This window comes from Tinamus guttatus, unplaced genomic scaffold, assembly GCF_059628265.1.
Source record: "Tinamus guttatus ecotype Peru unplaced genomic scaffold, ASM5962826v1 Tinamus_guttatus_pri_ptg000706l, whole genome shotgun sequence".
In the NCBI taxonomy this organism is placed as follows: domain Eukaryota; kingdom Metazoa; phylum Chordata; class Aves; order Tinamiformes; family Tinamidae; genus Tinamus; species Tinamus guttatus.
Genome location: NW_028289240.1, coordinates 44,131 through 115,942, shown reverse-complemented (window position 1 = coordinate 115,942; position 71,812 = coordinate 44,131). Strand labels below are relative to the sequence as shown.

At 43.2% G+C, this 71,812-nt stretch overlaps 2 protein-coding genes across 2 annotated transcripts; both read left to right on the top strand.

Moving 5' to 3' along the window:
* Window positions 1–20,874: 20,874 nt before the first annotated feature.
* Window positions 20,875–42,130, top strand: LOC104566273 (polyadenylate-binding protein-interacting protein 1). Its single transcript, XM_088536743.1, has 11 exons — window positions 20,875–21,181; window positions 22,120–22,289; window positions 26,392–26,580; window positions 31,996–32,108; window positions 34,084–34,195; window positions 35,459–35,584; window positions 36,255–36,361; window positions 37,551–37,668; window positions 37,798–37,852; window positions 38,467–38,560; window positions 40,692–42,130. Exons 1-11 carry the CDS (start codon window positions 20,920–20,922, stop codon window positions 40,783–40,785), a joined length of 1,440 nt encoding a protein of 479 aa, XP_088392869.1. The 5' UTR covers window positions 20,875–20,919; the 3' UTR covers window positions 40,786–42,130.
* Window positions 42,131–45,511: 3,381 nt separating this feature from the next.
* LOC148591788 (uncharacterized protein C5orf34-like) lies at window positions 45,512–69,584 on the top strand. Its single transcript, XM_088536742.1, is given in 13 exon segments — window positions 45,512–45,616; window positions 45,813–45,916; window positions 47,131–47,326; window positions 47,328–47,531; window positions 47,533–47,759; window positions 48,357–48,458; window positions 49,388–49,511; window positions 50,795–50,886; window positions 51,133–51,206; window positions 51,520–51,686; window positions 51,978–52,066; window positions 68,752–68,844; window positions 69,548–69,584. Coding segments are annotated over 13 exon segments (1,614 nt in total).
* The last annotated feature ends 2,228 nt before the right edge of the window (window positions 69,585–71,812 follow it).

The window sequence follows — 71,812 nt, the reverse complement described above, 5'->3', positions numbered from 1 at the left end:
AAGGTAGTCAGCTCTTCCCCCTTCTATTTTCAGCTAGAAAACAAAGTCTGTTTTTCCACACCAAGCCTGGGTAAATACAAAAACACAATCAGCAAGCTCACAAGAGAGCTAACAAACTGATTTACAGATTGATATTTCTGCCACTCAGGATGCATTCGCCTTGACACAAGTGCAAATATTTGCTGAAAAAATATTTACTGGAAAACAAAAAGTTTGCAAAGTCTGTTACAACGTTAGAGCATTTTGCAAAGTCTTTGTTATAACTAACGCACTGTCCCCGGAGGACGAGGCACCCGCCCTAAGGGCACCCGGCGGGTGCCGCAGGTGGCGCCACCACCATCACCGCGCGCAGCGCGGCTCGCGCCACTATTTATAGACCGCGGCCCCCACCTGACCTTGGCCGCGCCGCCGCCCCGAGCCGGTAACGGCCGCCAGAACCCGCCCCGCCGCTCCGTGGCCTCCCACGCCGCAGCTTCCCGCCCGCGGTTGCTCCGCTACGGCTGGCCCCGCGTCGCACTCCGCGGATCAACGGCCGCCGCCATCCCACTCTCCGCGCCCACCCGTCCTCCTGTCAGCGCCGGCGAGAGCAGAGACAAGCCCGGCACCCCCGCACCCACTAGGCGAGCGGCTCTCCTCTCTCCCGCCAGTCCACAACTCCTCCACCAGCGCCGGCCCCGTCACGGCGCTGACTGACCGAGGGTGAAGCGCAGCGGGCGAGTCGAGGCTGCACCCCGCCACCCGGAAGGAGTGCGGCGAGCGCGGCGGTCACGTGGGCGCACGTTCCTGCTCGATTACAGAGGAGCGGAGACGAGAGCGTCCCGTGCGTGGCTTGTGCCTCAGGCGGGTGGGGGGGGGGGGGGGGGGGGGGTTGAGATTCTGTTAACGGCTCCCGGCGTGGTTTTGCCCTCACTGTGGCTCTGCTGGGGCAATCTGGGGCAGGAGCTCCTCAGGGCTAGGAAAGCAGAGGCATCCACACGGTTGAAGCCCGCATCGTGCTGGTGTGCGGGGATAGGGGCAAGAAGGCTGAGGCAGCAGTTTTGAGGAAAAAGGTATTTCCTCAAACACACTTGAAAGGATGCTGCAGCATATAGCTTTCTTTACTGATGACGTTTCTTGAGTAGCTAATTTTGATCTTTAAAAGCTTCGTATTCTAGCTTTGTTAAGTCCGGTTTTCGAATCAACAGAGAAAGAGGCAAACACCATTGATATTTTGTGCTTTTAATAATAGGAGAAAGATAATAAGTATTACCAGCTAGCTGGGGTCCGGGCTTTCCCACGCAAGGGTCACACCACGGACCCCGACTGTTTCGGTCGTCCCTCTTTTATACTGTTTTTACCCCAAAAATGTTCCCCCTCCTGTTCTCCTGTTCTGCTTTCATGTCAATGTTATCTATATTTTATTGCTGACTGGGACACCTCTGGATAAGCAACCCCTCCATGCAGACCATCCCGTCTTGCCATATATCAGGAGTCCTTGCAGATAGGCAACCCCTCCATGCAGAGCCACCTGTCCTGCCATTTATCAAGAATTCCTGCACTTTGAGACTAAGTATTGACTAGCTTATTAGTACACTCTACATTAACTATTTCGTCCCTACATTCCCCCCTTTTTCTTTTGCTAATATCAGAGAATCCTTTCTCTATCCTTCTGAGTTTGTCGCATGAACATTATATGCATAGAATTAACTCGATTTATAGCTTTTTCCATTACCCCCATTACACATTTCCACATTATACAGATACACAGTAACAGCAATAACAGAATTACAAATATGCGCAATCCTTCTTTTATCAGTCCTGATATCCATCCAGGTAGTTCCCCAAACAATGACTTTAGCCATTCGTCTATCAGTCCTTCTTCCCGTGTTATCTTCTGAGTGTGTTCCTTGAGCCAGCGCAATTGTTGGTGAATGCATGTCGCAGGCTGTTCTGATCAAGCAGGAGTTGTTCCAATACCTCGGTTGTCACATTTGCTTGCTTCTCACTCCAACAGGCTAACTTCGAAAGTTCCCTTAATGCATTTCCTGCTGCGGCTCCTGGTACAAAGATAGCTAAGGCGACCCGTGCAGTTACAGATATTAATTGTACATTATCATTACATTCCGGTGTTAAACCAAGGGAACGCTTTTGCCTTCTTTGTTCCTGCTTCATAGTTAACAACGGGGCTATCATTGCCAGTTGCCCTAAATAACACGGTCCCCCATAGGCATTCTTAGGTATTCCCTGCCACGCTCTATCCCCACAAATTAAAAACACTCCATCTGGCAAGGCCTTAGCGGTATCATTATTTCATAGTAAATCTGTACTCTTATGTACCTGTCCTGATAGATCCCCCCAATATGCTCCTAAGGGTAATCCCACAGGGAATCGTTGTTGTAACCCGTCGACTGTCCCATTTGTCCCACAGAATGTCCCGTTTGCATATATGGGACCGCTACCACCTGGGCTGTTTCTGGCTTAGTGGGGAAGGCCTCCACCCACCCCGAGAATGTGTCTACTAATACCAATAAATATCTATACCCATATTTACCTGGTTTTATTTCCGTAAAATCTACTTCCCAATGCCTTCCAGGTTCACCACCCCTTTCCCTTATACCTTCATGCACCTTTCTGACCCTCGATGGTTTCATTTCCTGACACGCTTGACACCCTTCTATTATCTCTCTTAATATTTTCTTCTGATCTTGGAATCTCAACCCGAACTTTTCTATTAACAGTCCCATTTTTCTTTCCCCCAAGTGTGTGGTACTATGTAACTGCTGCGCCATCCTCTGTCCCATCCGCTTGGGAATTAACATTCTTCCTCCTGTATCGTAATATCTTTCTCCAGCACTTTGTTCTTCAGTTCCGCTCTTTGAGCCGAAGTGCCGTCTGGTAAACGCTGGCTCCAAACTATTTCTCCGTTCTAATTTACCACTGCAGCTCCCGCCCTTCTTCTTCCTTGCTCGACCAAGCTACTTCCATCTGTAAACCACACTTTTCCTCCTTGCATCGGCTCATCCTTCAAATCTTCCCGCACTGTTGTAGTTTCAGCTAACACCTCCTGACAAATATGCACAGGTGTTTCATACTCTGGGTTAGGTAGGAGAGTGGCTGGATTCAAAGTCATTGGGGATGTATGCATAATTCTTCCTGGGTTTAAAAGCAAGGCTTGATAATGAGTCAGCCTAGCATTTGTTATCCATCTTTCAGGCCGCTGTTTGAGTAATGCCTCTGCGTAATGAGGAGCCGTTACATACAGCTTTTGCCCAAACGTGAGTTTGTCTGCGTCCTTAACCATTAACGCCACGGCTGCGATAATTCTAAGACATGAGGGCCACCCTGCGGCAACTGGACGCCACTATCCTTTTCCAAGGGTCTTGATTCTGCGTTAACACTCCCTTGGCAACTCCCGCATTTTCGCTCACATATCTGGGTCCGGGAGTGCAAGTGCAGGGGCCTCTAGCAGGGTTAATCTCAGTTCCTCAAAAGATTTTCTCATAGCTTCTGTCCACAGCCAGTCTGGTTTCTCTCGACTCGCCTCATACAGAGGTTTCGCTTTTTCTGCAAACCCAGGTATCCACAAACGGCAGTATCCCACCGTCCCCAAAAAATCCTCCAACCTCTCTTGGAGATTTGGGTTCCTGAATCCAAAGAACAGTCTCTTTCATGGCATCAGTTAGCCATCTCCTACCATCTCCTATCTTATATCCCAGACATGTTACCTCCGGATTACATAGCTGAGCTTTCTTAGCACTTACTCGGTATCCTAGTTTATTCAATTCTTGCAACAACTTCCTCGTACCTTCCTCGCACTTCCTCTTTCGTTCTTGCCGCTAGCAGCAGATCATCCACATACTGAAGCAATTTCACACTAGGATTCTGTCTCCTGAATTCACTCAGATCTTCCTGCAGTATTTCATTAAATAAAGTCGGTGAATTTTTGAACCCTCGTGGTAATCGGGTCCAAGTTAACTGACCCTTGTATCCGCTCTCGGGATCTTCCCATTCAAAAGCAAACATTTCCTGGCTCTGTTCCGTCAGGGGGATGGTAAAAAATGCATCCTTTAAGTCTAAAACCGTATACCATCCCATATCTGGTGGCATTGTACTTAACAGAGTATATGGATTTGGGACTGTAGGATGCACATCCTCCACTCTTTTGTTAACTTTTCTCAAATCTTGAACTGGCCTGAAATCTCCTCCGGGCTTCTTTACTGGCAGCAGAGGAGTATTCCATGGAGATTTGCATTTACGCAGAATGCCAGCTTCCAGTAAACTTTCAATATGCTTCGCTATCCCTTGTCAAGCTTCAGGGGTCATTGGGTACTGTTTAGCCCTAATCGGGTGAGCTCCTGGTTTCAATTCCACGACCAGAGGAATTTTCCTTTTAACTCTTCCTACTCCCGAATTCTCTGCCCACACTTCTGGGATTTCCCTCATCCATTTTTGAGTTTCTAGTCCAATTTCTTCCTTCCTCTCTTTATACAGTCTGTATTCGTCCTCTAATCTAACGGTCAGGACCTGTATCGGTCGTCCTTCCCAGTCATTGATTTTTATTCCATCATCCTCAAAATATAACCTTACCCCTAATTTAGTTAAGAGATCCCGGCCCATTAAGGGTACCGGACTCTCCGGTATATACCAGAAAGAGTGCGTGATCTGTCTATTAGCTACATCTACTTTCCTTTCTGATGTCCACCGATACCCCTTACTCCCATTTACCCCTTGTACTCGAGTTTTCCCTGTCGATAGTTTCCCCGCTGCTTCATTTACCACCGAATATTCAGTCCCTGTATCTATTAGAAATTTTACACGTTTCCCTTCCATTTCTAATTCTATCTAAGACTCGGGGAAGGGTTCCGAGTCCCGGCCCCTTCAGTCGCTATCTTCTTTCGCCACCAGTATGCTAGGTGACCCCCTTTCTCCTTTTTCCGAACACTTATTTTTCCAATGTCCTTTCTTTTTGCAAATTGCACATTGATCCCTTCCTAACCGTGCCCCAACTCCTCTGGGGGGTGGTGGTCCCCTTCTTCGCCTCCCTGATTTTTCTCCTGCTTCAAAAAATATCCTAGCCATCTCCCTTTGATTTCTCCTATTTTCTTTTGCCTGATATCCCCGATCTTCCCTTCTCACTCTTTCCTGTTTTTCTTCTGGAGTCTCCCTGTTGTTATACACCTTTTCTGCTACCTTTAAAAGATCTTGTAAAGCTTGTTCCCCCAATATATCAATCTTTTGTAATTTCCTTCTTATATCTGGTGCAGCTTGATTTACAAATGCCAAGATGACAGCTGCCCGATACCCCTCCTTTATAGGATCTAAAGGAGTGAATTGTCTAAACGCCTCTAATATTCTCTCTAAGAAAGCGGCAGGGCTTTCTTCGGCTTCCTGCCTGACAGCAATTACTTTAGTTAAGTCACGCGCCGCTGCCCGCAACCCTGCCATCAGCGTTTGCCAGTATGTTCGGAGACGCTCCCTACCTTCAGGTTGTTCAAAATCTCACGGCGGTCTTACCAATGGGAATCTTTCATCAATAAGGTTCTGCTGCCCGGTGGGTCTCCCGTCTTTTCCCAGCACCAACTTTCGTGCCTCGGTCAGGATCCTCTCACGCTCTTCGGTCGTAAACAGCACTTTTAAAAGCTGCTGACAGTCATCCCAGGTAGGGTTATATGTAAACAGGATGGATTCTAATAAATCAATCAACGCCCGTGGCTTCTCGGAAAAAGAGGGGTTTTGACTTTTCCAATTACACAAGTCACTAGAAGAGAATGGCCAGTATTGATACGTACGCTGTCCCTGAGGCCCTGTTGTTCCAATTGCTCTACCTGGGAAAGCTTGAGAGGTGCTTGACACACCTCTCTCGTCTCCCCTTTGGTGCGATCGAGTCCCAAATGCTGGGCCCCTGTCTTCCCCTCCCTCCCTCCTTTGATCACTACTACTCACCTCCCTTCGTGCCTCGGGCAGAGGTGCGTAAGGGGGGGGATTGTGCCCACTTCCTTCATCCAGTATTTCTGGATATAAAGTCAAATCTGATAATACCGCCTTTTTCCCTTCCTTTTTCATTAAGTAAATATCAACCTTTTTATCCTTTCCATTCACCCCCACAAAAGGTTTCAGCCATGGGGGTGGATGTAAAACCAAATCCTCCCAGGTGATTATATATGGAAATTGATCTGGCTGTCCTTCCGACCCAGGTCTTATTATTACCTCTTTTACTTTCCTTACCAATTCTAAATCTAAACTTCCCTCTCTCGGCCAGCCTACGTCAAAACTTGGCCACTCACTTTTACAAAACATCTCCCATCGGTTTTTATACACTTTTACAGATAAATCGTATGCCCGATGCTTAACATATCCAAAATGATTTAACATTAATGACAAAGGGGTGGATTTCCCTTGTCCCATTGTATCAAGCTCGTCGCTTAAAACGAAAATTAATACAATTGCCAGTAAACCAGTAAGGGCGATTATTAACAGAATTCGCCCTTCCCAGACCGGTCTCCCCTCGTCAAGGAGAAACGGTATTCCCGACCAACCACCCTTTCTTTTTCTGGGAGTCCGAGGGACGTCTCCCTTCGGGCTCCAGCCGACAATCCTTTGGTGCGTCCACCTGGATTACCATCGGCTCACCACCACACCCTGAGGCCTCCCTTAACTTATTATCTTTCTCCATTTTTTTCTTCTTTCTCGTATTCGAATCCCGGACGAGCCCCCAAATGTTAAGTCCGGTTTTCGAATCGACAGAGAAAGAGGCAAACACCATCGATATTTTGTGCTTTTAATAATAGGAGAAAGATAATAAGTATTACCAGCTAGCTGGGGTCTGGGCTTTCCCACGCAAGGGTCACACCACGGACCCCGACTGTTTCGGTCGTCCCTCTTTTATACTGTTTTTACCCCAAAAATGTTCCCCCTCCTGTTCTCCTGTTCTGCTTTCATGTCAATGTTATCTATATTTTATTGCCGACTGGGACACCTCTGGATAAGCAACCCCTCCATGCAGACCATCCCGTCTTGCCATATATCAGGAGTCTTTGTAGATAGGCAACCCCTCCATGCAGAACGTCCTGACCTGCCATATATCAGGAGTCCTTGTAGATAGGCAACCCCTCCATGCAGAGCCACCTGTCCTGCCATTTATCAAGAATTCCTGCACTTTGAGACTAAGTATTGACTAGCTTATTATTACACTCTATATTAACTATTTCGTCCCTACAGCTTAAGTCTATTTTTAATAATAGTAGAATTTAAGGAACTTCAATTTGTTGAAAGCTCATCAAATTGTCTATTATAAAGTCTCAATTGTTAATCAAATTTGTGCGAGAAATACTTAGGTCACCATGAGACCACTAAATCTTGCGACACAGCTGCAAAACAACGCAGACAATCTCCATGGCTCCGCCTAGCAACAACCTTCGCATGCGTACTCTCGACTCTGGAAAATTCCACTTCAGAATACTCCGGAAGCAGAAGCGTATAAAAGGACTTGCTGAAGAGGAACCAGCACGCGCCGTTGGCGGAGCAGAGACTCCCCGGCTGCCCAGCGCTGCTTTACTTGCTTGCCCACTTGCTAAATAAATTTGGTATATTTTCTCAACCATAAATTGGAGTTGAGACTTTCCTTTTATATCCAAAATAACTTATAACATTGTCCATTTTTTGTTATTTGAGTTTTAGATGGGGATATATTATTTAATTTGTTAGAACCATTTGAATCTCTTTACAAGGTTCCGTGTGTACTTGAATGTTTTTCATGCCCTCATGAGTCACCAAAAGAGCCCGAAAAAAAAGTCTAGGTGAGCGCAGAGCAGGGAGATGACATGGGAACACAACGAGCCGAGGCACGTTAGGCACCGCACTCCGCAGCAAGGTCTGACAGCAGATTCTGATGTGTTGGCAAACCAAATACAGAAGTACCCTGACAGCCGAGCAAAACATAGGGGAATTTGATTGTGAGTGGCTGTGTGTATTAAATCACTAGTGTTTAATAATATTAGTGAGCAGAATGCTCAAGTTTATGTATTCATCAATAAGGGGATTTCCCCACAGTCTGGCTGAAGAGCAGGACAAAGGGAGGGGGGAGATTGAGCAGAGCCATGAGTGAGTGGGACAAAAGAGCATCTGCCAAGAGGTGGGGGTCTTTACAAAGGAGGGAAATAGGGGAATTCCTCCACATTCTTCAGCAAGGGGGACAAAGGAGGTGGGTGACCTTAGGTGAGAACAGATGGCGGGAGGCCGGAGTTCGGTGTAGGCAGGCCGGGAAGGCTGTAACTTCTGAGTACCTTGGCCAATGGGGAAAAGGAGAGGGCGTCCCTCGGTCGGGAAATTAGGATAAAAGGGGGGCTGCGTCCTCCAGCAATTGGAGACACCCCACAGGGCTATGCCCAGTGGACTCTCCCTTTATTCAAATAAAGTTTTGGGACTCCTCTGTCTCCTTTTTGGACATTCAGTTCTTGACAGCAAGATTTTCTGCACAATTGGGAGCTCGTCCGGGATCCTTCCACCTTCCGGGAACGGCAGACAGTGATCGGGGTCGATGGTGCGCCGCACCAAAGCTTTTGGTGATCGACTCCCTTCGACGGCAGCCTGCACTGGACAACTGATTGGGTTCCCAAGACTGTCCGGAGACAGCCGAGAAGCAGATCAGGGGGATCCGCAGGTAGGACCGGGAGGGGGTCCTCAAGTAGCCCGACGGAAAGGACCTCTGGGTAGCGCTAAGTCTGACGGAAAGGACCAGGTCTGACAGAAAGGACCATTGAAATCTCACCGGTGAGCACTATGGGACAATGGGGAACAAAAGGGGTGACGACCCCGACATGGACATCCAGGGAGGGCAGCAAAGGGAAGCCAAAAGAGGATGTTGGGAAAAGGAATGACGACCTCGACTTATCCCCATATAGTCCCTTGGGGAAACTGTTGAGGGTTTGGGATAACCTGTGCATTCCCCCAGAAATAACCAAGGAACTAATGATAAAATACTGTTGTTTTGTTTGGCCAGAATATAAGTTACCAGGGGGATTTAGGTGGCCCCCTGTAGGGTTGGACCACGATCCTAGTCTTTGTCAGGTTTGTGCCAGTATCTCAGTGATACTGAGAAGGGTTTCATCGAGAAGGAATGTGCGTCAATATGTTTAAGGGCAAGATCTAGAGGAATCTATGTAACAAGAGAGAGAGGGGAAAAAGGGAAGCAGGAATCTGAAGGAGGGGAAAAGAAAACAGATAGGGAGGTGTGGGATGTCCTCCAGTACCTTCCCCCATCTTATCATCAAAACCCATCAGGAGCCACAGCTCTTGTCCCCTCTGCACCTCCAGCTTCTAGCAACAGTGAAGAGGAGGAGGAACAGGACATTTTATCCCCTTCAAAAACAGGAAAAGGAACCCAGTACGAGGTGCCAAAAGCCTCTAAAGTTTAGACAAAAATTTGGCAAATGCCCCTACGACAGGTTCCATTGGGAGGTCAGGATGGGGGATTTGGATTTGTAATTGTGCCACTGACCACCCAAGATATAAGGGGATTAAAGAACTACCCCCTTATTTAGATGGTCCTATAGGAGTAGGGGAAAAATAGATGAATATCTAGGAAATGCAGATTACACTTGGAAGGATTGGGATTTTCTTTTAGGAATCTTATTTGGATTCCAGGAATAGAAGATGATCTTGCAAAAAGCTCATCAATTATGGGAGGACAAACACCCACAGGCAGGCCAAAATGCGATAGATGCACCCACTGTGGATGATATGATCCCAGTGGGAGACCTCCATTGGGATCCGAACGATCGAGTCAGTTTGACCCGTCTTTGAGATTATCAAGCATACATAATCAGAGCCATTAAAATGGCAGTCCCCAGAACTAATAATATGTCAAAGGCTATGACCTTGGAACAGGGAAAAGATGAGAGCCCCTCTCATTGGCTAGAAAGAATTAGAGATGCTTTGAGGAAACAGGGAGGACTGGACCCTGAGGGACCAGCCTTTGACACATTACTAAAAGTACAGTTTGTCACTAAATCTTGGCCTGATATAAGGAGGAGGATGCAGAAGGATGAAGAGTGACAGGAGAGACCATTAGAGGAATTGGTAAAGAGAGCACAACAGGTGTATGTGAGAAGGGATGAGGAAAACGCAAATACAAAGGCAATGATTATGGCCCAGTATATACAGCCTCTGAGAAGACAGTAACGAGGATCTGTGGGACCCCCAAGAGCCAGAGGAAGGGGTCAATCTAAAGGGCTTAATCAAAGGCAGAGCAGGGGGATGGTCTCTTCATCACAAGATATCCAACTAAAAGAGAAATTGGGGAGAAATCAGTGTGCATTTTGTAAAGAGGAAGGACATTGGAGGAGGGAATGCCCACAGAGGCCAGTAGATCCTCAGGAAGAGGAAATTCACCAATTGATGGAAATGGATTGCTAGGGGTGTCAGGGAAATGGGGAATGCAAATCAATATTGTAAGGAATGATAAACAAGCTAGCACTACTGTAACTTTGTGCAAAATGTCTGACAAAGCTTATGCTGAAGTGAACCCAGAAGTGTGGGCAGTTCCAGGAAAATATGGAAAACTAGACATGGAACCTCTCCAAATTACTTTAAAGCAACCAGGGCAGATAGTCTCTAAAAATCAGTATCCTATTTCACGAGAGGGAAAGAAAGGGTTACAACCTACTATTGAGTCCCTGCTGGAAGCAGGACTTTTGGAGCCATGTATGTCTCCATACAATACTCCCATCCTACCAGTCAAGAAACCAGATGGAACCTATAGAATGGTACAGGACTTAAGAGCAATAAATGAAATTATCAAACCGAGACATCCCACAGTTCCAGATCCATACACTATTCTAAACCAGATCCCCTCTTCACATCAGTACTATTCAGTACTTGATTTGAAAGATGCGTTTTGGGGATGTCCTCTCACAGAGGATAGTAAACAGTATTTTGCCTTTGAATGGGAACAAGAGGAGGGAGGAAAAACAATAGAACAGCAATTGACATGGGACAGTTCTCCCGCAAGGATACACTGAGGCACCGGTCTTGTTTGGACAAGCCTTGCAGAAAATACTGAAGGAATTTACCCCACCTCCTGGAGTTAGGTTATTGCAGTATGTGGATGACTTGCTCCTATCAGGGGAAGAAGAGGGGGTGGTGGAGGAAGCCACTGTGAAATTGCTCAATTTCTTGGCCCAAAAAGGGCTTAGGGTGTCCAGAAAAAAGGCACAAATGGTAGAAAGAAGGGTCAAATTTGGGGCATATTTTGACTGGAGATTTATGATGCCTTGACCCAGAAAGAATTCAGGGAATTTTAGAAGTACCATTACCCAGGACTGAGAGAGAGCTACGGCAGTTCCTAGGGCTAGTAGGATACTGCAGAGCCTGGGTTGAAGACTTTTCTGCATTAGCTAGACCACTGTATGACTTTTTAACCCAAAACAGCCCCAATGTTGTGGTATGGACACAGGAAGGAGAACAGAGCTTTAGAAAATTAAAAGATAAATTGAGCAAGGCTCCGGCCTTAGCTCTTCCGGATGCAGAGAAAGAATTTGAATTATATGTGGATGTCAAACAGGGCCACGCCAAGGGATTTTTAGTGCAAGAATACGGAGGCATGCCAAGACCAGTAGCTTATTTTTCTAAAATATTAGACCCAGTAGCTAAGGGGTGGCCTTATTGTCTGCAGAATTGTGCAGCTACGGCCCTAATGGTAACTGAGGCCCGAAAGCTGACCACAGGGGGATCCCTTGTTGTCAAGGTCCCACACCAGGTCAAGGCATTACTAACTGAAAGGGCTTCCAAATGGATGACCAGTGCCGGATTATTGCAGTATGAAACCTGTTTAATGGAGCAGGAAGATTTAAAATTAAGAAGTGGGGGAGGGTTTGACCCAGCTTCTTGTCTAACTGGTCCTGAGGGAGAAGAATCAAAGGAAATCCATGACTGTATTCAAGTACTAGATCTCCAGACTCGAGCTAGGGAAGATTTGAGATATATTTCTTGGCCAGATGGGGACAATGTGTTTATTGATGAATCTTCAAGAGTAATAGAAGGGAAACGGGCCACAGGATATACTATCATTAAGGGGAGGGAGCTGCTGGAGGGAGTAAAGCTGCCATCTGCCTGGTCAGCCCAAACCGCAGGATTGTATTCTCTAATAAGAGCCTGTGAATTATATCAAGGCAAGCTAGTGAATATCTTTACAGATTCTAAATATGCATATGGGGTGGCACATATGTTTGGAAAGCTGTAGGAAGAAAGAGGTTTATTAACTTGCCGAGGAAAGGCATTGGTACATAAGGATCTGATTACCTGCCTGCTGGAGGTGGTGAACTTCCCCAAGAAGGTCTCAATAATTCATATCAGGGGACATCGGACAGGACACTCGGAGCAGGAGGTAGGCAATCGATTGGCTGATGAGGAAGCTCAAAAAGCAGCACTCCTACCAGAAGTATTCAAGATCCTCCCTCTCCTCCTGGTAGTCCAGCCATTACCCGGAAAAGATGTCTTTTCCTGTTGGAACCAGTGCAGGACAACTGCACAGGCCTTTACGGGAGCTGAGCCGGATTACAAGACACAGACTCAATATGAGGTTAGGTCTTGCTCCGTTTATTAGCCGAAGTGCGCATATATTTATACCTACAAGCATCTGAGGGATATCCAGGTTAGCTACGATTGGTTGCTAGGGGGGGTTGCTAGGTCCCGGCCGCATAGGCTCTTTCCCAGCTCTGCAAGGTTGTTTACCAGAGACAGCTAACTACTCTTTCCCACATAGCTCCCCATTCCCAGCCGGCCAAGGACAACTCACTAACACTCCCCAGTACATTATCAGCAAGGCGCAGGTGGTGCAGATTCTCAGCACAGTGCAGATTCTCAGTACAGTGCAGATTCTCAGCACAGCATTTCTCTACATTTCCCCCTTTTTTCTTTTGCACTAATCCAGCCTTGCTGGTAAGTGAGAATACCTTATGTCTAATACATGCAAAAGCACAGCTAAGAATACAAAGCATAAACAATAAAACAACTAGTAACATTAGCCGCGATTTACTAATACATGCACCCATCCCCAAGTCCATGTTGGTCTGCAAGGTCTTTCCAGTCGAAGAGTCCGACGTCCTGCTGAGCAGCGTCCGTTGTCTATTGATCTGCTGATGGGCAGTTCAGGGACCCTCGATCATTTCAACGCCGTGGTTTTACCAACCGCCTGGAGCCGTAAGGTGTCCTCAATCTCCAAGCCATTCCTCTATAAGTCCTCCTTTTTTCCTTTGCAATAACCAGGCGTTATGAGTAAGGGAGGATAGCATTCGCCTTAAGCATGCAAAGGCACAGCTGAATAAGCCTAGGACAAAAAGCACAATAATCAAAAGCATCAATCCTGTCTTAAGCAAGGATTTCAGCCATCCACCAATACCCAATAAATCAGTTAACCCATCCAGTCCAAAGAAGCCCACATCTTTCTGTATCTTCTGGGTGTGTTCCATCAGCTGTTGGATTTGCTGGTGGATTGCCTTAGAGTGGTCTTGCAGATCCATACAGCACATTACTTCAAAGTCTTCACATCCGTGCCTATGGGCTAGCAGCAGGAAGTCGATGGCCGCTCTGTTTTGTAGCACTGCGTGTTGCACCTGTGATAAATCTAGCGCAAGATGAGAGAGGACATGACTGGTGACATTTGCTTGTTTAACCACCCAGCAGGATAGGGTGTCTAAGACTTTGTGAGCTCGCGCTGCTGCCGCCCCCGGTACAAAGAAGAATGTCAAAATTACCTCCCACTTGGACCAGAGACGGACATTGTCATTACAGTCCTCCGTCTGGGTTATGCTACGCGCCATTCGTCGAGTTCTTCTTTTGACCCTGATGCTATTAGGATGGACCCAGGGCAAAGCCATACTTACTTGGCCTACCGTACATGGACCCCCTATGGGCTTTGATGGAATTCCGGACCAAGCCCGGTTGCCGCATATGAGGAAGTATCCTGCAGGCAACGTCCGAGGGGTGACAGGGCTGGATCCCGGATGTGAGGAATTGTGGGACATCTTACCACACCATTTATTCCAGCGACTCCCATTGCCGATTGGGTACAACCAGGTGGGCGCCTGAGAGCTACTGCGACAATTATTACTATAACCCGAAGCGCAACCCTTCTGCGATGCGTTAAGATAAAGGCAAGTAGAAGCGTTAAGGGAGTCTAATAACTCTCTCTCCTGTGGTTCAGGCCCTGCAGGCAGGTTGTGGCTCCAAAGATCGAAACGGTTGATTCCCGTTGCCAAGTTCTCGAGTGCTGTCAATCTTTTCAAAGTTTGGGGATTCCCCAACAATGGCATTGCCTTTACTGCATTCCAGAAATACTTCCACGTGGTCTCGTTTACAGGTACCCCAACTAGACATGTTACAAAGGGGGTACTAGGGGTGGCCAGACTAGCGCAGAAACGCGTGGTATTTAGCTCTCGAGCTAAGGTCACCCAGATGTTCTGTTGAGGATCAAACAACCGTGGATGGTACCCTGGAGCCCCTTCCGTCCCAGAGCCCAGTACCCAGAACATCAGCAACGCTGCTGCCCACCACTGTCCTGCATGTCCCTTTTGACAGGACGCTCCCTCACGTCCGCGACTCCTTTTGCTGGACGAGTCCATCTGCTGGGAACCCATAGCGGACCTGTGGGCATAGAAACACACATATGCTCTCGACCATTGAATCCCCGTTCTAGGGTTACAATAATTAACCATCATTTCTTTAGTGGGAGTGCCTGCATTAACACAGGTGGCACGGATTACGACAGGCGGATCAACATTGTCCCCGAAGACACAGAGATGATTTAATACAAATAGAACCTTATCCAAACACTCTCTTGGGTCCACTATTGAATTGAACTTTTGCAAATAGTCCTTGAGTGTCCTGTTTGTGCGCTCCACTCTAGCCTGACCAGTTGGAGAGTTTGGGAGCCCGGTGGTATGCCTTACTCCCCAGCTCATCAGAAAGTGTCGGACAGACTCACTGACATAGGCCGGACCGTTATCCGTCTTGATGTGCTCGGGCGAGCCCATGACTGCAAAACATGTGGTTAGATGCCTGCCGACATGTAGAGCCCTTTCGCTGGTCTGCGCTGTGGCCCACACAAACTTGGAGTAGGTGTCTATGGACACGTGGACATACTTGAGGCGTCCAAATTCAGGTACATGTGTGATGTCCATTTGCCACATCTCTAATGTCTTCAGGCCCCCGGGGTTCACACCAATGCCCAGACCAGGCCCATGATGACTACATTGGGGACAGGCCTGCACAATTCCGCGGGCATCGGATACAGTTATATCATACATCCGGGTCAGGCCCTTGGCATTAGTGTGGAACTGTTCATGAGCAATACGGGTGATTTCAAAATGATTCAGTGGCCCATGCTCGCGCGCCAAGCTCACTAACCGGTCAGCCCGATTGTTACCCTCCCCCAAACCTAGTGTCCATTGATGGCTCCGGACGTGGATGACACAGAATGCCGTCAAACGCCACCTCACAGCTCTTTTGATTTGTAGAAACAGCTGGAACAATTGCTGGTTACGAGTTTCTTTCAAAAGAGCATCCTCAATTTGCTGTACTACGACGACGATGTACAGGGAGTCCGATCTGCAACGAGTCACCTTCCACTGCTTGTAGGGTGTGGGCCTTCCATAGCCGAGGTTTTCTGTACACGTATACTGTTTTTCTCAGTTATTTTTAAACTCTCCAAAGCCATCAGGAATTTGCTGTAACATTTTTGCATGAGCAGTGAGGTTAAACTAAGTAGACTCAAAAGCACAGCGATCACTGTCACGTTGGTGTGCGGAAAATCTCGCTGTCAAGAACTGAATGTCCAAAAAGGAGACAGAGGAGTCCTAAAACTTTATTCGAATAAAGGGAGAGTCCACCGGGCATATCCCTGTGGGGTCTCTCAAAATGCTGGGGGACGCAGCCCCGCTTTTATCCTAATTTCCCGACCGAGGGACGCCCTCTCCTTTTCCCCATTGGCCAAGGTACTCAGAAGTTACAGCCTTCCCGGCCCGCCTACACCGAACTCCGGCCTCCTGCCATCTGTTCTCACCTGAGCTCACCAACTCCTTTGTCCCCCTTGCTGAAGAATGTGGGGCAATTGCCCTGTTTCCCTCCTTTGTAAAGGCCCCATCTCCTTGCAGATGGCTCTTTTTGTCCTTCTGGGCTCATGGCTCCACTCAGTCTCCCCTCCCTTTGTCCTGCTCTTCAGCCAAACTGTGGAGAAACCCCCTTATTGATGAATACAGAAACTTGAGCATTCCGCTCAATCCCTCCTCTTTTTTTTCTTTTTTTTTTTTTTTTTTTCCTTTGGACAATATTTGTTTTTACAAACTAGCTTATTAACTAACAACCTGCGTTCAGTATGTCTAGTACCCATCAGTAGTCTTCATATCCTCCTGAACTCCCACAGACCCAGCAACCCAGAGTTTATTTTCCAGAACCACTCCCCCTCAGCGGTACAGATCAACTGAGAAGTCCAGGCTTCTGGAGTCTTGGAAATCTTAACTCTGGTGTGATGAGTCCATCCATGCTCAGCTGTCTTGACTGATGTACCAAGACCCAATCCCCTGGTTGGATATCATGGACTGCAAAATCCAAGGGGAGGATCTGTGTGAGCTGGGCTTCCTGTCGGAGAGACTTCACAAGAAAAAGTATTCTGGCTACATATTGCTTTAAATATAATACAGTCATGGATTTCCTTTGATTCTTCTCCCTCAGGACCAGTTAGACAAGAAGCTGGGTTAAACCCTCCCCCACTTCTTAATTTTAAATCTTCCTGCTCCATTAAACAGGTTTCATACTGCAATAATCCGGCACTGGTCATCCATTTGGAAGCCCTTTCAGTTAGTAATGCCTTAACCTGGTGTGGGACCTTGACAACAAGGGATCCTCCTGTAGTCAGCTTTCGGGCCTCAGTTACCATTAGGGCCGTAGCTGCACAATTCTGCAGACAATAAGGCCACCCCTTAGCTACTGGGTCTAATATTTTAGAAAAATAAGCTACTGGTCTTGGCATGCCTCCATATTCTTGCACTAAAATTCCCTTGGCGTGGCCCTGTTTGACATCCACATATAATTCAAATTCTTTCTCTGCATCCGGAAGAGCTAAGGCCGGAGCCTTGCTCAATTTATCTTTTAATTTTCTAAAGCTCTGTTCTCCTTCCTGTGTCCATACCACAACATTGGGGCTGTTTTGGGTTAAAAAGTCATACAGTGGTCTAGCTAATGCAGAAAAGTCTTCAACCCAGGCTCTGCAGTATCCTACTAGCCCTAGGAACTGCCGTAGCTCTCTCTTAGTCCTGGGTAATGGCACTTCTAAAATTCCCCGAATTCTTTCTGGGTCAAGGCATCGTAAACCTCCGGTCAAAATATGCCCCAAATATTTGACCCTTCTTTCCACCATTTGTGCCTTCTTTTTGGACACCCTAAGCCCTTTTTGGGCCAAGAAATTAAGTAATTTCACAGTGGCTTCCTCTACTACCCCCTCTTCTTCCCCTGATAGGAGCAAGTCATCCACATACTGCAATAACCTAACTCCAGGAGGTGGGGTAAATTCCTTCAGTATTTTCTGCAAGGCTTGTCCAAACAAGACCGGTGCCTCAGTGTATCCTTGCAGGAGAACTGTCCATGTCAATTGTTGTTTTATTGTTTTTCCTCCCTCCTCTTGTTCCCATTCAAAGGCAAAATATTGCTTACTATCCTCTGTGAGAGGACATCCCCAAAATGCATCTTTCAAATCAAGTACTGAATAGTACTGATGTGAAGAGGGGATCTGGTTTAGAATAGTGTATGGATCTGGAACTGCGGGATGTCTTGGTTTGATAATTTCATTTATTGCTCTTAAGTCCTGTACCATTCTATAGGTTCCATCTGGCTTGACTGGCAGAATGGGAGTATTGTATGGAGACATACACGGCTCCAAAAGTCCTGCTTCCAGCAAAGACTCAATAGTAGGTTGTAAGCCTTTCCTTCCCTCTCGTGAAATAGGATACTGCTTTTTAGAGACTATCTGCCCTGGTTGCTTTAAAGTAATTTGGAGAGGTTCCATGTCTAGTTTTCCATATTTTCCTGGAACTGCCCACACTTCTGGGTTCACTTCAGCATAAGCTTTGTCAGACATTTTGCACAAAGTTACAGTAGTGCAAGGTTCTTTATCATCTCTTACAATACTGATTTGTATTCCCAATTTAGCCATCAAATCCCTCCCCAGCAGATTGCAATCACAATTTGGGACAAAGAGAAAATCATGCATCTCAAATTTATTTCCCACATCCACTACCAGTGGCTGCATAATACGCACTTGTTCGTCTTTCTCACTTACCCCTTGGATAACCAAGGAGCCTTTTGACAATCGCCCTCCTTTTGGCATAAAATTCAAGGTGGATCGAGAGGCTCCTGTGTCTATCAAGAAACACACTTCCTCTCGGTCCGGACCCACCCTACATGTTATCAAGGGCTCCCGTGTGGTGGATCCTTGGTATAATGGGAGCCCCTGACACCCCTAGCAATCCATTTCCATTAGTCGGTGAATTTCCTCTTCCTGAGGATCTCTTAGCCTCTGTGGGCATTCCCTTCTCCAATGTCCTTCCTCTTTACACAATGCACACTGATTTCTTCCCAATTTTTGTTTTAGTTGGATATCTTCTGTTGAAGAGACCATTCCCCTGCTCTGCCTTTGATTACGCCCTTGAGATCGACCCCTTCCTCTGGCCCTTGGGAGTCCCTCAGGGGGCCTCACAGATCCTTGTGATTGTCTTATATACTGATCCATAATCATTGCCTTTGTCTTTGCCTTTTCCTCATTCCTTCTCACATACACCTGTTGTGCTCTCTTTACCAATTCCTCTAATGGTTTATCCTGCCACTCTTCATCCTTCTGCATCCTCCTTCTTATATCAGGCCAAGCACTGTCACTAGAAGCAGGAGGTGCAGAGGGGACAAGAGCTGTGGCTCCTGATGAATTTTGGTGATAAGGTGGGGGAAGGTACTGGAGGACATCCCACTCCTCCCTATCTGTTTTTTTTTTTCCCTTCTTCAGATTCCTGCTTCCCTTTCCCCCCCACCTCTCTTGTTACATAGATTCCTCTAGATGTTGCCCTTAACCATATTGACGCACATTCTTTCTCGATGAGACCCTTCTCGGTATCATTGAGATACTGGCACAAAACCTGACAAGGACCAGGATCGTCGTCCGACCCTACAGGGGGCCACCTAAATCCCCCTGGTAACTTATATTCTGGCCAAACAAAACAACAATATTTTATCATTAGTTCCTTAATTATTTCTAGGGGAATGCGTAAGTTATCCCAAACCCTCAAAAGTCTCCCCAAGGGACTATATGGGGATAAGTTAAGGTCATCATTCCTTTCCCCAGCACCCTCTTTTGCCTTCCCTTCGCTGCTCTCCCTGGACTCCCATGTCGGGGTCGCCACCCCTTTTGTTCCCCACTGTCCCATAGTACTCACCAGTGAGATTTCAATGGTCCTTTCCGTCAGACCTAGCCCTTTCCGTCGGACTTTAGCGCTACCGGGAGGTCCTTTCCGTCAGACCTAGCCCTTTCCGTCGGACTTTAGCGCTACCGGGAGGTCCTTTCCGTCAGACCTAGCCCTTTCCGTCGGGCTTAGCGCTACCGGGAGGTCCTTTCCGTCAGACCTAGCCCTTTCCGTCGGGCTTAGCGCTACCGGGAGGTCCTTTCCGTCAGACCTAGCCCTTTCCGTCAGACTATAGCGCTACCCAGAGGTCCTTTCCGTCAGACCTAGTCCCTTCTGTCAGACCTAGTCCGTTACGTCACACCCCTTGAGGACCCCCTCCTGGTCCTACCTGCGGATCCCCCGATCCGCTTCTCGTCTGTCTCCGGACAGTCTCGGGAACCCAATCAGTCGTCCAGTGCAGGCTGCCGTCGAAGGGAGTCGATCACCAAAAGCTATGGTGAGGCGCGCCGTCGACTCCAATCGCCGTCTGCCGTTCCCGGAAGGTGGAAGGATCCCGGACGAGCCCCCAATTGTGCGGAAAATCTCGCTGTCAAGAACTGAATGTCCAAAAAGGAGACAGAGGAGTCCTAAAACTTTATTCAAATAAAGGGAGAGTCCACCAGGCATAGCCCTGTGGGGTCTCTCCAATTGCTGGGGGACGCAGCCCCGCTTTTATCCTAATTTCCCGACCGAGGGACGCCCTCTCCTTTTCCCCATTGGCCAAGGTACTCAGAAGTTACAGCCTTCCCGGCCCGCCTACACCGAACTCCGGCCTCCTGCCATCTGTTCTCACCTGAGCTCACCAACTCCTTTGTCCCCCTTGCTGAAGAATGTGGGGCAATTGCCCTGTTTCCCTCCTTTGTAAAGGCCCCATCTCCTTGCAGATGGCTCTTTTTGTCCTTCTGGGCTCATGGCTCCACTCAGTCTCCCCTCCCTTTGTCCTGCTCTTCAGCCAAACTGTGGAGAAACCCCCTTATTGATGAATACAGAAACTTGAGCATTCCGCTCATTGGGGTTTTTGCTTTGCTGTCCTTTATCTCGTGCTTTTTCCACACGAACATTCCCACGCGGGAGGAGTTTTTTTCCACACGTCGCTGTGCCACGAAGACAGCGCCGGGCGCGGCGCGGCGCGACGTTTCCGACGGCTTCGGCCCCGGACTGCTACGCGCACCCCCTCGCTCGCGGAGCGGTTACGGGAGGATATTAGTGGGAAAAGGCGCTCTCTGACGGTTTCCGAGGAGAGCGGCCCGGGGCCTGGTGTTTGCCTGGTGAGGGGCCCTCCCTCCTGTTGCGGCCGCGCGATTCTAGGTGCAGCCTCGCACCGACACCGTGGGGGCGCTGCGGGCGGCGCTGGCCACGACCACCGTGGCGGCGCGGGGAGGGGAGGAACTGAAAGTGAAGCGCTGGCGCTGGGTCGCGCCAGCCCGTCGCCCGCCACGGCGAGAGCCGCGCCGGCCCCAGCATGTCGGAGAGCTTCGATCGGGCGCCGGGCGCCGGGCGCGGCCAGGCACAAGGACAGAGCCAGGGCCGGGGCCGCGGCAGAGGAGGTGGCGCTGCCCTTCTGAGCGCGCCGGAGAGCGGCGGCGGGGCCCGCCTCGAGGACAGCGCTGCTCACGGCCCCGGCCTGGCCGAGCCGCCGCACCAGTACAAGCCGGGCGGCTTCCTGCAGCAGCAGGAGCCGCTGCGGCCGCCCAGGACCGCCTCGCCGGGCGCCGGAAACGCAGGTACTAGCCGCGCCGCTCGGGAGACCGAGGGCCCTCCGCCGAGCCGCCGCGCTGCACTGTTCCGCCCCCCCCGCCCGCTCGCTCGCCCGCTCCAATACCGCGGCCCTGGTGAAGCCCTTCGCTCTCCTTCACCCGCGGCCTGAGGCCTTGGGCCGTGGCGTCGCCTTTGCGTCTCCCGTTCTGTGCTAGTGCTCCGTCTGGGTGGGCGCCCCGGCCCCAGGAGTCGCGTTGGGGCCCCGGCCTACAGGTTTGCCCCCGAGGAAACTCGCGGCGCAGCGCGTCCTGCTTTGCCCGACCGTGCCCTCCTCAATAAACCTAGCAGCTGCTCCACCAAGAAAATGTGGAAAGCATCCTCTGCAATATGTTTGGGGACTAGCGATTTGTGACAAAGGCATGAACATCTCTGAGGAGTGCGTGGAGGTGTTAAGAGGTCTGCCTCTGCTCCTGCAGCCTGTGGAAAAATCCCCAAGAAAAGCAGGCTGGCATAGGCAGATTACTAGTTTGTCTAGTCAGCTCTCTTAGAAAAGTATTTTGCTGAGGGAGGAGAGCTCCTCTTTTTTCCGTCACCTTTGCTTGAATGTTGTGTTTGCTTCTTGGCAGGCCCTGGAGGCCTTTCCACAGTGTCTAAACTTTTTGCATTGTAAGAAAAGCAATTAAAACTGAGCCTTTGCAATTGTAAAGTAAAACTGAACTTTAGGGATTTAATTTCTAAAGAATGCTAGTCCTAATGTATTTATTTTTTTATATATTCTAAAAGGGAGCACAGTATGACTTTTCAGGCAAAAATACCTTGGTAACTTTTTTTTTTTTTTTTTGTGAGAGCAAGTCATTTCTTTTCTTCCTACTCTGTCTCCCAAAAGTTATGCATTAGGTTATATGAATGCATAAAAATTTAACAATGTCTAAGAAGAGGTATTAACATAATAAAACCTTTCCAGAACACCTGCGACAGACAAGAATCCTGTCCAGCTCACAAGATAAAATTTTAGTTCCTGATTCTGGACCAGCAGTGGCAAAACCTCAGGTGGCTGTGGCTCCTGTGGTAATCTCAAAATTGTCTGCGAACGCACCTGAGTTTTATCCCTCAGGATACAATCCAAACTTTGCAGTGAGTATTTAGCTTCTCTCCTTAGTATATGCCAGTTTGCTTATATTCAAATTAGCGATGTTTTCCTGAGATCATGTGTAGTAGACAGCTTGAATGCTGCACTGGCCAAAGAGAATCCAAAATTTGAGACACAACGTTAAGTGTTAATGAGTGAATAACAGGGAGTGCTTGAGAGCCTTCAGTGTAGGATGATTCGCTGAAGTTAACTGCAGATAACTGCATTTCTTCTTGATTGTACCAGGCACTGACTTCCCCAACATGAGAGCAAGCTGTCTCTTCTGAGACTGCATCTGTTGTAGCTGCATCTACACCACATTTTAAGTAGAGGCTTAGCTTCACTTTCATTAAGATTTCTCACTTTTTTTTTTTGAAATGAGTGTGAGAGAAAGTTTGAGCTTTGCTTAGAAAAGCATTAGGCATCCCTTTTCTATAAATGTGCTGAGTCTAGCAGTGATTGACTTTCAATGCCCAACTGCATTTATCATCATGTGTCTTACTGTATCACCAAAGGGCAAAATTGTATCACTGAAAGAAAAGTATGGTTGGACTCCTTCCTAGCAGCCATATACCTATGTTGGGATATTTTGACTGCCAGACTGAAGAATATTCTTAGATTTGTGTTGTAGATGTCCCATGTAAATATAAGCCAGATGCTTCTAATTTTCTTCTGTGTTACTGGTACAGGAATTTTGTTCCAGGAGAGACCTGTGTTAATCCTTGTAATAACCTTTTGTTATGCGAGCAGCCAGACTGGTGGGTGGATGTGTGGAAACTACTATTTTTACAAATCTATTTGCTTCAACTTAATTGCATGTTATATATATTTTGAATAACTAATAGAAAAATACTTACCTGAATATTACATCAGGTGTTTTGGTGTTTCCCCACCACCACCCCCACTGAAAAAAAAAAGATGTTATCAGGATGTTACAAGCTATGCCGGTTTACTGAATAAAATCACTCTTCTGAATAATGCAATCCCATAGCCAGTAGACAACTGTTGACAAAATGCCAACATGAACATGCTTCAGTAAATGGATAATCCACAGGGAGAAAGAGTGCTTTGCCCCAATACATGTTATATGTGTTCTCTAAATGAAGGCTTTTAGTTCCTTGATCAAAAAATGCTCTTTGGAATGAACAGTGATGTTGCTTTACAACAATTTTATGAAACGCACAAGCATGTGGGAGTTTTTAGCTGCCATGTTGTAAGAATATGTTATGAATATAAATGACTGATCTTAATAAAAAGAGCTTTAAAATGCTAGTAAAACCTAAAACTCTTATCTGGAGGTATGTTTGGTATGTTGTAGGGACCATAATCTAATACTAGGTTTCCATAATAGGCCTGGAATAGTGAAGTTTCAGAATTGTTATTCATTCACTGTTACATTGTGAGTTTTTTTTGTTATTTTATTGACTGAATTAATTTAATAAATTGGGGTTCATCTTCAGCAAAAGTGTGAAATTTTGGAAACTTTACACAAATCTTGTGTTTGGCAATGATAAATGAAGCAAAACAATTTTGAGAAGCTTGTTTCTCTGAATTAGAATGAATACTTCTAACTTTTATAATGTTCCTTAGAGTTTTAGATATGAAAACTCATATTTCTCTGAAATAATATACAGCTTTTATACAGCTTTTTTTGCTGTTAAGCAAAAGCATTAAGCATTTAAGTTTTGCAAATTTGTCGTTAGGTGTGTATAATCTGAAGGAAAAGAGCTTTTTTCTACAAAGTCTGAAGAGAACAGTGAGGGTGACAGAGCACTGGAACAGGCTGCCAGAGAGGTTGTGGAGTCTCCTTCTCTGGAGATCTTCAAAACCCACTTGGACGCAGTCCTGTGCCACGTGCTCTAGGTGACCCTGCGTGTGCAGGGGGGTTGGACTAGATGACCTCTAGAGGACCCTTCCAACCTTAAGCATTCTATGATCTATGAACTCAAGTTGATGATAAATTAATGGTGGCTAAGTGTGAGCAGAAATGTTGTGAATACTCACGTATACTAGTGTTTGGCAAGTGCTGAAACAGGAGCTGAGAGCAGGTTTGGATCATGAATATTTTGCTTTTTGTTTGGCTATCTATTTAGCCTTTATTTAGCCATTGTTATGCCTTTAAACTCAAACTTAGGAGAGGCAATGTCAGAGCAGCTCTTTTACAAGCTACAGAATTCACTATTCTGGGCTGCAAAGTTTTCAAATAAACTGATGAGATGCTAGTTGTGCTGTACAGGGTTAATATAAGCTGCAGTTGTTAGTGTCACATTTCTGGGGAGCAAAATAGTGTAACTTCATTGTTTAGGACGTTCACTGGGCTATTCGAAAGTGCCTTGTAAAAACTGGTTTCCTTTACAGAAATAGAATATTTAGCAAGTTGCACGGAGGCCTGTTAGCTTATGGAACGAAGGAATAAAAGCTCCAAACTATTGAAATCATAGAGCACAGTAGGTTAGAAAGGATCTCTGTAGGTCAGCGGAGCCATCCACCAGCTCAGAGCACAACCAGCGTGGATCGGGTTGTATAGAGCTTTGTCATCATCAGTAGTAAAAACTTGCCACCAGTTCTTTAAGTCTTTAAGAGCTTTTTTTTTTTTTTTTTTTTTTTTTTCCCTATTTCTGGTGTGCTACATTAAGTCCCTTTAAGTCTTATTCAGAATTGTTTATGGGGCAATTGTTTCACTTAAACTAAAAAGACATTCCTGGGATACCTAATTATCTTCTGTTATTTTGAGCATTTGCCCCATTAGCTTAGGTTGTATACCCTTAGAACATGCTTAAAAAAAAAAAAAAAGGAAAGTCTGCAAGTTTCTCATGTCCTCTTTACAGCCCTTGAAATTAATATCAGTATTTGATTTTTTTTTTTTTTTTTTTGCAGTGTTTCTCTTCATTTCTATATAGTTCGTATCCAGGTGTTTGGCTTTCACAGATGACAAATGTGTTGCTCCTCAGTAGAGGAGAAACTGATGCATATTGAAGCCAGAAAGTAAAAGACACCTGCTCCTTCAGGGAAGGGTGGGGAAAGGGGGAATGAAAATATAAATCTGTTCAATGTATGTATGTCCACTGAAGAAAGAAAAAATGTTTGTGTTTTAGCTCAATTTTTCACTGCAGTGTGTATTTTAAATCTTTTTCTTATTAAATAGTTGGTCAGTTGAGAATGCTGTTGTTCTCAGTGCTACCCTTAGGTTTTGAATCACTAAGTGTAAGTTTAGTTCTTTAGCAATCCTCCTTTGGGCTTTGGCTTTCGTTTACAAATGCTCGTATAAGATACTATTTACAAAATCAATTATTTTGATTTCCATTTCTGGATGGACATTTTGTCCATTTCTGAATGGACAAAATAAACAATATTCTGGCATAAACATTGGTGAGGTTGATATTGTGCTAGCTCCATTCTTTAGGAAGCAGGAGCGTCTTTTTATTTGATATCAGTAACTTCTGATTAATGCATTGCCACTTAGTTTCATTTGATGCCTAGCGGTCCTCATCTATTGACAAGCAGTTTGTTGGTTTTAGAAGATTAATTTTTCTGGCTTTATTGGACATGGAAAAATTACACTATATTTACTGTATTTCTTTAGTTTATCTCCTCCTGCTTATTTTGGAGCACTTCTCTATGTAATCACAAAACATTTTATTTCCAATGTCTAATTACTTTTCCTTACACAGTTCGTTTATTTGCAGTACAATTCGAGTACGCATCAGGCAAGAAGGGTTATGAAGCTCAGTTTTGTGCTTATGTTCTGAAGAGATTCACTTATTTGTTTAAGGGGTTAAAATTTTAGTCTTGCATGCAAGTTGGTAAACCATTTGATTTTCTTTTTAGCTTATCTTTTTGACATGTTTGGCTAGGAGACTGTAATCTGTATAATGACAGCTGACAGTTTTTAGAATTCTAGAGCTTAATGGAGCTTTCTGGTGCATTGAGGCGTATGCTGTCTAAAAATGTTCAAATATATCACGTAAAAAAAGATCACTATCAAGCATGAGAGTATTAAGGGTTATTTAAGACTAAGGGCTATACAGCTACTTTTGGAGATGGTAAGTTTAACAGCTTCATTTTAGGTTCTTTTCAAATTGTTGATAAATTCCTTCACTGCTGTAGGAGCCTCCCTTTGAAGATGGATGTGATGGCTATCTGCCTTTGACAGAGTATGTACAAGATTTCCTAAATCACCTCACTGAGCAACCGGGTTGTTTTGAAACTGAAATAGAGCAGTTTGCTGAAACATTGAATGGCTGGGTCACTACGGATGAAGCTTTGCAAGAACTCATGGAACTCATCTATCAGCAGGTAGTCTGTGTGTTCAGTTTTATGAAGTGGATATTATGGTCCTCTTCCCTGCTATCCAAGATATGCATATGGGTATAACATAATATTTTATTTTGGCTTTATATTTCTCTTCCTTTTTTTTCTTCTTTTTTTTTTTTCTCTTTTTTTCTTTCTTCATTTTAGACTGAACATTATGGGGAAAATTTTTGCCTCATAGTGTGAAATGACTGATCGAGGGTGGGGTAGTTGCTTGGCTGATAAATTTTCAGTTTACGTTGTTTCCTTTCTTGTGTCTTTGTATTTCCAGAGGCATAGACTGGTGCGTGAAATTCAGCAATTTAATTAAAATATGTTTTATAGTAGAGATTGAACAATCCCCTTAAGCCACATCAAAGTTTTCCATTTTTCTTCCACAAAGATAAATTAGCTTCATAATACTTTCATATTTTTTCTTTTCATAGTTTGCTATTTTAAAAATTAAACACTCTCCTATTTTGCACATCACCTTTTGGGAAACATTCAGTTATTGACTGGTTTTGTTCCTTATTTGGAATATACCTATTTCAGAACAGCATAACGGAGAAAAAGAAAGCTAGTCTGCTGGGTAACTAGGTCCAGTTCCATTGACAGCCATGGAAATGAGGACAGAGACCTTAGATTGAACTCCGTGCTAATTGAGGGAACCATTGGAAAGAACAGCTTAATCTGTGTTGCTAAACAAATAAGCTGCTGCTACTGCCTTTGGGCTTGCTGAAGAGAATAAGTGGCACTTGTGCTTGATGTTTATTACATTGGATATCTTTTTCCTATTTTGGTTTCTGTCAAATTCTGTTTTTTAAGAATGCGAGCAATCCATTTTTTATTCACTCTTAAGTGCAGATACTTGCACTTTTTTTTTTTTCTTTCCTCCCCTGAAATAATTTGGGGTATATAGAGCTGCATGACTGATTGGTGTTCATAGAGTACTGTAGGGTATGAAGTTTCTTACAGAACTAATGCATGTCTAATTCAGCATGTTTTCAGTTCAGCTAACTTTTGAGATTGCCTATGCATTGTGCTCAAATAGAAGATTAGGAAAAAATGATGCTGTTGAACATGTGAGTATACATAATTAAAGACTTAAAATATGAAATATAGCTTTATTGGAAGAAAATGCAGGAAATTATTCCATGTATGAGAATGTATATATAAATACAGAAAGTTGCATTTAATGTAAAGTCTTTAATTTCACCTCCTCCTCTCTCACTAGTTAAATGTTGGGGGTGGCTATCGCTTTTTTTATGTGAAAAACAGAAATATACCTCAATGTAGAATAGCTGCCCTACTATCTCAAAACGTAAGACTTCAGTTTGTTTGTAGCACAAGAGAGCATAACACGTACGCTCAATATTCTTTCTTGAGCTTTTACTCACGTTTGTGTTTCCTAGTCTTAGCTTACCACAAAATTACAGTTGATGAACCATGTTTATAAGTTGATAAGTAACTGTTGATTCAGTGGTATTTGATTTAACCAAACAGAGCAGAATTACAGATGCTGGATTTGCCAAGGAAAAAGGTTATATCGGAAAAGAAAAACGGGTTCTGTACAGTTTTCCAGTTATTTGGGTGTCAGGTAATTCAGGCTGTCTGAAAGATTATCTACTTCCCCCCTGTTCTTCGCATTTATGGGTCCATCCAGAGTGAGCTGACAGTTCTATTTTCTAAAAGCTGAGCACCTGACCCAGTGGTTTTGGGGAATCTTCATTGCTGTCTAGTTAATATGGTATGTGGGTGACTCGCTGATGCAGGGCATGGAGGCGCCAATCTGTAGACCCGACCCCTCGTCCAGAGAAGTCTTTTGCCTACCAGAGGCTCGAATAAGGGACGTCACGGAGAGACTGGCAAGGCTTGTCCAAGCGTCTGACTATTATCCCCTGTTAGTTTCATGTGGGCGCTAACGATGCTATGGGGAAACTGAGAAACATCAAACAAGATTTCAGAGCCCTAGGGATGGCAGTCAAAGGTCTGGGTGCCCAGGTTGTGTTCTCCTCTATTCTGACAGTGAGGGGAATGGGTATCAGGAGGAAAAGGCAGGTATTACAGGTTAACAACTGGCTGCGCCGCTGGTCTTGGCAACAGTTTTGGTTTCTATGATCATGGGACTCTGTGTGAGGATCACCAGCTAGTGGGAAACGATGGGAACGACCTCAGCAAGAGGGATACGCGTGTCTTTGCCAAAAGGTTGGCCAGCCTGATTAGGAGAGCTTTAAACTAAGCATGAAGGGGGACGGGGAATGTTACATGGACAGGGCAACCTTCGGCATGCAGCCAAAGCCAGAAGGTGTCCAACAGGAGTATGGTAGTGCGGAAGTGAGTATAGGAGATGACTATAGAGCAGGGGTCCTCAAACTTTTTAAACAGGGGGCCGGTTCACAGTCCCTCAGACACTGTCGGGGGCCAGACTATAGTTTGGAAAAAAATGAACGAATTCCTATGCACACTGCACATATTTGTAGTAGTGCACAAAAAAAAAAAAACAGGAAAAAGAATGCAATATTTAAAATGAAGAACAATTGTAATCAACAAAAACAAATAATATTTCAATGTGAACTATGGGCCTGCTTTTGGCTAATGAGATGGTCAATGTTAGGTTCCATATTTGTCACTGCTAGTCGTAGCAAGTGATGCAAGTGTTCATCAGTTAGTCTGGATCTGATTGGAGATTTCAGATGTTTCATTCGGGAAAAAGTCTGCTCACAGACAAAGGTGCTGCCAAAGATGGTTGCAATTTTGAGTGCATGGTGCCTGAGATTATGACATGTCTCTGAGGGGAGAGATGCATAGAAATTAGTAAGGCTGCTTGATTTGAATGCATCTTTCAGCGAGTCACAAGCCTGTAGTTCGGCCAATTCCATTTGGTAAATCGGATCGACAGTTTCAATGTCAACAGAAAATGGGTTCCGGAAAAGCTCTATGTCCTGTTCATGGAGACGAAGCTCTTTAAATCTAATTATCTAATTTGAAACTCCTTTTGCAACATTTCTAGTACATCCATGCATGTTTTGTTTGGGAATGCAACTGCTGGTTTTTCTGCGGACAGGTTTTGAGTTGTGGGGAGATGGCAGAAGTTTTCCTCCTTTGCTTGGTTAATGAGCAGGTCTAATTGGACTTGAAATGCTTTCACATGTGAATACATATCACAGATGAGCTTCCCCTTTCCTTGAAGTTGGACATTGAAATCGTTGAGTAGCTCTGTTACATCTGTCAGAAACGCAAGGTGCCACTTCCATTCTGCAGCTTTGAGCTCTGGTACTTCCTTGTTTTTAGAAAGCGTAAAATCATAAACCTGTGGAAGTAAGTCATAAAATCGTTTCAAAACTCTCCCTCGACTCAGCCAACGGACTTCTGTGTGGTACAGAATATCTTCATAGGCAACATTTAGCTCGGACAGAAATTCCTGAAACTGTCTGTGCTTTAGTGCGTGAGCTCTAACGAAGTTAACACAAGAAACTACAATTTTCACGACAGAGTCCAGCTTCAGTGATTTACAACACAGTGCTTGTTGGTGGATGATGCAGTGTATGGCTATCGGATGTGAATGGTTGCGTTTGTCCATCTCTTTGTTAATGCGTGCAACCACTCCTTTCATGGACCCCACCGTGCTAGGAGCACCATCAGTTGTCACACTGAATAGTTTACCCCAGTCCAGCTCCAAATCATTCATAGTTTGGCAAACTTTCTCATAGATATCCTCTCCTGCAGTTGTTCCTTTGATGCTTTTCAGTGCAGCAAGCTCCTCTGTGACTTGGAAAGAACCATTTGTCCCACGAATGAAAATTAGAAGTTGTGCGGAATCATGAACATCATTGCTTTCGTCGAGTGCCAATGAGAAATAGCAAAGTTTTTTTGGGGAGTTTTGCAACTGCAGATTCAAATTTTCCCCCATTTCTTCAATCCTTCGTGTAATTGTAGGTCCTGAAAAACTCACTGTACTAAATAAATCCGCCTTCTCTGGGCACATCTCTTTGGCAACAGAAAGAAGGCATTTTTTAACAAATTCTCCCTCTATGAATGCTCTGCAAGTGCGCGCTATGAGCTTGGCAAATTGATAGCTTGCTCGAAGTGATGATATATTGAGCTGCTTTTGCTTCACAGAAGTATTTTGCCGAGTTGTCAATCCATGTTTCAGTCTTACTATTTTATCTTTTCTCACTTGTCCGACCAAAGAATCATATTTATCTTTATGTTGAGTTTCGTAGTGTCGACGCAAATTGTATTCCTGGAACACAGACACTGAATTCTGGCATATCGGACAAACAGCTCTTTCTTTGTACTCTGTGAAAAAATAATCAGAAGTCCACTTTTCTTGGAATACCCTGCACTCGGAGTCAATTTGTCTTTTTTTTGACATGATGGTGCGCGCGCTTCCCACTGGTGCTGGCTTGCTTGTCCTGCCTGGGAGCTGGAGGGAGGGAGAGACGGGGGAGCCGCCCACCTCGCTGATGCCGCCGCCCCCCTCCTCAGCCCGGCCGCGCAGTCCGGAAAGGGTGGCCAGAAGGGGCTGAAGGAACTTTGCCGCGCCGGGGCTCTGGCGATTTGCCCGAGTTGGCTGGACCTCGCAGTCCAGAGGCTGCCGACTGAGCTTGCCCGGCAGAGGAGATGCCCGCGCCTCTCGCCTGCCGCGCATCGTGGAGGAGGAGGAGGAGGCGGACGGGGCGGTGGCGCTGTTTGTAGCCGAGAGGCGCCCCCTGAGAGGGGCAGGTCGAGGACGAGGCGCTGGTTTCAGCCCAGTCCCGGCGGGTGTTTGGGGGCTGCGGAGGCCAGCGCGCGGATTAAGTGGCAGGAAGTCATCTGCGGCTGCTTGGTTTCCCCCCGCAACCCCCGGCGGGGGGGTTCTGTAGATACCGGCGGGCCGGATTGAGGACCCTGGGGAGCCGTATCCGGCCCGCGGGCCGTAGTTTGAGGACCCCTGCACTAGAGGAAGTATTTATCTTTCCTTGACCTGCTTTTACATTCTTTCCCTAAGCATTCTCTATTACCAGAAACAGTCCTGGGCTAGGTAGCCCTTAGTCTGAATGAAGGTGGAATTTGGGGTTTAATGCCCTTGTTGCTCATCTAGAGAGAGTGCATGTCTTTAAGAAAGCGTCTTTCGGATATCCAGTGTAGGTCTCAATGGGGAAGTAGAGTTAAGGACGCCTGGCATAAGCGTGATTGTTGTCTTAAAGCCAAGAAATCAGTGTAATGAACTTTTTAAGTGCTGAACTGCAAATAGTGAAGTGAACATGAAACAAAGTTAACATCAAACAAATAGCAATTCTTGTAATTTGATGCACTGCTTTTTGGTGGTCTAGTCAGCTATTCACAAAGACTGATTTCCAAAATGTGTTTAAAGATGCTTACTAAGAATATAATCATTGCTTTTATGAATAATTTATTTTTCCAAATTTATTTTGGAAGGCCATGTCTGTCCCAAATTTTTCCTACATGGGAGCACGGTTGTGTAATTATTTATCTCACCATCTAACCATTAATCCACAAAGTGGAAACTTCCGACAGTTGTTACTTCAAAGGTCAGTATCAGCACGTCATTTAAAGCCTTTTACTCATGTTACACGTTCTTCCTCTTTTGTATATGTAATTCTTAACTCAGTGGGCAAAGCAGCATATATTAAAAATTGAACTTTAAGTTATGAATTATTAAGGCAGAGATTCATAATGGATATTTAATAACTATATGTGTATTTTATAATATAGAAAAATCATTTTAATATAAAAATAGGACTTAATTCAGTGTTCTGTGGACCCTTTTGAACTGAGAAGAGTGTGTTAGACTGATGCCAATTTATGGGGGAATCTGAAAGACAGTCAACTTTAAAAGTACTGTAAATGTGCATACACTTACTGTACTTGTCCTTGATCGTTTACTTACTTATAGAATCATAGAATCATAGAATGCTTAGGGTTGGAAGGGACCTCTAGAGATCATCTAGTCCAACCCCCCTGCATACGCAGGGACACCTAGAGCACGTGGCACAGGACTGCATCCAAGCGGGTTTTGAAGATCTCCAGAGAAGGAGACTCTACAACCTCTCTGGGCAGCCTGTTCCAGTGCTTCAATTGTTCCAAACTTCAATTGTTTTTTTGTTTTTTTTTCTTAATTTGTTGTTATGTTTTTTTGTTCAGTTACTTTTTGGCAGTAATTGCTTTGTAAAGTTTATTCACAGATTGGCTAGTTGACTTTACATATGTGAGATAGACACCCAAAATACAGAAAGATAAACTTCCTAAATTTTCAGTTACAAAATTTTGGAAGCTTACGGTTAAAAAATGATTAGACTTCATAGCTGACAGAAACGTGAACTATTTTTAAATGGATGCATTTCCTTTTTTTAAAAATCTGGTTGCGTGAGATTTTGAAAGATTAATACACTTATGTTTTTCTTCATGATTCTTTAGAAATGATTTTTTTTTGAGAACTTCTATCTTTTCAAGCTTTAGACTTGCTTTTCATTTTTGGAGTCTCATTTAGGCCACCTGTGGTTAGGAAAAAATGCATTATTAGATTCAAATTTCATGAAAATGTGTTTATCTTAATTGGGATCATTTCCTCTTTGATGGAATGGAAGCTTTTTTTAAAGTTGTCCCAAAGCAGATGAGCCTTTTCTTTTTCAAAATGATGATACAAATCATCACTTTTTGTCTTAGGTTCTTTTTTTTTTTTTTAAAAAAAAAAAAGGTTGTTTCCTATAGCTTTTAGTTTGAATGAAGGAACCATATTCTTAGTGTTGAGATACCAGAATATTCTCAGTACCCTTTTGAATGTTCTACATCTCATTGTTTTTCCTTTCCCCAGTTTGTGAGTATACTTATTACTTGAGCAATTCCTTAAAGGAAATCCTTGTTGATACTCAGTTTTCTATCACATTCCCAGTTTTGAAGCCAATCCAGTAAAAAACATTCCTTTCCTTATCCTGAAGCCATAAATTTAACGTTCCTTATATTTTTATTGTTAATATGTATAGAATAGTCTGGAGAGGAGTAATATGAACTATCTAACATCATTTAAGAAAGCTCTTTTGTTTCTCAGCCCACTTTATACTTGGTATTTGGTATATCAACTCCAGAGATTTTTCAATTGCTCAAGTGCTTCTTAATCTGTCACATAACCTCTAATTTATTCTCAGTGGTTATCTTGTATTCATATTATTCCAAATACCGAATTCCTTTTATGAACTGGTATGTAAACTTGCATGTTTTTGACACGGTTGTTGAATAATAGAAAAAATACCTCACTGCAATGTTATCTTAAATTGTAAATAGTACAAAATCAATTAACTGAATTTGAATTCCAAGTATTTGTATTTATAACTAAATTATGCTTAGTTGTAACTTTAAATGGTGGCATGAAGAATTTGTGAAATAAGTATAAAAAATGAAATAACTTTTTTAATATGGTTCATAGGTTCTTAGCATTGCTTTACATAAGTAATATTTTATGTGTTGAGATGTCTAGAGATGATAATGATTTTTGCTTTAATATTTCAGGTGTCAAACAGAGTATGAAAACAGAGATCACGCTGCAAAAGGCGATGAGATTACTCGAAAACAATTTCATGCCTTTGTGCTTTTCTTAGCTGAACTTTACCTTAACCTAGAGGTGAGAAGTAAGCTCTGTATCTGTGTTCATTTTTTAAGCACTAAAATGGAGTATCACTTGAAAGTTTTTTTTTTTTTTTTTTTTAAGGGAAAAGGGAAGAAAGTCAAAGAACTTGAGAACAATTTCATAATGTGTGGTACAGAAGCACATAAGCAAAAAAGACAGGAAATATATCAAGATAAATACCGTATAAGAGTTCATACAAATAAGCAAACATAAACCATCTTTTCCAAAAATCTGTGTTTATTCAGATATTTTCTGTTTGCCTTGAAAAATTGGAAAGAACATTTGATATTATCTTTCATTCTGTCCAGTTAAACTACCAGACTTAAACAATATAGGAAGTGTGCAACCTACCAGAAGCAGATCAGGATCAGTAATCCATGTAATTTACTATCCAGGACTTATTAACGAATGCTCGAGTAAGGCGTGGGAATCTTCAAGACAAGCAATTTAAAAATTAGAGACTTTTTTTTTTTTTTTCAAATGAACTTTGAGTTCTTGATCTATATGTGAAGCATGAAACCCTGTCAGTTTCTCTCATCTATGATGTGTATGTACACCTTCTTTGGTACACACAAAATTTGAGTCTTATATCCATGAATTCAGTAAGCTCACTTCTTTAGTGTTTTTAAATATATCTGGTTTATTTTTCAATGGTTTGATTTAATTCAGTACTATAAAAATGTTCTCTTTGCATGAGAAAATAAACCAGCGCTATGACCCATTTTTGTTTCTAAGCACACCTTAAAATCTACTTCTCACTTGCAAGAAGTAAAGAGTTTTCCAAAGGGTATTTTTGTTGTTGTTTTGGGAGATTTTTTGTTTGTGTTTTTGGACAAGCTTTGTGGAGTATGAAGTATTTATTTTATAGCACTATTCTATACTTTTCAATTATATAAGGAATGCCTTCTAAAAGCAAGCCATTGTACAGCTGTAGAGAATGCATAATATAGGATGGGAAAGAGCTGGGGTTTACAAGATTTTGGCATGATGTGCACTATTTGCCAGGTGTTTTGCAGCTTTTCTCAAGAACTGATTAACAAAGAAACAAAATACTAGGCATACACTGTTATACTTGTGCAATTTTTATGAGGTTTTAGTCTGTGTTCTAGAATATTGACCATATTTTGTATTTTCTTCCAACTGAAGAGCCCACATATATTAATCACAGACCAAACCATTCAGCTTTTGAGAGGGAAAATGTGACTAAATGAATTTCTATAACATAAGTCTTATTAATGAATTTTTGATCTTTGGCAGATTAAAGGAACAAAGGGACAGGTAACACGAGCAGAAGTTCTTCAAGATGGCCTTGGGGAATTACTAAATGCTCTCTTCTCTAATCCTGTGGACAACAACCTGATATGTGCAGTGAAACTGCTGAAGGTGAGTTTTAAAAGAAGAAAAAAAGTTCTGTAGCTTGTGATTTTTCTAATGCATTGTCTTTCTGAATGAAAGAGGCAAAACACCCTAGCCAACATGAGACACTTGCACTTTTCTCACTTTGCATATAACTCGCATCAGTATCTCCCTCAGTTAATAATAATATAATTAATTTCTTCTGATTATTTAGGAATAATAATGTGATAAATATTTTAAAGGTCAGAACTTCAAATAAATAACAGAAATCTCAGAGAAGAAAAGATCTAAACACTGCCATTTTTTTCATGCCATGAATTCAGACTTTCATGGCAAATTTCAGATGCTTCATGTTGTTCTATTCTTAAGTTGAATGGCCAGAGAATTTTGTTGAACCTTATTTAAATAATATTAACTCTCACCTACGGAAAATATTGTTTCTCATGCTTATTTAATTCTTGCAATTTAGGATATGAGGGAGGGAAAAGATATTGAAGGGATAGTTTGCCTGATTGCAGGACCTTCCACGTCTGTTCTATACATGAAGCAAAAGAGCTTTATATTAACAGAAAATGTTTTATTGTATATAGTTGTTAGTGCATCAGTTAAACTGTGTGGTACTAAGGTATGTCTGATTAACTATATGTGGTATCCACACAAATTAAAAAGAATAAATTTACTAATGCATTCTCTTTAGTTGACAGGTTCAGTTTTAGAAGATGCTTGGAAAGAAAAAGGGAAGAATGAAATGGATGAAATGATTCAGAGAATTGAAAATGTTGTGTTGGATGCAAATTGCAGCAGGTAGGAAGATACTGTTCAGCATTTTATTCTTTATTAAACGCCTTACTCTCTTCATGAAGAGTAAGATGACATTTTGTTCATTTCTCACCTATCAAAAATAATGACATATTTTAATCAAATATTTAAAAATCTATTAATAGAGATACACTCAGGATTTCTAACCTTTTTGTCTTGAAATAATTTCTTGGAGCCTAAAGCATTGAAGAGTTATTATCAATACAAAAATACACCAATGGTAATGTATGACAGTTTATACTTTTTCCATCTGAATTTAACTTTAAGGTATGTATAATTCATCATAATCTGGAAGGGCATAAAGGTTTTCATATTTTTTTCTGAACAAATAACTTTTTGGCATAATCTTACTACATGCTGGATAAAAATGTCTGGCTCATATTTGTCTGGATTGCAATCAGCTCTGTAGATGAGGCTGTCTGATTCTGCTGTATTCCATCCTCGGGCTTCTTACAGACTTGTGAAAATCCTCTAGGGTGTTCTGACACTGAGCTGTTATCTTGTTTTATGCCTTATGGAGGGATGTCAACAGTACCTGGTGGCATCTGTGGGTTGTAATCAAGCTGCTCTGCAGGGAAGAACAGGAAGGGCCAAAGTTAGCAATACAAATTTGATGTTTAAACTAATGAGAGAATATCAGTTCCTCTCGCTCCCCACTACCATCCTTTGTAAGAAAAGGATCTGCTCCTCAAATTAACCGTGCTGCAGATTTGATAGCTTGATTTGAAAACTACAGCAATTTCTATTCTGTTTGGGCTTCCTCCTTCACCACAGAGGAAGTGGAGAGGGAAATTACCTCACCCCCTTATATTTCATAATTGAGAGGAAATACATATAAAGAGTCTAGACTCAGACAAGGAAATTTTCTGTAGACTGGACCGAATTTTGTTATTTTTGGATTTTTTTTAATGTATTTTGGTTATTGGTCTTTTTAAAACTGATTTATAACTGTAAATCTGCAGTAATGGTTGTAACAATTGCTAAGCTGTTTTTCTCTTAACACGTTTGGTGATCATTATTTTTATTTTTCTTTCTTTTTTAACTATTCTTTTGAAGTATGGTACCTAAATCATTCATTTTAGATACTGATTTAATGAACAGGTACTTGCAGGATAAGAGAGGTCTGATTTCTTTGCACTAAACATTCGAACTTCTGTACTTTTCTCTGTTTCAGAGATGTGAAACAGATGCTTCTGAAACTAGTAGAGCTCCGATCAAGTAACTGGGGTAGAGTTCATGCAACTTCTCCATATAGAGAAGCTACCCCTGAAAATGACCCAAACTATTTTATGGTAAGAATGTACTCAAAGTTCATTTCCTTAATGTATTGCAAATTTAATTTTATCATAAACAGTCACATTGCTGTAAACTACAATTACCACTCTTAAAGCATAAAATTGACTGTATAACTTTATTCTTAGAATGAGCCAACATTTTACACTTCCGATGGTATTCCTTTCACTGCAGCAGATCCAGGTATGTCTTAAGCTTAGTTCACCTGTCTTCTCACTCTTAGGAATGCTGAAATTAAGTTTATCCTGCTGAAGTACATACAAATCTCTTCTTAAAGTGTCTGAAACCAATACAATTTAAAAGGCATAATTATGTTTAAATTTCTGTCTCTGAAGTGTAATGTATGCCCTGCTCTGGATTAAAATATTGTAAGCATTAGAGGATGTGTACTTAAGTTCATATAGTTCAGAATTTTGGCTATAAACCTCAGCACTTACTGCTGTCTCTCCAGTTAGTCAGAAATTTTCCAGTCTATTTTTTTTGTCCGTTGGTAGCCCTTAACAAAAGGGAGATTATTTCTTTGGTGCCGCCTTTGTTTTCTGTTGTCTGAGAACAGTGTGGCATGATATCATTTGAGATAAACACCTGTGACTACCTTTACAATTCTTTGGAAAATAGATATATTTCCTTATTCTTAGAGGTGGTGATTGATGTCATAAGAAATCACTGTAGGAAAGAGGTCATTAAATGACATCTCATTTATGGTCTCATTAAACAGCTTATTTTAAAGCTGTTTAGATGAATTTCATAGGATTTATCTTTTTATATATCACTTAGTCTCCTTTTTACTATGCCAGATTACCAAGAAAAATACCAAGAGCTGCTTGAGAGAGAAGATTTGTTTCCGGACTATGAAGAAAATGGAACAGACTTATCGGGGGCTGGAGATCCGTATGTTTCCTTTTAGAGTGGTGCCTTTTTTTTTTTTTTTAATATATATATATATTTGCTGCAGACTTGAGAACACGGTCATGACAAAAATTTAACTTTTTGCTTTTGCATAGGTTGGTTTGCAGTTATGCAAATTTGAGGGGAAAAAAAAATCCAGTTCAAAAAAGGTGGTTATAGTTCAGATATTTCTGCACATAATGCAAGCATATTCTCTTCTGCTTTTTTTTTCTTCCTGAATGAAGCACCAGAGCTAGGAAGCATCAAAAATGAGGCAACCTGAATTTGATGTATGTGCATTCCTCTTAGGTATAAGTTATCACAGAGTTTTCAAAATCTTTCAAGGGGAAGAGAAAAAGTTGATTAAGGATTTGAGTTTCTCTCCTTGGGATAGGCAGTGTTCTCTGAATAAATGGCTAGTCAGTATTCCTGTAAAATAGGAAAAGCAACTTCAGAGCAAAAGAGGAATTGGTAGATGGGAATATAACCTTTTTGACACTAGTTTATAAGCATTTAATAGGAAACTAGTAGAAGAAATTGGATCTAGAATAAATTGCTCTGCACTTTCTAACTACCTCTTCGAAGGGTAGGGAGGATTCTGAGATCATGATTTGGTAGTGAACTTCTGTACCTAAAGTATTCCCAGTGTTGCTTGTATATGTGATACAGTGCTGGCCTGGATCAATACTTTTGGTAATAAATTGGAAAACTTCTAGGTGGCATCTAGCCAGGAAGAGCTGCAGTAACTTTGGAGGATAGTTTTAGACACTGGAATGGCTTTGATTAAATTAGAGATGTCATTAGGAATGAAGCAAGATCATATTCAAAATAAATACCCATGGGAACTGCTGTGCTTAGGAAAAGAAAAAATGAAATGCAAAATAGAGACAGCAAATCTGAGGAGTGACATATGGAAGACTGTGAGCCAACTTTTAGGACAAGGTGACTGTGGACCCTTCTTTGTTAGAGGCTTAAAAGCTCAGATAAATGTATCCTGATCCTTTGTCAGCTACATGACTCGATCAGGAAGAAGGATTCTGTGCTTGAGTCTCTCCTTAAGCCTATGCTTTTATGAAAAAGGAGGAACAAAAATAAGTATGTAGACAAATTATTTTAATGCTCAAGAGGAAATTACTTTTCCTAATATGCATTTCTGTGGCACTTACTGTGGTTGGCTATAAGGTAGGTACCATTTTTAGCCTCAGTGCAGCTGAGATGCTAGTTTCCTTGTGATTCTCTGACTAAGATACAGAGAGATAAAGTAAATAGGGCACCTAAAACTAATGCACATATTTTGAGAGTCAGTAGCTGCTTTTTGGAGGGTGTCGGGGGAGTTATTTTTTTTGTCTTTTTCTGTTTAGAATTACATATGGTATGTTCAAACTACAATTCCGTTATCCTAGTTTATGATGATGGACACTGCAGTTGGACCTACAGAAAACAAGCAACATTTTAAGTTGCTTCCAGTAACTGTGGGGAGGAGCAAAGCTGTTAAGTGACCCCATCCCTTTCCAGCATTATTTTGAAACTCTGGTAGTTTCCATTCTCTGTAATACCAGTTGTCATTATGTGACCTAAATTTGACATATGTTCTGTGAAATAAAGAGTAGCTACACTTATAATGGAAGGTAATACCATAATGCAAAAGGGAAATGACTCAAGATGGCCTTTTTTCATGGCTCAGCAAATAGGAATAGAGGTTGTCTATGTAAAGAATTTTTTATCTGAATAGAGTGTGAATAGAACAGTCGATGCAGCATGTGCACTAGGAAGTTGGCGAGGATGTTGACCAATCAAAAATTATGCTAATGTGATGCTTTTTACGCACAGATCAATGCAGGCGTGTTACTAAAGTCTGAAAAGAAGTTATTTGGAATTGCATTATGGATTGCTTTTCTGTCATCCAAGAAACACTATTTCTGTCTTTTAACCTGTGAACCTGTGTAAGGTGGCCTAAAATGGCCACAAACATTGTAGCAATAAGTACATATACTTGCTGCTTTGAGCTTTTGTTTCTTTCCATTTTTTTTTTCTCTAGGAAGCCATGCTTTATTCTTGAATTTTATATAAAAATTTCATCTACTTAATGTTTCTGGAAAAATCTGTACCTAAACTGACTTTTTTTGTTTTGTAGGTATTTCGATGATATTGATGATGAGATGGATCCTGAAATTGAAGAAGCATATGAAAAATTCTGCCTAGAATCAGAACATAAGAGAAAACAGTGAGGTGCTATGCATACATGTTAGTTTATTAAAGCAGCTGAGGTATGATTAGAATACAGGGGAACACAGAATTGTAACATTTGTACCAAAATAAAGAAACTGAATTTCTTCAAGTACTAATGTTATACGCAATTTTCATTTTGTTAAAACAGAATCTGCCAAAAATTGTAAACTTATGCCCTGTAACTTAAAATGTTGTGTATATATCATTGTTCATTTACCTGTACATAAAATAAACTATGTTTTGGCTGCAATAAAAACAATTTAAAAAGTATTACAATGAAAATAAAATTTAACTGGGAATTGTCCCATTAAATTTCTCTTGGGTGAGAAAGGGGATAAATAACTTGATCTAAATTTAATTGCTTGCTTGTTTTAGTATAAGTTAGGACTTATTCATCCTTTTCTTCATATGTAAGATAACTGGGTTTTGGCATGGTTTTGTTTGTTCTTGTTTGGTTGGTTGCTCTTTTGTTGTTTGGGTTTTGTTTTTGGGGGGCTGTTTTTTTTGTTTGTTTGTTTGTTTGTTTGTGCTAAGCAGTGTATTAGCTGAATATGGATTATCTTTCTTGTACATCACAATCATGACAAGTGGTTTGTTAAGATTTTTTTTTTTTTTCCCGTCCCTCCTCCCCTTTGCAAAAGACACATGGGTGAGGTCTGGACTACTACTTTTTTTCCTGGAATAAACATTTAATATATTGATATTGTTGAGAAGCAAGCAGTATTTTGGAAGTCAGATGCTTACAAGACCTTTGGTTCAGCTATTTTCAACTTTTACAAGCAAAAACAGTCCTTTAAATACTTTGCTGTGTTCTTCGAGGCTACATGAATATAGTTGTTTTAACCATGCTCCTCATGAGTATGTGCAGTTCTTAACATATTTTTGAATGTACCTAACATGTCTAACTTTCTGGCAACCTTTGTAATATTCTTCATTTGTCTAATTATTTTGTATAATTTGTCATAATTTTGTAGTTTGTGTACCTCATTCATTTGTTTATAGATGTTAACATTCTGAAGCCAACTGACCCAAAGTAATCATGTTAGTCTTCCTTGGAGACTGATCTCAATTGTAGCATTTCCTGTCATTTGTTATAGGTTAGACTAAGTAGAACCCCTTTGCAAAAGCAAATGGACAAATTTTCCCAAAAGTAGCAACTGTAAAGAACACGTAAATATGCATGTAAATAATTCTGTGAATATTTCACTGTAATATGTTTGGTGAAATAACTTGTGCATCTGCTAATACAGTGAGCACTGACTGTTTTCTGGATGTTTATTTAAAATATTCATTTAGGTCTGAGTTTTGGAAAATAAAAATTAACTAGCTTTGTTTCCTTTGGTATATTTTCACTGTATTTTGTCTTTTGGTTTAAAAGGAATAATGTTCAATTTTGTCCCTTTTCTCTCCTTTCATTTTTCCCTTTCCCTAACATAACTCATTGTTTATTTTTATTTTTAATTACACAGTTGCATAGATTGTCTTTTAATACAGATTAGAAAAAAATCATAAAAGGACAACATAGTCATAAGTGCCATATAAACATTTCAAAGTCACTAGACAAAAATCCAGAAACTACATAACCATAAATCAAATGGCATGATTTTCAGGTAAAGGTACTTCATAAACACATTCTCTCATATTTAGTTGAGAAATACGTTTTTTTAGAAAAAGATTAATCCAATTGGAGGTTAGATTTCTTGGTAACTTTACAAGCAGATGCTTTGTGGAAAAATATATTACAAAAAATAATGTGACCAAGAAACAAGGATTAAAGTATGCATTATAGTGAGATAATAGTGCTTTCAAGAGATTTTACATTGTGTTCAGCATTGTGTATTTTGTACAGTTTTTTTTTTTTTGTGAAAAGTAGCTGTCTGAATCTAGGTGAGTACATCCTGTCTAAAAGTATGTATTAGATGTAAATATAAAGTGACTTGCAGTATACCTTATTTATAAAAGGTACAATTCCCTTATTGGGAATTGTATATTTAAAGGAGTTTAGATCGAGGTTTGCAATTTTTTTTTTCTCCTGAAGAAATTAAGTTCATAAAGTGAGGCTTGAGTTCAAGATAGTGAAGAGGTTTAATTTGTCTGTGGAGGTTTGTAAGACCTTTAAGCCTGTTTTGCACTAGGAAAAAAAATGGCAGGGCGTCTGTAAAGAAGACAGAATAATCTTTGCCTTAAATATCTAGCAGTCTTTACTGCTTGTCTTAAATCTCACAGGAATCTATTACAAATTAGTGATGATGAAATGAGATGTGAGAGAGCAGAAGAAAGAAGCAGGCCTTGCACTGTAACTGTCACCGCTCGCTGCTTGTCTGCTTTTAACAGGCAGTAGTTCTTCTGTGTATCATAGAGGTGAGTCTTGAGGGGTTTAAAGATAATTTTACCTACTACTTCAGTATTTACAAATTTTAAGTGCACCGTGTAAACATCTTTTTCATCATCATCAAAAAAAAGTTGTTTTCTTGCAGCTTAAAAGAAGGACAAGGCGCAGAAGCATGGAACTAACAATTTGGAGGAGAGGAGAAGCTGTCAGGTCTGAAAAGAAACATAATTACATGTAGGGAATCTAACATGGAGTATGTAGTTTTAACTACACTCATCGTGTAAGTCTTGCACAATGTTTGCAACTTTTAGAAATTGATTAAGCAAAAGTGTTTAGTATTTGAAAATCACAGTTTTTCTCCTAAGAGCTTCTTGCTACTGGACTAAATCTCTCATTTTAGAAAGGGAAATACAAATGCTAGGTTTTGAATGTCAGGTTTAAACGTAACTGTAGTACTACACAAGCTCCATCAGGTATCCCTATTTTTTAAGCCATAAATCCATTATGGTACTGGTTTTTCAATGACATTGGCTCTGGTTTGTATAACAAATTCTATCTCTTCCCCCCCCCCCCCTTGTGGCCTCATGATAGTCTGCCATTCTCCTTCCTACTGCACACAACTCATTTATTCTACTAGTGATAGCTTGTTTGCAGCTTTTCTTCTCCTTGAATCAATTACAATTTTAATTATCTAGTTTATTCTTGTAGATCCTACTAGTTGGTACAGATCAAAAAAAGTGTCACTCCAGAAGTTACAGCCAAATGTTAAGAAATTTGCATGATTGCACTTAATGAATTACTTATTTACTGTATTTGCCACCTTACTCGAACACAGAGATAAAATAGGTGATGTGTGCTTGAGGGAGGTGTCCAGCCTCTGCACTTCTGAAGCTTAGGGTTGTAACCTTAGCAGTGAAGTTGCTAGCAATAACAGTGCATCTTCCATTACTTCATCAGTAAACAAGAAAGCAAAATTAATAAAGCAGAAAAGCAACATCATTCCTAATTTTTAATGGATGAAAAAACAAATACTTTCATGCTCAGGCAGAATAAGAATTTGCATGTTCTGAATCCTGCTTTAGCCCTATAAATTTTTAGACTTGTGCCTGTTTAAGACCAAGTATCTTTACAGTGCTAGGTTTTCCTTCAGTAAAAATGCTATAAACAGGATTTATAATCCAAAAAAAGTGCTTTGAAACTTGCTTCAGACAATTATGCTGCAGAATGATAACCATTAAAAGGGGAATTAGAAATTGAACATTATTGTTTTGATGCATATTTGTGCCTGCAGCTGCTTTACTAGATTGTTGATCTACCATCTACAACTGCTTTATCAGCAAATTAGAAAACAGAAATTTGTACCAAATTCACCTCTTCAGCAATTCTATGCTGATCTAAGAAACCCCTGTTTCCATAGGTAATGAATGACTTATTTTTTTTTTTAAGGCTAGATAAGACTATATGAGTATCTGGTTATGACTGATCTGGTGTGGCTGTATATCACAGGATCTTGAATTACATCTGCTTAGTGCTTTACATGGGGGTTAACTAACAATTTAAAACAACTTTGCAGCATAAATAGGGGAGGGGTACAAATATATTTTCCCCCAAAGGCTTTGAGGGTTAATTTTTTTAATTAGGTTTTGGAAAAACAATTCTTCACTCAGCAGGGACCTTGTGTATGTGGCTATTTGTTGGATTTTTCTATGGTATGAATGTATATGCAAAGAAGCACAAGCAAATTATTTATCTGTAGTCTATCACCCTTGGGATATGTACCTCTGCAAGCTGGTTTCTTAATCCTGTCCCTCAAGCCTCTTCATGCTTTTCTGGAGATGGTGGTAGAGGAGGAAATGTAAATCTTTCCAGGCAGCTGCTTGCCTGTCTGGGGAGGGAATGTGCGTAGACTGATGCAAAGGTTCTCCATGGGGCTGTACTGGATGTAAATACATACACTGAAATGCAGCTGCAAGATGCATGGCCATAGGTGAGTGGTTCTTCTGCACAGTCTAAGCCTCACTGCTAACTTTCCTCCCAGGCTTTTGGCCTGAAAATTACCTCCTGATTATTCTAAGGCTGCTGCTTCTCATTTTATTAATAATGAAGAATAAGCCATTTCAATTAAAAATGCCACACACAGAGAACTGCAGCCACAAGCAGCAGGCCAGGAGCCCCTGCACCACACCCCAGCTGCAGGTAGGAGAAAAAAGAATGTGTGTGTGTAGTGATTAAGTTTAATTGTCTGGGGGAAAAGCAGCTGTGTGTTTCCTTGGGCCTGCGCATCTCCCTCCAGCCCCGCTCAGTGCTAGGGGGACGTGGGACGAAGCTGCCGCCGCGCGGGGGCGCCCCGCCCCGTTTCCCGCTGGGCGGCCGGCCGGCCGCTGAGGGAGGCGATGGCTCTGCCGAGGCGCGCGGCTCCGGTGGCTGCCGCCTGCGGCGCCGAGTACCGCAGCGCGCCGGGTCCAGTGTGGGGGCAGCGGGTGCTCTTCGCCGTGTGCGTGGGGGGGAGCCGCCGCACCGGGATCCTCCGCGGGAGCTGAGGCGGTGCCTCGAGCTCTGCTCGCGGGAAAGGGGAGCACGATGGAAGCTGCCAAAGCGGCACCTCCCGATAGACTAATTCACGATACTGCGTTTTCTCTCCTCCCCACACACTCCTTTTTTTTTTTTTTTTTTTTTTCCCTCTCTCCAAATCAGGAACAACTTCTGCAAGCTCTAGATATCTGGAAAAAGTTTTCTGCTTGCCTCTACTTACCTTCACTTATTATACCCCCAGAAAGAAAAAAAAGTAAGTTTTGTAAGTTTTAACCATGAGATGCTGTCATTAAAAAATGATAAAGGCCCTGGTAGCCTAGCAGAGGGACATGCAGGGTTTTGTGCCCCTGAGTATGAATACAGATCTGATCTGCAAGATGTGCAGAGGGTGGTTTGGGTAGTGCGTTTGCCAACTTGGTTAGAATATAGCTATTTTAAATTACACTTTCAAATTAAACTTAGCCTTGTATTTATCCCTGTTCTTTACAGCCGAATGTTGGAGAGATGTCTCACCCTTCTCCGAAACTCTAAAAACTTAGAAATTGTTTACATAAGACCTTTTCAGAGAAGCCTCAGTGCAATAGGGCACTGAGGGGCCAAGCAGTTCAGGACCCCATTGTACTAGGCCAGGCTGCTAGCCCCCCCCCCCCCCCAGCCACGTTTACTGCTTCCAGGACCTGTTTTTGTGACCAGTAAATTACCATCACTTTATTCTTCGCTGGCCTCACTTTTCAGCCAGCGCCCACATTTTCAAGGCCTTTGCTACTTCCCACGCTTGAGCTGGTATTAGGCTCAGTGCTCCCAGCACAGTTAGCTTAATGTGGCCTTGAATCTGCCTTTGAAAGTTGTTGTTTGGGTCAGAGGGGGCTGCTCGTTTGAGACTTTCTAAATGTAGTGAGGTAACACTGTAAAATGTTTACCATTTGGGCAATCTTTTTGCCAGGGATTTAGTAAATTTGCACACCTACTTTCAGTGGCCTTTTGATATGCTTTGGTATTGGTAAGTAAACACGAACGCTTATTATGTGCCACTTCGTTGCATTATTTTCGTTTAATAAATAGAGGGAAGATTCAAAATAAATGATACTTTAACGTACACAATTTTAATGTGGGCTCTCTGTGAACTTTACCGCTAACTGATTCGATCAGGATAGCTCAGGCTTTCTCCTGGTAACTAGTATCTGCTGTCTTTGGGCAATCATGGCTGGTCAGTTGGCCTTTTTATGGCTTAGTTGTTTATGAGTAGATACTAAATGACAACCTTGGCGTTGGAACAGGAAGAAGCAGGATATGAAGATTATTTTAATTCCTCTTGAGTTCATGTATGCAATTAATTATAGGATAAAATATCTTGCCACACATCACCTCACTGAAACACTCAATTCATTTAAGTGCAAACCCTCCACTGTCACTTCAAGTGAGCTTTTTTTCCTACCTTACAACATATCTAATCCTTTCTCTTGCATTAGATCCTTCTCAGTGATATTGTAGAGATTCAATGGCCTGACCCTGCTACCGCTGATGTGGCAACGTGTATGAAAAATGGCAGTGTGAAGATCTCCTCCCTCGATGGGTATGCTCACTTTTACTTGTCGGAATTGCAGCAGGAGTTTACAGTGGAGTTCTTATGCAAAGTTAGTCCGCCTGCATCCTTGCGCTCCTCTCAGAAGAATAGGTAGGAATTATCAAACCAAAAATGAATGTGGGCAATCAAGGCAAAATGCTGTTCCAGAAATGTCATCAAAACAAATGAGGACAGAGACTAAGAAGGATGAATGTGGTTGTGCTGCAAGTAAATACAGAGAACCTACCAAACCAAAGGACCAAAAAGACAGAGATGAAGAACCTTCTCTCCTGCCAAGTTGCTCTTCTGAGTGGGTTACACTCATGGGTTACACAGCGCTGCTCTGTTTCCTCATGCCCAGAAGAATGGACATACCCTTTGTCATTGGCATTAATGTGCTCTAATAACAGTGAAATGGAAACTTGTGAGGAAAATAACCATGCATCGAGCAGATCTGATGTTTTAAAAAACTTCGAAACATATGAACCAGTTTCTTCTTTGCCTACAGCTTTGCCATTCAGCTGCAGTGCACCACACTTACACAGGTAGTATAAGTTGTTTTCTTTCTAGGGTTGATGTATGTTTTACAATTCTGCAGCTCTGAACTTCAGCCTCTAGGAAAATAACTGAGTTTTATCTATCAGAAATAAACAATGAAATATCCTGTTCTTCTTTACTAGGAACTTCTTTCAATGTGAAATTTGTGAGGCTAACAATATTTATCCCACAGTAATGAAATTAGGTAGTTTAGAAAAAAAAAAAAAAAAACAAGATTTCCTGAAATGCTGTATAAATATGTAAATGAAGAAAGAATAGTGAGAAAGGTGTTTGTTTTTTATTTAGAGAATATATACCACTGTCCCAATTCAGAAGCATTATTTTCTCAATCAGCGCTGCTAAAATGAATTAAAACAATCTTTGAATAACTGGTTTTATATCTGAGAAATTAAATGGGGTACTCTGATAACTAAGGAACCAGAGCTCATTGAAAATATATGTTCTATTTTCCTTTGAACAGATATGCATATGCATGCTTCTGCTTTCAGTATAGAAACATATTTCTGTAGAGGATACCGTAATGGTGATTAAAAAAAAAAAAAAAAGCTGCAGATTTTGTGAATCGTTTATTGTATTTTACACAGGTGGAGTTTCTGTGACTTCTTTCAAGAGAAGGATGGAGACAGTGAAACCCATTCATACGCTCGGATGTTTCAAATCATATGGTGCCAAGGTGTTCTTTACAGGTACGAAGGAGATCATGCTTTTCATCTTCACAACACTTAATTTGTATGGGAATTAAGCTTTAAGTTTTCATGTCTTTGCCCCTCTTTCAGTCCTTGATTACACAACTAGATGTTACTGAGCAGCAGTAGCTCCTATAGGCTTCGCTGATGATTACGATGCTTGTTTTCTTTGCAAATTTTATCATTTCTCTTGGTGTTAAAGACTTCATATTTTAGAAATGTTTATCTTGGTGATCTCTGTTTTGTAACAGGTAGCTAAACTCTACTGTGGATTTTATTGGCTTAAAAAAAATTGGAACTCATCTAAACAAAATGTGTAGCAGTATTTCAGGACTATAATTCATTTCTTTCGGCTCTTAAAGCCACACTACTGAAATCAGGGCATCTGACCACAGAGTTGCAGAAATAGTTCCTTAAACAAATGTTGAGTCCCGAGATACTGCATGATCACCAAGTCTGGTAGTCTTAGTGAAAAATGTACAGCTATAATGGGAATGAATACGTGAGGGTTGTTTAGGAAGCAGTTAGTCTGACCATTATTTCTTCTGTGTAAAGTAGGTTGAGCTGGTCCGCTGAAAAGAATGAATTTTCTCTCCAGCATCACTGTATTTTGTTCTCTGGAGATTACATAGCTCTTAGGAGATGTTTACCTCAACACAGCATATTAAAAATCTCTCCTAAGTTTCTTTAAAAGGAAAAAAAATACACACACCTGGAAAGAAAAAAGCATCTCCTATTGCATTATAAAAGGAATACTAAGCTTCTCTCTTAAAATAAATAATTAGTAAGCTCTGCTGCTTGGAAAACAGTAGAAACCTGAACATTTTGGTGAAAATGTGTTTGTGCTTAGTGTTTTGTTCAACTTTACTAACATATGTTGCTTGTCTAGTGGCGCAGTGTGTTGTGTAAAATCTTGTTATTTCTCATAGGTTTATTCATGGTAGTACCAGTGTTGCAGAAATTTATGCTGGTGATGGCAGCTTTCTCAAGTCAGAAGGAGTATTTTTGGGAAACTACTTCAAACGTTATCCAGTTCAGAAAGGAACAAAAAAGGTAGAAATAAAACTATTAAAAATATCTTCCAAATTCATTTGACAGCATCTTTCATAGCCTATAGTGAAATCTCTACAGTTGCCCATCAGGTGATCACTATAATAAGCAGTAATAAAGCAATCAGTTAAGCATACACAAATTTCTAAATTTTTCCTTCTGTTTCAGAGTGTATGAACACAATAAGAAAAATTTGTGTGTTATAACGTCTATTTCAAAAGCATAGATTTCTCACTAATTTAGAAGGGGACTTTTTAAACCTGTAAAATTGAATAAACTCTTATCTTTCTTATGGACGTGCAAGCATTTTTGTTTTCCCATTGGGATGCTTTGTGGGGACATAATCTAGGACATTCTGGTTCTGGTCTGGGCCTTGCCACAGACCAGCTGTTTAGTGCTGGAAAAAGTGTCTATTGTAAATTTCCATGGAGTAGAGATCCTCTCGTGGGTTTATGTAGTGTTTAATATAGGGTTTTGGAAAAAAAAAAAATAGTAAGAGAGCTTCTGTTTCCATACTGAAGTTTACATGCTGGGAGGAAAAAAAAAAAAGGGGGGGGGGGAAATAAAGCAAATATGGCACTGTATTGTTAGGGTCAGAACATCTTTGAAAATCAGGAGAGGTGCAGTGGTCCTTTAATCACTCTTGTCCCAGAACATAATGTTCAATATTCAGTAGTAGTGGTGCTTGCTTTCTTCCACACTTAGTTAGGTAACAATTCAGAGAAAAATCCCTGAGCTGAATAGCAAATTTGCTCTGTTTAAAAAAAAAAAAAAAAAAAAACGTTTTAGAGACATAATAACAAAGATACTTCATTGTTTTTAAGTGACAGATCTATCTGGCACAACCATTTATGTTTCATAAATTTATCCCTTGCATTTTTCATCATTTATTAACTATATATTCAAATGTATTTTTTTTCCTGTCCTTCACTACATTTGTGTATTTATATTTTTAAAGTAGCATAAAGGTCAACATCTTAAAACCTAGATTTTAACAGTCAGTTAGTAATGAACCACAGTGTGTTGTCTGATACAAGAAATTTCTTGGTTCATATTGAGTGCATAGAAACTTTGAATTTATATCTTGCTACACAAGTAGATATAAATGATGCATCTTTTTTATTCTTCAACTAGGTTTTTGTCTGTTTTCAGTGAAAGAATTAAATATTGTTATACTTGTTTGGGGGTTAGAAATCAACACATTTTCATGTCTTGCAAGCTTTTAAATACAGTCTTCATTCTGTAGCAACTATAGTAACTCAAGTTCTTTCTACTCTTTACTGCAGAGAGAAGAAAAGATGTATTCAGTGAACAGTCTACCTCCTGATGTACCAGGAAGTCCATACTCTATAGCCTCCATTATTACACAGGCAACCAAATAACTTATTCTTTTATTTCATTATTGTTATATTAATTCCTCTGACTTTGAGAAGAAAATAATTAAAATTATACGTAATGCTTATTATGACATGAAGTGTAAAAATTAAAGGAACCCATATTAGCATGGGGGACATCTATAGACTTGTCGAACAAAGGTCTCAACAGTGTAGAAGACATAGTAATTATGAAATGCTTAGTACTTTGTGATTGTTTTTTCGATTTGGTTTTTTTTTTTTTTCCTCAGAATGCTTCAGTACTGCTACAAGACTAAACTTTCATTAACTCACAGCTATAGTCTCTGCTGCTGGAAAATGGTATGTAGCTGGAGCATTATAAATATTTCTCTGTTTAAAAAAAATGATTATATCAGCTGTGGGGAATAGAACCTAGTCTAAGGGAAGAAAGGCTGCATGTATCCTGTAAACAAGACCAAGAGTTACATATTTGGGAATCAAAACTATGCAGTATTAAGATACTTTTGTGAAGCAGAAATCAGTTGCATGAAAAGGAAATCCTGGTGGTGTTAAGGTAAAACAAGGGAACTGAAAATTTGGGAGACAGATAAATTGCTCAAATGACAGAAGTGACCTTTCCTGATTTTTTTTTGATGTATTTGTTTTGTTCTAGAAAGCTGAGACAGATGGATGTGAAATGTTGCCATTTTTGTTAGCTGAAGAAGTAATTCCTGGAATAGGAAGAGTTGTTGAATACTCAGATAATAAAATCCGTGCTACATTTTGGGATGGGATGACCTTGAATATGGTCTGGGATTTCAAACCTGGCTCTAGAAGGATCCAGGTAACTCATGGGTTCTCTGCATTTGGAAACTTCTCTTCACACTTTTCTGAATAAAGTGTTCTTAAATAACACAAAATCAGTGTCAGGGACTATGCCAGGTTTTCTTCTTTCCATTTGAGACGTGTGGCTATGCTAAATTCTATCCTCAACAAAATACAAGCTTTAAACATTTAAAGTGGAATATTCACTGAGTTTGTTTGTTTGTTGGTTTTGTAGTAGGTAATTAGTAGGTGCATTTATTTTTCAAAACTTTAGCAGAACATTAATACTTTTATAATTTTTTTTTCTAAGGTAAATTAAAATGTAGGCTGGTATAAATTAACTACTACTGATGGGGTACAGCAGCTAATCCAAATGAGTCATGCTGGAATCTATGAAAGGTATGAGTAACATAAAGAATTTAAAATTTAATATTAAGAAATACAGTTCTTCTCACAAAATGGTGTTTATTGAAAGTGTATCAGAAAGAGTATAAAAACAAACAAAACACTATTACAAAAGCTACATCTCTCATCTGACAAGCATTCAAGACCTGCATGACTCAGGAGCACAGCAAGTGTCATTGCAGAATAAAATCTCAAACTAGAGCTGCAACTTGGCACTTAAATCAGTGGATAAGAGGGGAAAAAAAAAACCTTTGCCCTAAATAGAGCAAGGAAGTGATAGAACTTTATCCAATTTTTGCTTCATTACAAATATTGACCTCTATCTGCAGATTATTTTTCTAATCTGTTTGCTCTAATTACAGCCTCATTATGGGGATCATCAGAAGCTTACCCTGCTACATTTTAACAAGGAGAATTTCACAGAAAAAAATAACATTTGTATACTATTAATTAAAAATCATGCGGCTTTGTTATAATTTTCTATGAAAGCACAGAATTAAGAAGATTCTTGCTGGGAGAAAAAGTGAGAATCAAAAAAATGTCAAAGATTTTGTATCACAGCTTTTTCTTTCAAATACAAATGTTTTGGCTCATGCCTTCAACTTTTTGATGAATTAATAGAGTGTATTTCTCATCTAAATAACTACTTGTTTCCTGTGAATTTTCATGATAACATAGGTGTGGAGGACAGGGACATGGGGGTGTTCTTGACCAGTCCTTGACTGGGCTAAGTTGGCGGGAAATGAGAAAGTTGCTCATTATAAAAGACAACTTTGAGGAAGTACAGCTGTCTTGAGATGTCAGTGTGGCCATTGCGGTTAGGCGCTTGGATACGGCTTAGCAACCTATGATATGTTAGCACGTTAATGCTTGTAACCAATTACTGATGCTCTACCGAGATGTAGCTGTGCGAATTGCTATATATTGTGATACGTAACGCGAAATAAACCAAGTCAGTTCCAGCTTCTATGAAGTTGTTGTCTGGCATTCCTGACCCGCTCCAAGCTGCAACAAGTGGCGCCCGAACAGGGACAAGATTCCGAACAGGGACCGGTACAGGAACTTGGCACAATGGTGCGGGATTCCGGAGGATGACGTACGGGTGCAGCCGAGTGATCCGACCAAGAAGGTGGACCGGAGCGGGTAAGCCGGCCGTGAATGTGCACACGGGAAGACGGCATGGGGTAACGGCTAGAAGCAGAATTCCCAGTGCACGTGTACATGGAGCAAGAAGCTGCTGAACAACTGCTGCTGGAGTTATTAGCAAAAAGGGAGGCAGCAGTGAGCACGAAGAAGCTGTATGAGTTGATTAAGTGGGCAAGGGGGAAAGGACATTTAAAGGAGCCACAATTTGTTTTTAGTATAACAGAGTGGCGTGAGATAGGGAACTCATTATGGGAAGCCACTCTGGAGGGCAACAAAACTGCCAAAGAACTGGGTCAAACTTGGCGCGAGGTGGCGAATCAGCTCAAGTGTATGCAGGCTGAAAAGAAAATGGTAGTAGCTGCGACGCAGATACTGCAAGGGGAGGAATCGTCTCCCGAGGGATTGGCAGTGCAGAAGGGCCCCCTTGGACGAGGCGCTACTGCAGCCCCAAAGAGCACCGCCAAGGAGTTGATTGATAGCGTTCTCGGAGGCGGGTCATCGCAATCTCAGCGTCCCTCGGAGCCACCACCTTTACCACTGGAACCTGTGCCAGCCGAATCGACCGCGACTCCCGAATCGCCAGACCAGCCGACCGTGACTCCCGAATCGCCAGACCAGCCGTCGGCGCCACCACCCCCGGCAGGGGCAGCTGGGAATAGACCACAGGAGCAACCGCCGGAGCGAAGCCGGGGCCGACCCTCTGATAAACTGTTCCGAGAAGCCTCTAGAGCACTGGTTCAAGCTCAGGCAGATGGGCGAGCAATAGATGGGGGGTGGTCTGGGGCTTCTGAGGGGCGTTCGGGTCCGCGGGTTTCCTCTTCGCGTTGGTCTGGGGTTATCAGGGATGCAATTCTGGAGGGTCAATGGGAGCCGGCTATGAGGGTAGCGTGCCCGGTAACCTTTGAGCCGGATGGTCAAGGGGGGGCAGCGGGTAAATGGGATCCGTTTGACTGGAAAATTTTGAGCCAATTAAGGGATACGGTCGTGCGTTGGGGGATCAAAGGCGAGCCCTCCAGACAAATGCTATCCTACATTTTTAACAGCGATATGCTTCTTCCTAGTGATTGTCAACAAATCGCAAAATTAATTTTGACACCGGGTCAGTTACTGTTATGGGAAAGACAGTGGGCAGCTCACGCGGCACGGGAATGCGCTGTGCCGCGGGGGCAGGATGACCCATTGTTTAATTTACGGCCCGAAACGGTCATAGGACAGGGAAACTTCGCGGATGTGGGGGTGCAGATGCAGTATCCTCCTATTCTTTTGAGGCTCGTGACACAGACCGCCTTATCAGCGTTTATGTCCTTACCAGAGGAAAAGAAGGGGCCGTCTTTTGTAAATGTTAAACAGGGTGTGAACGAGCCCTTTGGTGAGTTTGTGGATCGTTTGCTTAAAGCTTTAGAGGAAATGGATGCGCTGGATGAAAGAACTAGGAGGCTTATGGCGCAGTCCTTAGCAGTCGAGAATGCTAATAAGCGAACTAGGGATGTGCTGGTGACATTGCCTCAGGGAGTGTCCCTTGAGGAGATGCTTGAAGAGATCGTTCGTCGGGGTGTGGGAAACCCAGGAGCATTTTTGGGGACTCGGGTAGAGCAGGCATTGCTTGATTCAGCCGCTCAGCAGGCGCAAGCGACCCGAGTGTTAGCTGCGGCACTGCAACCCCTTGTGGGAAAGGGACAGAGGAAACGGCTGAGTGATGATGGCCCTAAGTGCTTCCGGTGTGGTCGTCGAGGACATATTCGGAAGAATTGTGATGAAGGGCGTGTTTGGTGCCCCCGATGTCAGACAGACACTCATTCCCAAAAGGCGTGCAGATCAGCCCCTGGTACTGTCTTTTCGGGAAACGGGAATGTGAGCGCGAATCCTGCCCGCGCGAGGAGAACAATGGTGCAGGGGGGGAGCTCTGGCTGCCTGCCACAAGGGGAAGCCTGGGCATCGACCTGGCAGCCGCAGTAAGCATCTGTCTACAAGATGCCTCCCCCATGCGAATTCCTTCCCAGTTTAAAGGCTTACCTTGGTCAGGGAAAAGAAGTGGGGGGTTGATATTGGGTCGATCTTCGGCGGGAATGTCTGGTATTTTTGTAATACCTGGGATTATTGATTCGTATTCAGAAGGGGTAATCGAAATGGTGGTATACACATTGACCCCACCGGTAACTATTGCTAAAGGTAGTAAATTGGCTCAATTAGTTCCTTTGCAGAATTTGTTAGGGGCTATTAATCCCCAAGCAGCTTCATTGCCGCCACGGAAGCAAAAAGGCTTTGAGTCCACAGGAGGACAAGCCCTCTTAACTCTAAACATGAAACATAGGCCATTAGTGAAGGTGCAAGTGAGTTTCCGGGGCCAAAGCGTGTGCTGTCAAGGGTTGATGGACACTGGTGCAGATTGCACCATTGTCTCAAGCGAGTGTTGGCCAAGGCATTGGCCAAAAAGGATAGCGGCAGCGTGCATTGGAGGTGTAGGCGGGGTTCAACAAACAGAGGAAAGTGTTTACCCTGTACAGCTTACAATAGATGATCAAGTGGTTGCCTGCTCCTATTCAAATGTTGATTGGCAGGGAGTGCATGGCTCAGCTAGGAGTGGTTCTCTCAACTGCGTCAGGACAGGGTTTTCCTTAGCGGCTACTGTTGAGCAGCCTGTTGCTATCACCTGGATAACAGAAGACCCTGTCTGGGTGGAGCAGTGGCCGCTAACGAAGGAGAGGCTGCAAATAGCTGAAGAGTTAGTAGAGGAACAGTTAAAGGCGGGTCATTTGGTGCCCTCCACTAGCCCATGGAATACACCAATCTTTGTTATTCCTAAGAAGTCAGGGAAGTGGAGGTTACTTCATGATCTTCGTGCAGTTAATCAACAGATGCAGGCGATGGGGGCTTTACAGCCCGGCCTGCCTTCTCCTTCTATGATCCCGGAAAGTTGGTACTTGTTGATAATTGACTTAAAAGATTGTTTCTATATCATTCCACTGCAGGCCCAGGACTCCGTCCGCTTTGCATTTACGCTATCATCCATAAATAGGGCAGCACCTGCTAGGCGTTATCAGTGGGTAGTGTTACCCCAAGGAATGAAGAACAGTCCGACAATGTGTCAATTGTTTGTGGCCGCGGCCCTGCAACCATTGCGTACACAGTGGCCACATACATTGATCTATCATTATATGGATGATATCTTTTTTGCACGAGCAGAACCTATTACGGTAAAAGAGGAGGAAGTAATTTCAAAGGCCCTTCGGGAGCGAGGGTTGCAAATTGCACCTGAAAAGGTACAACGTACTCAGCCTTGGAAGTATTTGGGTTGGCGTATATCAGAGGCTACCATTAGGCCACAGAAAGTAGAATTGAAAGTGAGCCTGTGCACGTTGTCTGATGTGCAAACCTTTATGGGGGATTTGCAATGGGTACGGTCTGTCCTAGGTATTAGCAATGATGAGATTGCACCATTAGTGCCTTTACTAAAAGGTACTGATCCAGCGACGCCAATCAGCCTGACAGAGCAGCAACAACAGTGCCTTCAGAATCTCTCCCAGGTCTTGTCTCAGCGGTTAGCCTACCGCCGGAGGTTGGACCTCGGTATAACCTTACTACTGTAAAAGGGGCCGACTAGTTACGCTGCTGTAATTAGTCAGCTCATTAAAGAAAAAGGGGGAGAGACGCAGGTATCGGTGCTAGAATGGGCATTCCCTGCAGTGCGTCCAAAAACAGCTATTGCGACACCCTTTGAGATTCTGGGATCTCTAATTCGGAAAGGTAGGGATCGGGTCGTAGCGATTGCAGGGGAAGAACCGAACATGATAGGTCTACCGATACAAAAGGGAGATTTAGAGTGGGCAATTAGGCACTCAACAGCTCTGCAGTTGGCGTTGTTGGATTTTTCAGGGGACATAATATCGCGCCCAGTGTCGGGGAAAATCGGTCACTTGTTAAACAGTTATGATTGGGTCGAACGCCCTAAGCGATCCAAGCGACCATTGCCAGATGCGGTAACGGCTTTCACAGATGCAGGTAAAAAATCGCGCTTGACTGCAATTACCTGGCAGGATGGAGATCGGTGGGAGTCTCAGACTTTATCCGCGGAGGAGGATTCCCTTCAAACCTTGGAATTGAAAGCAGTAGTTTGGGCCTTCACCAAGTGGGTGTCGGTACCCTTGAATGTGGTCACTGACTCCTTATACGTAGCAGGAGTGGTAGACCGAATAGAAGGTGCCTTGATTAAGGCCATGGAGGATCAGCGATTGGGAAAGTTGTTCCTTCAATTAAGGAAGGCGATTATGATGAGGACTGAGTCTTACTGCGTGATACATATCCGTAGTCACACATGGGAACTAGGCCTAGGGGAAGGGAATGCCCGAGCAGATAGGTTGGTGAGTGTAGCCCCTCGGATGGGACCATTCAATCGATTTGAAGCGGCAAGAGTGGGTCATGGAATGTTGCATACTAACGCTAAGGGTTTGGCAAGGCAGTTTGGGGTATCATTGGAAGATGCACGGGGAATTGTGCAGGCGTGCCCACAGTGTAGCCACCATGGTCCAGGATTGGGTATCGGGGTCAATCCGAGAGGACTGAGGGCCTTAGAGCTGTGGCAAATGGACGTCACTCATGTGTCGAGCTTTGGAAGATTGAAATATGTCCATGTTTGTGTGGATACCTTTTCTAAGGTCATATGGGCAACGGCACAGCCTGGAGAGAAGGCCATACACGTAAAAAAGCATTTGTTAACATGCTTTGCAGTCTTGGGGGTGCCTGAAAAGATTAAGACTGACAATGGCCCTGCGTATATTAGTCAGACGCTCTGTCATTTCTGTGATACCTGGGGGGTGGAGCACAGTACGGGTATTCCGCACTCCCCTACGGGACAAGCAGTGGTAGAACGAGCCCATCGAACCTTGAAAGAGTATCTGGGAAAATTTGAGGACATTTCTGACCCAAAAGAGCGCCTTTCAGTTGTTCTCTTTGTGTTAAATCATCTGTGTATTTTTGGTACGGAGGAAGTGCCCCCTATTGTCAAACACACGCAGTGTGTTCCTCCCGTGGAAACCAGAATGTGGGTGAGGTTTCGAAACCCGAAAACTGGAATCTGGGAGGGTCCTGCTGAGGTGCTGTTCCTCGGCAGGGGTTACATGTGTGTTTCTACCATTTCAGGTCCCCTGTGGGTGCCCAGCAGGTGGACGAAGGTAGCGGAGGGGCCGACGCCATCCATGCAAGATGAAAACATTTCTGGTGCTGATTCTCGCGGGCCTTAGTGTCTGTGAGTGGGAGGCTTCGGTACTCCACCCATGGCTGTTCGACCCTCGGCAAAATATATGGGTAACATTAGCCAGAGAGCTAAATACTACACAATTTTGTGCTAGCTTAGCGAGACCCAGCACACCTTTTGTGACCTGTCTGGTAGGGGTCCCACTTGATGACAGTGAAGCTGTGGTTTTTGCGGCTCACTATGATGACAATTGTAAGAATGCAAATAGCAAATGGTGTGACTATAAGAATATGTCTGTTGTGATGTCGCAGTTCGAGTGGTGGGTTAACGGCCAGCAGGATCTGGATAACCCGCCACAGGAGTTAGAATTGCTAGATTCTCTTAATGCTACTGCTTGTGCTTTCTTAGATACCAGCGCCGAGGCAGTGCCACTACCTTGGCCAATGCGTTTATCTAATAATACCACCCCCGTAGATCCGATTGGCAATAGTTTAAGTTGGGAAAACTGGTGTGCCGGGTCCGTCCCTGAGGTTAAAGGTAATGCCCTGCCTCGTAAACTTCCTCCCGGATATTTTCTTATATGCGGAAATCGAGCCTGGGCTGGCATTCCAGCCCAGCCTATGGGAGGACCTTGCACAATCGGTCGCCTTAGTACGATATGGCCACACGGGCCTCCTGGGAGCCGGAAAATAACAGTTAGGCGACGAAGGAGTACAAAGGTTACTGTAGGTAGTGATTGCAATGATGATGTTAGTTTATGGAATGATTGGGAAATGTGCGGAAAATCTCGCTGTCAAGAACTGAATGTCCAAAAGGAGACAGAGGAGTCCTAAAACTTTATTCGAATAAAGGGAAGAGTCCACCGGGCATATCCCTGTGGGGTCTCTCAGATTGCTGGGGGACGCAGCCCCCCTTTTATCCTAATTTCCCGACCGAGGGACGCCCTCTCCTTTTCCCCATTGGCCAAGGTACTCAGAAGTTACAGCCTTCCCGGCCCGCCTACACCGAACTCCGGCCTCCCGCCATCTGTTCTCACCTGAGCTCACCAACTCCTTTGTCCCCCTTGCTGAAGAATGTGGGGGAATTCCCCTATTTCCCTCCTTTGTAAAGGCCCCATCTCCTTGCAGATGGCTCTTTTTGTCCCACTTGGCTCATGGCTCCACTCAGTCTCCCCTCCCTTTGTCCTGCTCTTCAGCCAAACTGTGGAGAAACCCCCTTATTGATGAATACAGAAACTTGAGCATTCCGCTCAATCCCTCCTCTTTTTTCTTTCTTTTTTTTTTTTTTTTTTCTCCTTTGGACAATATTTGTTTTTACAAACTAGCTTATTAACTAACAACCTGCGTTCAGTATGTCTAGTACCCATGGGTAGTCCAGCAACCCAGAGTTTATTTTCCAGACCCACTCCCCGTCAGCGGTACAGATCAACTGAGAAGTCCAGGCTTCTGGAGTCTTGGAAATCTTAACTCTGGTATGATGAGTCCATCCATGCTCAGCTGTCTTGATTGATGTACCAAGACCCAATCCCCTGGTTGGATATCATGGACTGCAAAATCCAAGGGGAGGATCTGTGCGAGCTGGGCTTCCTGTCGGAGAGACTTCACAAGAAAAAGTATTCTGGCCACATATTGCTTTAAATATAATACAGTCATGGATTTCCTTTGGTTCTTCTCCCTCAGGACCAGTTAGACAAGAAGCTGGGTTAAACCCTCCCTCACTTCAGAAGCCCCTTCAGATAGCAAGGCCCTGACAAGGTATGGGACCTTGACATCATGGGATCCCTCTGTGGTCAGTTTTCGGACCTCAGTTACCATTAGGACCGTACCTGCACAATTCTGCAGACAATAAGGCCACCCCTTAGCCACTGGGTCTAACATATAAGCTATTGGTATTCGCATGCCTCCATGCTTTTGCACTAAAATTTCCTTGCCACGGCTCTGTTTGACATCCACATATAATTCAAATTCTTTCTCTGTGTCCAGAAGAGCTAAGGCCGGAGCCTGGGTCAATTTATCTTTTAATTTTCTAAAGCTCTGTTCTCCTTCTCATGTCCATACCACAACATTGGGGCTGTTTTGGGTTAAACCTCCAGCCAAAATATGCCCCAAATATATATATAATATACATATATATATTTTTTCCCGACACCCTAAACCCTTTTTGGGCCAAGAAATTGAGTAACTTCACAGCAGTTTCCTTCACCACCCTCTCTTGTTCACCTGATAGGGGCAAGTCATACTGCAATAACCTGGCTCCTGGGGTTGGGATAAATTCCTTCAGTATTTTCTGCAAGGCTTGTCCAAATAGGACCGGTGCCTTGGTGTATCCTTGCAGGAGGACTGTCCATGTCAATTGGTGTTTTATCATTTTCTTGGAACTGCCCACACTTCTGAGTTCACTTCAGCCTAGCTTTATCAGACACTTTGCACAAAGTTACAGTAGTGCTAGCTTCTTTGGGAATTTGCATTCCCAATTTAGCCATCAAATCCCTCCCCAGCAGATTGCAATCGCAATTTGGGACAAAGAGAAAATCATGCATCTCAAATTTATTTCCCACATCCACTACCAGTGGCTGGATAATACGCACTCGTTCGTCTTTCCCACTTACCCCTTGGATAACCAAGGAGCCTTTTGACAATCGCCCTTTCCGTCAGACCTAGTCCTGTCCCTTCCGTCAGACCTAGTCCTTTCCGTCAGACCCCTTGAGGACCCCCTCCCGGTCCTACCTGCAGATCCCCCTGATCCGCTTCTCGTCTGTCTCTGGACAGTCTCGGGAACCCAATCAGTCGTCCGGTGCAGGTTGCCGTCGAAGGGAGTCGATCACCAAAAGCTATGGTGAGGCGCGCCGTCGACTCCAATCGCCGTCTGCCGTTCCCGGAAGGTGGAAGGATCCCGGACGAGCTCCCAATTGTGCGGAAAATCTCGCTGTCAAGAACTGAATGTCCAAAAAGGAGACAGAGGAGTCCTAAAACTTTATTCGAATAAAGGGAGAGTCCACCGGGCATAGCCCTGTGGGGTGTCTCCAATTGCTGGGGGACGCAGCCCCCCTTTTATCCTAATTTCCCGACTGAGGGACGCCCTCTCCTTTTCCCCATTGGCCAAGGTACTCAGAAGTTACAGCCTTCCCGGCCTGCCTACACCGAACTCCGGCCTCCCGCCATCTGTTCTCACCTGAGCTCACCAACTCCTTTGTCCCCCTTGCTGAAGAATGTGGGGGAATTCCCCTATTTCCCTCCTTTGTAAAGGCCCCATCTCCTTGCAGATGGCTCTTTTTGTCCTTCTGGGCTCATGGCTCCACTCAGTCTCCCCTCCCTTTGTCCTGCTCTTCAGCCAAACTGTGGAGAAACCCCCTTATTGATGAATACAGAAACTTGAGCATTCCGCTCAATCCCTCCTCTTTTTTTTTTTTTTTTTTTTTTCCAAACTAGGTTATTAACTAACAACCTGCAACCTGCATTCAGTATGTCTAGTACCCATGAGTAGTCTTCATATCCTCCTGGACTCCCACAGACCCAGCAACCCAGAGTTTATTTTCCAGAACCACTCCCCGCCAGCGGTACAGATCTACGGAGAGTTAGCCGGGGCTTTCCATCCTCTTCCTTCAACTGAGAAAGTCCAGACTTCTGGAGTCTTGGAAATCTTAACTCTGGTATGATGAGTCCATCCATGCTCAGCTGTCTTGATTGATGTTTCTGTGGTTAGTAATACCTGATAAGGTCCTCGCCACTTTGCTAGCAGTGGTGCTTCTTTCCATTCTTTGACCAAGACCCAATCCCCTGGTTGGATATCATGGACTGCAAAATCCAAGGGGAGGGTCTGTGCAAGCTGGGCTTCCTGTCAGAGAGACTTCACAAGAGAATGTATTCTGGCCACATATTGCTTTAAATATATATCACTTATCTCCACCTCCCCGCCAGGTTGGGTGTTAGCAGGATAGGGAATCCCAAACATTATTTCAAAGGGGGACAGCTGAATGTCTCCCCTTGGTTTTGCTCTTATTCTTCCTAAAGCTTATGTGAGAAGTCGTGTCCACGGCATCTTAGTTTCTAACACCAATTTTAAAAGATGCTTTTTAATGTTCCCATTCATCCTTTCCACTCTACCAGAACTCTGAGGATGCCAAGGGGTATGCAAGTCCCATCGAATCCCTAGGGCAGTCATGACACCTTGAAGGACCTTTCCTGTAAAATGAGTGCCTCTGTCTGAATCTATTGCCTCTACCAACCCATATCTTGGAATTATTTGTTCTAAGAACACCTTAATTACAGATCCGGTTGTTGCTGAGGCAGTTGGAAATGCCTCGGGCCATCCTGTCAACTGACATACTATTACCAGAAGATACTTAAGTCTCCCTACACGGGGCATCTCAGTAAAGTCTGCTTGGCATCGTTGGAATGGGCGTACAGCCCAGGATTGTCCTCCCCTTGCAACTTCTCTTGCGGCTCGGCCGTTGGCCTTAGCACAAATCAGACAGCCCTCAATGGCCTGTTTTGCCAGAACAAAAAGACCAAGGGCAGCATAGGTTTTAAGGAAGGCTTCCGCCAGCCCTCTAGAGCCCCAATGGCTTCCTTTGTGAAGCTCTTTCAGTATTTGTAGGGCTAGGGCTTTAGGCACCCATTGTTTGCCCTCCTTTGTAAACCAGTCATGTCCTTTTTCTTTTGCTCCACTATTTTTAATTATTTCTAATTCTTCTGGTAGAAAAGACATCTTTTCTGGTAATGGCTGGACTACCAGGAGGAGAGGGAGGATCTTGAATACTTCTGGTAGGAGTGCTGCTTTTTGAGCTTCCTCATCAGCCAATCGATTGCCTACCTCCTGCTCTGAGTGTCCTGTCTGATGTCCCCTGATATGAATTATTGAGACCTTTTTGGGGAGGTTCACCACCTCCAGCAGGCGAGCAATCAGATCCTTATGCACCAATGCCTTCCCTCAGCAAGTTAATAAACCTCTTTCTTCCCCCAGTTTTCCAAACATATGTGCCACCCCATATGCATATTTAGAATCTGTAAAGATATTCACTAGCTTGCCTTGATATAATTCACAGGCTCTTATTAGAGAGTATAATTCTGCGGTTTGGGCTGACCAGGTAGATGGCAGCTTTCCTCCCTCCAGCAGCTTCCTTCCCTTAATGATAGCATATCCTGTAGCCCGTTTCCCTTCTATTACTCTTGAAGATCCATCGATAAACACATTGTCCCCATCTGGCCAAGGAATATCTCTCAAATCTTCCCTAGGTTGAGTCTGGAGATCTAGTACTTGAATACAGTCATGGATTTCCTTTGATTCGTCTCCCTCAGGACCAGTTAGACAAGAAGCTGGGTCAAACCCTCCCCCACTTCTTAATTTTAAATCTTCCTGCTCCATTAAACAGGTTTCATACTGCAATAATCCGGCACTGGTCATCCATTTGGAAGCCCTTTCAGTTAGTAATGCCTTAACCTGGTGTGGGACCTTGACAACAAGGGATCCCCCTGTGGTCAGCTTTCGGGCCTCAGTTACCATTAGGGCCGTAGCTGCACAATTCTGCAGACAATAAGGCCACCCCTTAGCTACTGGGTCTAATATTTTAGAAAAATAAGCTACTGGTCTTGGCATGCCTCCGTATTCTTGCACTAAAATTCCCTTGACGTGGCCCTGTTTGACATCCACATATAATTCAAATTCTTTCTCTGCATCCGGAAGAGCTAAGGCCGGAGCCTTGCTCAATTTATCTTTTAATTTTCTAAAGCTCTGTTCTCCTTCCTGTGTCCATACCACAACATTGGGGCTGTTTTGGGTTAAAAAGTCATACAGTGGTCTAGCTAATGCAGAAAAGTCTTCAACCCAGGCTCTGCAGTATCCTACTAGCCCTAGGAACTGCCGTAGCTCTCTCTCAGTCCTGGGTAATGGTACTTCTAAAATTCCCCGAATTCTTTCTGGGTCAAGGCATCGTAAATCTCCAGTCAAAATATGCCCCAAATATTTGACCCTTCTTTCCACCATTTGTGCCTTCTTTTTGGACACCCTAAGCCCTTTTTGGGCCAAGAAATTAAGTAATTTCACAGTGGCTTCCTCCACTATCCCCTCTTCTTCCCCTGATAGGAGCAAGTCATCCACATACTGCAATAACCTAACTCCAGGAGGTGGGGTAAATTCCTTCAGTATTTTCTGCAAGGCTTGTCCAAACAAGACCTGTGCCTCAGTGTATCCTTGCGGGAGAACTGTCCATGTCAATTGCTGTTCTATTGTTTTTCCTCCCTCCTCTTGTTCCCATTCAAAGGCAAAATATTGCTTACTATCCTCTGTGAGAGGACATCCCCAAAATGCATCTTTCAAATCAAGTACTGAATAGTACTGATGTGAAGAGCGGATCTGGTTTAGAATGGTGTATGGATCTGGAACTGTGGGATGTCTTGGTTTGATAATTTCATTTATTGCTCTTAAGTCCTGTACCATTCTATAGGTTCCATCTGGCTTCTTGACTGGCAGGATGGTAGTATTGTATGGAGACATACATGGCTCCAAAAGTCCTGCTTCCAGCAGGGACTCAATAGTAGGTTGTAACCCTTTCCTTCCCTCTTGTGAAATAGGATACTGCTTTTTAGAGACTATCTGCCCTGGTTGCTTTAAAGTAATTTGGAGGGTTCCATGTCTAGTTTTCCATATTTTCCTGGAACTGCCCACACTTCTGGGTTCACTTCAGCATAAGCTTTGTCAGACATTTTGCACAAAGTTACAGTAGTGCTAGCTTCTTTATCATCTCTTACAATACTGATTTGCATTCCCAATTTAGCCATCAAATCCCTCCCCAGCAGATTGCAATCGCAATTTGGGACAAAGAGAAAATCATGCATCTCAAATTTATTTCCCACATCCACTACCAGTGGCTGGATAATACGCGCTCGTTCGTCTTTCCCACTTACCCCTTGGATAACCAAGGAGCCTTTTGACAATCGCCCTCCTTTTGGCATAAAATTCAAGGTGGATCGAGAGGCTCCTGTGTCTATCAAGAAACACACTTCCTCTCGGTCCGGACCCACCCTCCGTGTTATCAAGGGCTCCCGTGTGGTGGATCCCTGGTATAATGGGAGCCCCTGACACCCCTAGCAATCCATTTCCATTAGTCGGTGAATTTCCTCTTCCTGAGGATCTCTTAGCCTCTGTGGGCATTCCCTTCTCCAATGTCCTTCCTCATTACACAATGCACACTGATTTCTTCCCAATTTTTGTTTTAGATGGATATCTTCTGTTGAAGAGACCATCCCCCTGCTCTGCCTTTGACTATGCCCTTGAGATCGACCCCTTCCTCTGGCCCTTGGGGGTCCCTCAGGGGGCCTCACAGATCCTTGTGATTGTCTTATATACTGAGCCATAATCATTGCCCTTGTCTTTGCCTTTTCCTCATCCCTTCTCAAATACACCTGTTGTGCTCTCTTTACCAATTCCTCTAATGGTTTATCCTGCCACTCTTCATCCTTCTGCATCCTCCTTCTTATATCAGGCCAAGATTTAGTGACAAACTGTACTTTTAGTAATGTGTCAAAGGCTGGTCCCTCAGGGTCCAGTCCTCCCTGTTTCTTCAAAGCATCTCTAATTCTTTCTAGCCAATGAGAGGGGCTCTCATCTTTTCCCTGTTCCAAGGTCATAGCCTTTGACATATTATTAGTTCTGGGGACTGCCATTTTAATGGCTCTGATTATGTATGCTCGATAATCTCGAAGACGGGTCAAACTGACTCGATCATTTGGATCCCAATGGGGGTCTCCCACTGGGATCATATCATCCACAGTGGGTGCATCTATCGCATTTTGGCCTGCCTGCGGGTGTTTGTCCTCCCATAATTGACGAGCTTTTTGCAAGATCATTTTCTTTTCCTGGAATCCAAATAAGATTCCTAAAAGAAAATCCCAATCCTTCCAAGTGTAATCTGCATTTCCTAGATATTCATCTATCTTTTCCCCTACTCCTATGGGATCATCTAAATAAGGAGGTAGTTCTTTCTTTAATCCCCTTATATCTTGGGTGGTCAGTGGCACGATTACAAATCCAAATCCCCCATCCTGACCTCCCAATGGAACCTGTCGTAGGGGCATTTGCCGAATTTTTGTTGGAACTTTAGAAGTTTTTGGCACCTCGTACTGGGTTCCTTTTCTTGTTTTTGAAGGGGATAAAATGTCCTGTTCCTCTTCCTCTTCACTGTCACTAGAAGCAGGAGGTGCAGAGGGGACAAGAGCTGTGGCTCCTGATGAATTTTGGTGATAAGGTGAGGGAAGGTACTGGAGGACATCCCACACCTCCCTATCTGTTTTTTTTTTTTTTTCCTTTCTTCAGATTCCTGAATTTATATTCTGGCCAAACAAAACAATATTTTATCATTAGTTCCTTAATTATTTCTAGGGGAATGCGTAAGTTATCCCAAAACCTCAAAAGTCTTCCCAAGGGACTATATAGGTATAAGTCGAGCTGGTCATACCTTTTTCCCAGCACCCTCTTTTGGCTTTCCTTTGCTGCTCTCCCTGGACTCCCATGTCGGGGTCGCGACCCCTTTTGTTCCCTACTGTCTCATAGTACTCACCAGTGAGATTTCAATGGTCCTTTCCGTCAAACCTGGTCCTTTCCGTCGGACTTAGCGCTACCCGGAGGTCCTTTCCGTCAGACCTAGCCCTTTCCGTCGGGCTTAGCGCTACCCGGAGGTCCTTTCCGTCAGACCTAGTCCTGTCCCTTCCGTCAGACCTAGTCCCTTCTATCAGACCTAGTCCGTTACGTCACACCCCTTGAGGACCCCCTCCCGGTCCTACCTGCGGATCCCCCTGATCCGCTTCTCGTCTGTCTCTGGACAGTCTCGGGAACCCAATCAGTTGTCCAGTGCAGGTTGCCGTCGAAGGAGTCGATCACCAAAAGCTATGGTGAGGCGCGCCGTCGACTCCAATCGCCGTCTGCCGTTCCCGGAAGGTGGAAGGATCCCGGACGAGCCCCCAATTGTGCGGAAAATCTCGCTGTCAAGAACTGAATGTCCAAAAGGAGACAGAGGATTCTTAAAACTTTATTCGAATAAAGGGAGAGTCCACCGGGCATAGCCCTGTGGGGTCTCTCAAATTGCTGGGGGACGCAGCCCCCCTTTTATCCTAATTTCCCGACCGAGGGACGCCCTCTCCTTTTCCCCATTGGCCAAGGTACTCAGAAGTTACAGCCTTCCCGGCCTGCCTACACCGAACTCCGGCCTCCCGCCATCTGTTCTCACCTGAGCTCACCAACTCCTTTGTCCCCCTTGCTGAAGAATGTGGGGGAATTGCCCTATTTCCCTCCTTTGTAAAGGCCCCATCTCCTTGCAGATGGCTCTTTTTGTCCCACTTGGCTCATGGCTCCACTCAGTCTCCCCTCCCTTTGTCCTGCTCTTCAGCCAAACTGTGGAGAAACCCCCTTATTGATGAATACAGAAACTTGAGCATTCCGCTCAGAAATAATTTTTGCCTCCTTTTTTGTGCCGGGAGTGTCAGCTGCCCGAGCTCACAGGAATATTGAACGTCTTGCATGCTGGGCAGTTAAGCAGGCAAACGCAACCAGTATTGTGCTTAGTGAATTGTCAGATGATTTAACCCAGGTACAACATGCTGTACTGCAAAACCGTGCCGCTATTGATTTCCTGCTTCTTGCTCACGGGCATGGGTGTCAGGACTTCGACGGAATGTGCTGCATGGACCTGCAAGATCACTCAGCAGCTATACATAGACAACTCCACGACTTGATCAAACATACGGAGAAAGTAACAAAAGATGTTGGGTTTTTCGGACTCGATGGGTTAACTGACTTATTTGGAATCGGGGGAGGGATGAAATCGTTGGTGAAATCGCTATTAATGTTGTTACTATGGGGACTGTTGCTTGTAGTTGGTTTAATGATCGCTTGGACCTGTTTGCGCGCTTTGATATCACGCTTGTTAACAGCCTTTTCACGTAATCCGAATCTGACACCTCAAGGTTGGCTTGCTTCTCGGGGACATTTAATCTAAAGAAAAAGGGGGAAATGTGGAGGACAGGGACATGGGGGTGTTCTTGACCAGTCCTTGACTGGGCTAAGTTGGCGGGAAATGAGAAAGTTGCTCATTATAAAAGACAACTTTGAGGAAGTACAGCTGTCTTGAGCTGTCAGTGTGGCCATTGCGGTTAGGCGCTTGGATACGGCTTAGCAACCTATGATATGTTAGCACGTTAATGCTTGTAACCAATTACTGATGCTCTACCGAGATGTAGCTGTGCGAATTGCTATATATTGTGATACATAACGCGAAATAAACCAAGTCAGTTCCAGCTTCTATGAAGTTGTTGTCTGGCATTCCTGACCCGCTCCAAGCTGCAACACATAGGTACATCAGAACTGTAATAGAATGGTGCAGAAGTTTGAGTGACAGGGAGGAGACTCCTGAATATACTGCGTGCTCTGTAAATGAAGAAAATGGGTATTCATCTTTATCTTACATAATTGATTATAAATAATATTGAAAAAAAAAACTCAACAAGGCTATAAATTCTGTATCTTGCAGGCTGCATTTCTTAACAATCTGAAATGCACTCAAATGTACCTCAAAATGCACTATTTTGCATGTTTATTTTTATCTTTCTTTCAGTATTTAAAATGTTAAGTAAGTTGAGTCCTAGCTAAAGCTTGTTTTCTTGTACTTCATAATGTTACAGAAGTGCTATTTTGCAAGATGAACAGAGGAAACCAGACTAATAACTTTTTTTTTTTTTTTAACAGAACCCCAAACAGTCCAAAACAGTACACAGAGCTTTTAAAAGACAAAGGTCTACTGACATTATATGGAAACGTGATCTGGTATTAAAATAATGTTAACTGAAATTGATTACAGTTGCACTTGTTAATAGATTTATTGGTAATTCAGTAGTTGATGAAACAAAAATATATCTATCTATATATATATTCTAATCTTAGCTCAGAGCCCTGATTTTTGGAAACATGGGTGGTTTACAAATGCAGCCATTGAAAAATGCAGCTGCTGAAAGAAAGATAAAACTTTTTTCACTTGATTTTGCTCAACTGATTAGCTATAGTTCTGCAAAACTATACAAAAAGAAATTCTGAAGTACAAAATTACATTTGATATATAATTCATACTTGATTAATAATGATCTTTTATACAGGTCTGCTGATGCTGAGCTTGAAAAAATACAGATTTAACTATCCTTTTGAAATCTGTGCAAATTAGTGCTTTTTGTTCATCTGCATATTCAAAGCCTCACTTCTAGATCATCAAAGACACAATCATCATCACAACTTCTTCTAATGCCTTACCCTCTTAAAATGTACGTTAATGTACTTAAAATACACCTTTGTTTTCTTATTTATCTGTTTTTATTTTTGTTTTCTCATGTGTCAATTCATTTCTGTGCAAGACCACTGTCAACAAAAACAATGGCAGAATATATAGCCCTCCTCCTCCCTTTTTTTCTTACATGTTACATCTGAATAGCAGATTTTATGATGCTACTTGTAACTACAGGAAAAAAAAATCTTGGTCTAACAAGGAGAGTAAACAATGTTACAGCATTTTATAGCTGCTAGGAGTTAGTTCTCAGTAGAGAGGGATAGTAAAGATGGGAGCGACTACTAATGGTGGTTCCTTATATGAACTCATACATTAACTTATGTGACTTTTACTGACAGTCATCCACTAATCTTTGATTGAGAGGTAATTAAGTTGCCTTTTGACATGTTCTTGCAGTAAACTGCCTTTCTATTTATCAGCTACCTCAGTTTTGCATCGCTGTTCAAGGAGCTACCAAAAAAGTATGCAGTGCTTCATATGCTTAAAACCATCACTTAATTTCAGTAGTATGAAAGTGCAGTGCTGTTCAACTGTGGAATGTGGCATCTTATATATTATTACTGAGCTGAATGCTCAAGTTTCTGTATTCATCAATAAGGGGGTTTCTCCACAGTTTGGCTGAAGAGCAGGACAAAGGGAGGGGAGACTGAGTGGAGCCATGAGCCGAGTGGGACAAAAAGAGCCATCTGCAAGGAGATGGGGCCTTTACAAAGGAGGGAAATAGGGGAATTCCCCCACATTCTTCAGCAAGGGGGACAAAGGAGTTGGTGAGCTCAGGTGAGAACAGATGGCGGGAGGCCGGAGTTCGGTGTAGGCAGGCCGGGAAGGCTGTAACTTCTGAGTACCTTGGCCAATGGGGAAAAGGAGAGGGCGTCCCTCAGTCGGGAAATTAGGATAAAAGGGGGGCTGCGTCCCCCAGCAATTGGAGACACCCCACAGGGCTATGCCCGGTGGACTCTCCCTTTATTCGAATAAAGTTTTAGGACTCCTCTGTCTCCTTTTTGGACATTCAGTTCTTGACAGCGAGATTTTCCGCACAATTGGGAGCTCGTCCGGGATCCTTCCACCTTCCGGGAACGGCAGACGGCGATTGGAGTCGACGGCGCGCCTCACCATAGCTTTTGGTGATCGACTCCCTTCGACGGCAGCCTGCACCGGACGACTGATTGGGTTCCCGAGACTGTCCAGAGACAGACGAGAAGCGGATCAGGGGGATCTGCAGGTAGGACCGGGAGGGGGTCCTCAAGGGGTCTGACGGAAAGGACTAGGTCTGACGGAAGGGACAGGACTAGGTCTGACGGAAAGGACCTCAGGGTAGCGCTAAGCCCGACGGAAAGGGCTAGGTCTGACGGAAAGGACCTCCGGGTGGCGCTAAATTCCGACGGAAAGGACCAGGTTTGACGGAAAGGACCATTGAAATCTCACTGGTGAGTACTATGGGACAGTGGGGAACAAAAGGGGTGGCGACCCCGACATGGACATCCAGGGAGAGTAGCGAAGGGAAGGCAAAAGAGGGTGCTGGGGAAAGGAATGATGACCTCAACTTATCCCCATACAGTCCCTTGGGGAGACTTTTGGGGGTTTGGGATAACTTGTGCATTCCCCCAGAAATAACCAAGGAACTAATGATAAAATACTGTTGTTTTGTTTGGCCAGAATATAAGTTACCAGGGGGATTTAGGTGGCCCCCTGTAGGGTCGGACAACAATCCTGGTCTTTGTCAGGTTTTGTGCCAGTATCTCAGTGATACTGAGAAGGGTCTCATCGAGAAAGAATGTGCGTCAATATGGTTAAGGGCAACATCTAGAGGAATCTATGTAACAAGAGAGGTGGGGGGGAAAGGGAAGCAGGAATCTGAAGAAAGGAAAAAAAAAACAGATAGGGAGGTGTGGGATGTCCTCCAGTACCTTCCCCCACCTTATCACCAAAATTCATCAGGAGCCACAGCTCTTGTCCCCTCTGCACCTCCTGCTTCTAGTGACAGTGAAGAGGAGGAGGAACAGGACATTTTATCCCCTTCAAAAACAAGAAAAGGAACCCAGTACGAGGTGCCAAAAACTTCTAAAGTTCCGACAAAAAT

Excerpts from the sequence above, each read along its gene's own strand:
- LOC104566273 (XM_088536743.1), top strand. The coding sequence starts at position 20,920 with ATGTCGGAGAGCTTCGATCGGGCGCCGGGCGCCGGGCGCGGCCAGGCA. Across the intron at positions 35,585-36,254 it reads GTGCAGTGAAACTGCTGAAG|TTGACAGGTTCAGTTTTAGA; the intron begins GTGAGTTTTAAA and ends CATTCTCTTTAG. Across the intron at positions 38,561-40,691 it reads TTATCGGGGGCTGGAGATCC|GTATTTCGATGATATTGATG; the intron begins GTATGTTTCCTT and ends TTTGTTTTGTAG.